Raw genomic sequence first — 60,948 nt, forward strand, 5'->3', positions numbered from 1 at the left:
TTGTTGCTCTGTTTCAGGCATGGGTCTCTTGTTCTGGGTTTTTGATTTTGTTTTGGTTTGTTTTTTAAAAATCTACATGTAGTTCATGCACAGACTTAACTTCTTCAGACTGTTTAGCTGCCTGGGGGTGATTTCACTACACTGTTCTTCAGTACGCCTCAATGGAAATTATTCATGACTGAACAGAGAGGAAGGATGCCTAATTCTTCGTATTCAGTGGCAAAAAAAGCTGTAAAACTGTAATTTCTTCATGGCAGACTGGGAAGAGACAGTCATTGTAGGCTTTCTTTACATTAGTTCCTTTTGCAAATCTGATCAAGTGGGACAAACCTGTTCTACTTACAGAAGGGAGAGATTTCATGACATTTAAGAGTCTCACCCAAAGGTCAACTGTGTTTGGCTCTACAGAAATAAGAGCTGGAATTCTAAATGTTGGAATCTTTAGTTTTGGCCTTACTTCAGGGTCAACTGTATTATACATAGCAGCTCTGGAACACTACTCCTCAGTTCATCCTCTCCCATGCACATTTCTTCTCTGACTTGGGATCACATAGTATCTTTTTCGTTTACACAACAGTTGCTTACTGGGAAAAAAAATATCATGAAAATTGTACTAGAAACAATCTATTGGGTACTCCTTCAAGTATCTACCACAATAAATGTTACTTGTTGACTGTTGCTATCATTTGCCACCATAGTGCCCCAGGGAAATAAAAGCTGCTCACTCTCTGATCTGATTTCCTGTCTGACAGCTTTGTCTCTGCAACAAACAGTGCCTCTAAGTTAAGACTGCTCAAAGGGAAACTCACATTTTGGGGAAAATATTTAAAATATGATTACAGAATGAAAGGACTTCTTGATAGCCAGATTTTCCTATTAGAGCATTGCTTTCTGACAACTGGTAGTTAAGTTTTACAACAGGATTTTACAACTTCTCCAACACATCACACATATTTTTTTTTTCTTTCCTTTTGTTGATGCTCTGCATTGAGCTATTATCACTTATCGAACATGACTCCCAAACAGATGAACGAGAGATAATACAATACAAATGTCTCCTGATTATTTCCTTTTAAAAGTTTAAGTATTCCTTTCCCATTAGAGAGCTAGATCAAATATGAGCACATCTGTATTATTCTGGACAAAACAATGATCTTTTTTGCTTCTAGATCACTGCAATGCTTATGAAAGCTGCCATGATGGATGAAAATAATTCACAAATTTGTAATAAGGGCCTTAGGTTCCACACGGCAAGTATTTTGTATTGCCAAAGGATTCACCCTTGTTAATAGCACACTGCAGTTTTGGAACTCTGGCCTTTCAGACTTGAGCAAAGAACTGAATCTCCGTTTGGCTTTGTTCCTCTAATGCCCCATTGGAACAGGGCAGAATGATAAAGTCAGAGAGTAAACTGGGTCTTCTTGCTGGGACAGACTTCTGACTGTTGTGCTGCTGTATAGGTGGAAATAAAAAGTGAGCCTTGTGCTTCAGGAACAAAGCGTTCAGGGAAAAAGAAGGAGCTACTTGGTTCTCTTCCAGTGATTTTGGAAGTGTGTGCATGTATTTGTGCGAAAGCCCCAAAAGAAGCAACAGAATGCTCAAATGAAGGAACAAACTGACTTAAAGGTAGCAAACAAAACAAAGAGCAAGCCCAGAGCCATAGAACACCCAAAGACAACATGACATCCTTGATATTTATTAAGTTGTGAAGAGTGAAACAAAATAGTGAGGCAAAGGATTCCAAATACTCTCCCCTCCAAGGGAGTATTACAAAACAAGTAAGAAATCAGTTAATTTGCCAATCAAGAAACCCAGAGGCACAATGAGGACTTAATAGCCAGCATTCTTATCCTCCGTGTGAGCACACACTTGATCTTGGCCAGACCATTCAAACACACACATTTTGGTGCTTCTGATTATGAGGGTGTGAAAAAGCAAAGGGAGACAGTCAATGATTTACAGAGATTTTGTTTATACAACCACATTCCTTCTATCAAATCTCATGGTAAGCTTTATCACACTCATTTCCTGTGTCCTTTAGTTCTTCAAAATCCTTCAAAACCTAAAGATCCCAGGTGCACATGCTTTCAACTGATGCACACGTACGCTCTGGCAAAAATGTTTGCCATAATTGCTGTTTAGCAGCTTTAAGGTAGTGAGAATAGCACTGCTAGATAGGATTTACAAAGTAAAGGTAACCAAGGGGGTCTAGACAGCTTGAACAAGAATTCAATCAGATAAAATTTTCTCATATGTGGACACAACCATCACAAAATCTACTAATCTTTTAAATTCTTGAGCCTTTAAATAAATCGTTTACAGGCCTTTGGCTGCATCAGTTTCATTGTCTTTAAACAATTCAACCAAAAAGATAATAGCAATAAAGGAAGGTAATAGGGAGGTGATCGTCCCCCTGTATTCGGCACTGTTGAGGCCACACCTTGAATGTTGTGTTCAGTTCTGGGCCCTTCACTATAGGAAGGACATAGAAGTGCTGGAGTGTGTCCAAAAAAGGGCAACGAGGCTTGTGAAGGGCCTAGAGCACAAGTCCTATGAGGAGTGGCTGAAGGAGCTGGGGTTGTTTAGTCTGGAGAAGAGGAGGCTGAGGGGAGACCTCATCACTTTACAACTACCTGAAAGGAGGCTTGGAGCAATGATGGGGACAGCCTCTTCTCCCTAGTGATGTGTGATAAGACCAGAGGGAATGGATGCAAGCTGCGCCAGGGAGATTTGGGTTAGATATTAGGAAGCATTTCTTCACTGAAAGGGTAGTCAGGCATTGGAATAGTTTGCCCAGGGCAGTGGTGGAGTCACCATCTCTGGAGGCATTTAAACAGCATGTGGACCTGGTGCTTAGGGACATGGTTTAGTGCTGAGCTTGCGCTGTTAGTTCTAGGGCTGGACTGGATGATCTTGGAGGTCTCTTCCAGCCAGGGACATTCTGTGATTTTGTGATTCTGTGAATTACAGACTGTGTTGTCCCTTTATAGTAGCAGCAAGGACCAGGTAGATCACATAATGTATTTTCTTTACAATGACAGAGGAAGCTGTATTGAGTTTTCCAGAAGGATTTCAAATGAAAGCTTAGTGTAATACTGCAGGATCAGTGTGGAAGCCTGGAAGATTTAGAAGCCTGGTTGTAACATGGGACATTTTAATTCTGGGGTACCATTTCAGATTTAGATCAGTTTCCAAGTTTCCATAAAAAGTTTTTATCTGCTGAAAATTAGGACACATGCTATGCAAATCTGTATTTTCTGTCTGCTCAAAGCCACATGCCAATCTGGGGAAGTCAGAATTTGGAAACTGGACTATATTCTTGATGCAAAAGGCAGTACATTCTGAGCTATGTTAGACCAGACTCTACACATAGTCAGATCAAGAGGCCTTACAGGATCATCAGTAAAGCATGTCTCCTAGCAAGGACAGAAGAGGACATCACATATGCCTAAATGGACTTCAGAGGATTCAGGGTGATCAAATTGTGTTCCAGCAAATCTATACAATGGCTTGCTCTGAATGCGTCTGACTCCACAGGCGTCCTATCTGGAGTTGTGCTCTGGTATATTAAAGAAAATTCCTCATCCTGGGCAAAACTGAACAGCTCTGCACAAACCTGCCCAAGTACTTCTTCATCTGAGGGGATGGATCCAGCACTTAACCTGCAGCATCAGCCACTTCACAAACCACAGTGGCAGTTAATGTTTTCTTAGGAGTGCCAGAGGATGAGCAAGATACATGCGAGACGCTGTATTCAACAACTTGAAGTACCACGCAGTCTCAGCAAGCCCAGCCTCCTCTTTCCTCTCTCCTCCTTCCCTCACTTCCTTCCAGCAACGACCTTGTGAGGCTGAAAAGCCAGGCTTCCTCACACACTTCCTTCAAAAACCATTCAATTATTTGCTGCACTGTGGCACAGTTTGTAGCAGCAGAGCAGGAAGGAGCATTATGAGTTCTGACAATTTCTTCATAAAAGCCTGTAAAGCAGTTTATTTCTTCACTTCTGGGGCCTCTGAGCACTCCTCCAACATGAACACTGAAAAACAAAATATAAGAACATCACCAAAGAAAAAAAAAGAGAAATCAGCTGCTCCCCAGCTCAACATACACAAGCCAGCTGGCTTGTGTGTGTCTTAAATGGCTGCACTGCCTTGCACCAGGCTCAGACTAATGCTCACAGTAATTAAGAGGAGCCCTCACTGACTGGCAACTGCCACTTTCCCTTACTTCATTTCTGCCTATCTAGATACTTTTCAAAGCAACTGTTTATTTTCCAAAGCAAATAACACATCTAAGCCATAGTTTAAGTTCTGTAATTTTTATAACCAGGCCTGAAGACCACTCTTCAGCTTTCAACTACTCTTTCAGCTCTGAAAATTCAACTTCAAGGATGAACATCTGTGATGTCTGTTTTGTAGCTGTGCCTATTGCCCATGGCCTGATATCCATGTTCCTAAGGGAGAGCCTTACGTAACTCTCTGAAACCAAACTTATTTAAAAGCATTTCAATGTCTAGAAGACTCTCACAGGCAAACATGTGAGCCCTAAACACACAAGACAGGTTAGTAAGGGTTGCAGGGACGACCTGATGATTTACTAGCGTCCAGCAATCAGGCTACTAGATTGCACTAAATACTATTCCATTAAGAGAAAGAGCTCCACATAAACAAAAAGGAGCAGAGCAATGAAAAGTGCCATTTACAGTCTCATGTATACTTACTTTGGCTCCCCTGAGACTGAGTGTTTGGCATGCATCCTACTGGTACACTGATAGTCTGGCCAATGCTCAAGACAGTGCATCAGCGAAGAGAATTGCATCTAATAACGCAACATCCTGTTTGGAGGCTTAAGAGGCAAAAACCTAGCAGTAATCACTTCCAAGGCTAGTAACTCAGTTCTTATTGCCTTCATAATGACTCCACAGTTATTCAGTCAATGAAAATGGAGTCTGATATTGAGCATCAAGAAGATAAATTAACAATAAAAGGAGCCTCACTCATATATCCACTGCCTACTTTAGTGGAGACATGCAAAGATAAAGTATGCAATTTTAAAGTATGTTGCTTTCCTCTTTAAGGTGCTGAGGTGGTTGAAAAGGAGACAGAAGCAAAGAATTTAGTTACTAAATACTGGGTTGCTTTCCTGAAGAGGGAAAAAAAAAAGCTGTTAAAATTTAATTAAAAATATAGTCTATTGGAATTAGTAAATACTTTGTGTTCTAAAGGCCTTTTTGTTTCCCCATAATTTTGGCTAAAAATGAAAATACAAGAAAATTATTAAATTATTTTAGAGGCTTCAGATTTGGCACGAACACCACACATGAAGTGCCAAATGTCAGGAGGTTGGCCTTATTAATTTTAGTTTAAGACCCAATATTCCAGACACACCTACTATATTCTAATTAATTTTAAAAACAAACAAAAAACCCCACCAACCAACCAAAAAAAACCTCAGGAATCGACTTAAACCGTATCATGCAAATCCAAGCAAATTTAATCTTACTTGATGTAAGCTTCCTTCCTCCCACCCTTCCTCCCTCCCTAGCTCCAGGCAGTTTTCTTCTGTTTCTCAAGTCATGCTGGAAATAACCTAAATAGCAAACTTCTGGCTGGGGACCCCAAATGTCTATGGTCAATGGATATATTCCCTGAAGACTTGCCCTAGATCTAAAATGGAATACCAAGGATTTTACAACCATAGCAGTTGAAAAAACCATCCATAATAAACAAGGAGAATATAATTCATGGCTTAGAAACCAAAATACTGAGGTAATTCTAGAAAAACCATCTTGTTAAAGTTTGTTATAAGACAATAAACAAAGAGGAATGTACAGAAGACTTATTGTCATGTCTAAAATTAGACTGCATGACATTTCCATTGTCATGGGTTTGCGGAATACTCAGAGCCTATTGTATAATTGTTTTAAGCATCATATGTATCTTTATCAATTTGATAATTACAGATAGTTCAGTATATTGCTAGTTTAATGGGTAAGTTATAGGATAAATTTTTACAGGAACAAATAACGGAGTTGGTATAAAGAGGGTTAATTAGCACAAATTGCAACACTGAAAAAAATGGCAAACAGCAAGTCTTCTGAAGTTCCTGAAAGAAACAGGGTAGGAAAGGACGGTATTACCCGTTTGACACTGCCCTCTTAACTGAGGTAACTTGATCCTGAAACTGACTCACAAGTTTTTTACTGTATCCTCACCTGTACAGCCAAAAGCAGCCTCACTGGCAATGCTCAGTGTAGGATGCAGTGAAGTTCAAGCACAGGAAAGAGATGGGGAAAAGAGATGGGAATGTGGACCTTGCTTGCAATGGGAGGAGGGAAGAGGTGAAGTCAGGATTCAGATTATTTGAAACTGACAGAGAATCACACCTTAAAAGTGCTTAAGATAAGCAGGCTCATTTTGAGAGAAATGAGTTTAAAAATTATCATCTGAGTGGCAGTCTGGGCTGGCTTGACAAAATTTGCATCCTCCGTTTGGAAGAGTGATGACAAGACAGGACAGGCTGGGGCAGACAGAAATCTTCAGCTGAGCTACACTTGGCTAGACACAGTTTTCACCATGCCCCTTATACCACTGGTCTCCCATGCCACCTGAAACTGCATAGAGCAGAGTGATTCTGATCAGGAGGAGATTTAATTCAGAAACTTCAGGCTAAAGTCTGAATAAATCCAGGCAAGTAAGAGAGGAGAAAAAAAGCAATGGTAAAATGTGCTTGTATCACTGGATGAAATAATAAATTGAAACTGAGCAGGAAATCTGGCAAAAAAAAAAAAATCCACAACAAAACAACAACAAAAAATAACACCCAAAGATACAGCATAAAATAAAAAAAAAGAATCAGTGGAGCTGATTAACTACCATCTGGGTAGTTAATCTGATTTCAATCAACTAAGCTTTTTTAGAATGTGTGGTTTGATCCACACACAGAAATATTTCACTGAGCTGGGAAGTGACAGATCACAACATAGGTCTGGTGCAATTCCTTCAGAAATTAATTTCTGAGCTCTCATTACCATAATGCTGCTAATATAACTAGAAGTAGCTCAGATGAAGAGAAATAAAAGTTGGTTGGTGGCTTAAATAATAATTTAGAAGATCTAGAAGCAGCTAGAGTGTGCATGCACTCATAATGGAGAACTCATGGGGTACAGGATGCTAAATTCAAGAATAATTAAGTGTAGCTTAGGAGAGAATTTATGAAAGCTGACAATAAATTAATAATACACTGGTATACAGGAAGACTCTATGATCATACCTGATCCATACATATCTGTTCCTGCACTCGATGAAAGACAAGTTCCAATGAGAACAGGATGACTGTTAAACAAGCATTAAGTCCAACAGGAACAAGCCCCTACAACAGTAGCTCTCACTTTCCACGTGACCTCTAATACTGTAATTCAGTTTGGTTTCACGCACGGGTCCTTGTCCTCAGGTCACTTTTCTCTTACAATTATAACCTCTGCTACAAAATGGGAAATGTATTTGCAGTTTTCCTCAAGTACAATTGATCATCGCATTCCTTGAAATGCCAGAAAATTGGCTTTCCTTTCAGACCATCCACTTTTACACAAAAGCATTTCCAGTGCTGGTTTTCTGCTGCGACAGCTGTTTTGTAGCCAGAAGAATAGGCTTTTTTTAAAAGTGTCAGTAATAAAAAGTAATAAAAGCATGACATATCCTGAAGTGGTTGGAGCTGCTCCTCACACAGAGGTACAGAGGGGAGAACCATCTTTTCTCCTAGGGCTGTCAATCACCGTGGTGCGCGGCTGAACGATCTGAAGGTAAAAGTCGCCTTTTCTCATTATTGCCACCTTTAGTCAAGAGAAGCGTGGGTGGGAAGGGGCCTTAAAGCACCCACCTGCCCTGCCTGGGCAGGGACACAACGCTGGGGGGGGAACAGAGCACCAGCGAGGTCGAGGGCTTTAGGCCCCCCCAAGTATTTTTTTAGAAGGTGCTCCAACTCTGGCTCCAAGGGACACGTCTCTACAGGTAACTAAAACGACACCATGTAGAGGCACGAAAAACAACCCCAAAACCGGGCAACCAAACAAGACCCCCCCCAGTCAAGCCGTTTTGGTAGGGAAAAATCTTTTTAGCCGCACACCAATTGGGGGCGGGGGTGGCAGGGGGTGGGAAAGAAGGTGTTTGGGAAACACAACACCGCTAAGAACCGGACGGCGGCGCGCCAAGGTGACTTTTTGGGGAAAAACACTTAGCGGGGAGGCGGCTGCCCGCCCCTCCCGGGGAGCGAGAGACGCCTCCTCCCGGGGCCCTCCGCCCTCTCCCGGGGGAGCGCGTCCCCGCAGGGGGCTCTCGCGCCCCGCCCAACGGCTCTCCGCCCAACGGCTCGTCCGCGGGGCGCGCCCCCCCCCCCGCCCCCGCCACGCGGGGAGCGCACGTGCTGGAGGGAAACACGGCAGGGCGCAGGCGCGGCCCGGCGGCCCCGCCCTTCCCGCGCCGCCCCGATTGACTGACGTCATAACCCCGGCGCCGTGCCGCGCCGGCCCATTGGCTGCTGGCGGACGGCTAAGTGCACCGCGCTTCCTGATTGGCTGTTGCCGCGCCGGCTGGTTGCCCAATCCGAACTCGGGCCACGCGGATTATGGCCTTTAACTCCGCCTCCCGCCGCAGCCCCGCCCGCCGCCGCCGCCCGCTCCTCCTTCGCCTCCTTTCCCCCTCCTCATTGGCCCATGCCGTGCTTCGCTCCGCCCACCCGCCGCCGCGCCGAGCTCGGCGATTGGCTGGCGGCGCCCTCCCTCACCTCCGCCCCGCCACACACACCGCACATGCGCTCGTGTCGCCCCCCCCCCCCCCCCCCCCGCCGGCCCCCGCCCCGAGCCCGCCCGCTCCGCCCGCCGCCCAGCTCGTAAAGTTTTGTTGGGAGGGCAAGGGGAGGCGGGAAACGGACGCGTCCCGGGCCCGCCCCCTTCCTTCCCGGCCTGGCAGCGGCGTCCAAGAGCCCGGCCCCGCCCCTATTTGCCCTGCCCGAGCCGGGGGGCGGGGAGGGGGGGTGGGAGGAGGAGGAGGAGGCGGCGGCTGGGGGGGGCTGGCCGTTGAGGCGCGCGCGCGCTCGCGCTGGGCTCCAGCCGGCGGCATCTCCTGTCGCTGCGCTCAGTCCCGCTCGGCAGCAGCAGCAGCAGCAGCAGCAGCAGCCGCCTGGGTAGCGGTGCCGCCGTCTCCTCCTCCTCCTCCTCCTCCTCCTCTTCTTCTTCTTCGTTCTAACCCCTCCCCACCCCCCTCCACCCCACCGCTCCGGGGCACGGTGAGCACACTCGCCTGGAGACAGGCTCGTCTTCCTTCACCGCACCGGGACGCGGCGGCGGGAGGGGGCAGGCGGGGGGGGAGGGGGCGGGATGTTCTCCCCGCCCCGGGTTGCGGGACCCCCTGCTCTCCAGCCCGCCCCGGCGAGCGGCCGTTGCTGGCCGAGGGGAGGGGCGGCCGGCGGCGCTCCCAGCACACAGACGCGCTCCGGTGCCAGCGCTTCTTCCCCCTGTTGTGCACGGCGGCCTGGGACGGGCGGCGGCTGCCCCTCGCCCGGCGCTGCTCCCCTCGCGGGTCGGGGCGGCCCCGGCACCTTCCGCGGCCGCCCCTCCTCGTCCGCGCGGCCGGCGGGTCGCCCGCCACCGCTCCCGCGTAGGGAGGAGCCGCGGCGGCTGCCCGGGGAGGCGGGAGGGCGGGAGGGGGTGTCGTGGCGGTGGGGGGCGGCCGGAGGGGAGAGCGGCTGCGGGCTCCTGGCGGGGCTGCCCCCACGGCGAGAGCGCCTCGGAGCCGCCGCCGCTGCTGCTGCTGCCAGCGCCTCTTGTCTGTGCAGGCGCTGGTCGGACTTGTCACCCGGGACTAGGCTGGGCTTTCTCGTCGTATTTCACCTCTTGTCGTATTGCCTGGGAAACTTCCTCAGCCCGATACAACTTTGAGCAAAAAGAGGGAAAAAAAACCCAACAAAAAAAACCAACAAAAAACAACCCAACAAACCGCGTTTCCTTCAATGTTATAGCTGGTGGAAACACAGCCGACAAGTTCTTAAAATATAATTGCAACATCACACATTTAGAGGAAGCGAGACCTGGAACATGGGACCCCGGGGAAAGGACTTAATCTCTTCTTTTGTGTAATGTGAGAAAAGGCTGGGCTTTTCTATGCCGTAGGACTCTTCATCGGGAGATTTAATGCCTTTTAAAGTATTCTGAGGCTTTTCAGAAAGATCGTAAGTGCAAATTGCTCCGGCTGTAAAGCTCTAATGCGCTGCATTGACAGTGAGTTTGGGTATTGGAGGAAGTGGCTGTGCTGGGTTGTTTTGTTTTAGTCGTTTTCTGGAGTAAACGCGAAGGGGAGCGTGCCAGTGCTGGACACCGTTTGTCTGAAATGTGGGTGTATTCAGTCGCTGCCATGTGGTTCTGACACCCGTTTCTGAAACTTGTTCGTATCCTTTCTACTGCCTTTGCTTTGACTGACCTTGTTCAGCAGAATCTTTTGTATTATTAGTACTTCCCAATCTTGTGTAACATCTGGCACCGCTATAGAAATACATAATGTAGATAGGGTTTTGGATGGCTATCTTGTTTCCTGTTTGGTTTTCCTCACAGAAATCTTTTTGGAACTAAGAGACTGAGATTAATCCTCTTTTTTTTTTTCTTTTTTTTTTTTTATCTCCTCCTTCCAATTCAACAGATGCAGTTTATGTTGCTTTTTAGTCGCCAGGGGAAACTGAGACTGCAGAAGTGGTATGTCCCATTATCTGACAAAGAAAAGAAGAAAATCACAAGGGAACTTGTTCAAACAGTATTAGCCCGCAAACCGAAAATGTGCAGCTTCCTGGAATGGAGAGACCTGAAGATTGTCTACAAAAGGTTGTTCTGTCTCACTAACCTCGTAATTGCCATACATCCCAAACAGTGTAATAAGTAGCAAGACAATAATGAAGGTTGATTTTTAATTTGTTTGTTTGTTTGTTTTTGGTGTGAGGTTTTTTTCCCTTCCCTCTGCTGGTTATGGAGAACACTGACTTTTCCCTTTAATCTAATTTGATAACCATGTAGGAATCATTCATGTGTGGAAAATCACTCATGCGTTTAGAAATGTGCTGAAGAAAAGAAATGAAGAGTTTAATAAGGAGTTGTGGTTTAGTTCTCTGTTTAGATTCCTACAGTACATAAATGCATACAGTTATGAAGCATGTAAGATTTAACAGATGATAAGGAAAAACTGAGTCTTATAAACATTTACCTTGGGCAGTAAATTCATAAATCACATGCCAATGTAGCTTGATTTTAAGGACTCACAGAAATAAGGAAATAATTCTTTCAGAGTATAAAGTTTGGGTTTTTATGGTTCTTATTTAATTGTTTTTTGCTATGAATACAGAAATGTGTTTCTCCTAATTGAAAAAATCATAGCTAGCTTTCATTTGGTGGAAGCATTGTATAATTTTCTTTGCAATAGTTTAATTTTCCAGTTATTCCCTAAGTTTTCTTGGAATATTTGGCAGGCACTGTGAATGTATTCTTTAGAATGTATTACAACATGAAGGTTTGAAATTTTCTCCACAAATAATAGTAATCCTCATACTGATTTGGTGGGCTATATCTCTTCTAACTAAACCTGGTTTTGCCAAACCTTGAATTAAGTTCCCTGATTAGTTTTAAACTGTGGGATGTTTGTGCATTCCTGTTGCCTCTTTGAGATGGTAAATAATTTGTGCCCTACAATAAATACTGTTGTATTCTCTTTGTAGGGAGGACAGAGAGAACTGGACCTGAAATGCAGAGTTTGTAACTCTTTTCCAGTGTACCAAATGGGTAGAATCAAAAAGGTTTAGATGCTTTTAAGTCCTGGTTTCATATATATGTCGGTGCATGCAACATCATGGACATGAATGTTACCAATCTAATGCATGTAGTTCGTTGAAACAAGGAAAAGGAAAAAATTCTAAGGCTGTGCTTAAAGAAAGCATGCACAGGGTTTTCTTGTTTGCCTCTCAATGTCCTCTCAAAACTTCTTGTATATACATGTTGATGAGCTTGCTCAAATGCTCTGTGTGCTTCTGTAGTGGTAATGTCTGCAGGTGGTCTTTCAGCTGAGCTTTTATGGGATAGATCAGAAAAATGAGGCATGAGTAGGCAAAGTCTGTTCCCTTCCTTGGCCAGTCTTGAACAGCAGTAGCTGTTCTGGTGGTGAGTTGATTCCACACAGATGCTCTCCTTCCCTGTCTGCTTATTTCTTGGTGGAAATTTGAGTATGACCAACTGAGTTGCTGAGACTTGTGTTGTTCATGCATCTTGGTAGTGTGCTGTGGGTCTGTGTTCAAGGACAATAAATTTGCTGGGAGATGTATCTAGACCATTTGGGGCTGGATGTAGACTGCAGTCCCATCTGCTAGATTGCTGGTGTGCACAGCTTACTGCAGTAGTTTATTTCACTGTGAACTAATAGGACACAGCCTAGGAGGTCTTGTTTAAGATTAGCATGTCTCAAGCTAATGAACATATCAAATCTTGCTTTTTTGACAAGTTTCATTAGGCTAAAACATTACCAGAAGGACTGGGTATTTAAATTCCTGTGTCTGATAACATTAACAGCTTTAAGGGTCATGGGACAGACTTTTTCCAATCACCACACCGTGAGTACTAACTAGTATGATTTCTTGGAAAAGAGTGATGGGTTATAGCTTAAATGTAGGTAGTTCCAAGGAGACAACTATAGTAGTTGAAGTCCAATACTTTCTGAAAGATGGGTGGCTAAAAGACCAATACACCTGCAGCAATGTGATGTGGTTTGTGAAATTGCAGAAGGTGCTCCCAGTTGCTTGCAGATAAAAGGCCTTTGAGCATCTCTATGAAGGTCTGTCTTTTTCTCATTTAATTGGTAAGGATCTTGCACTCTGATGTAAATGTTTTTTCATAAGCTATAAAAGTATGTACATAGTGCTGTTGTACATGTTGTAGGTGCATATTGCCATTATGAGTCTTAAATTGCTGAAATTGATGTGCTGTTCTTGTTTTTAGAGTGTATTTACTGCCAACACATAAGAGAGAATTGACCTAGATATTGCAACTTAAGGGATGGTTGGCATTATTAGAAGTATACTCAGGGGTCTTGTTGATGTACCTTTTTGCAAGAACAGAATGAACTCAAATACTAAATTGGCAAGCCAGTAGCTTTTGCTGCTTTTTGATACTTAACGTTTATCAAGAAAGCTGGACTATTTTGATTAGCCTCCTTCACTTGGGACCATTTTATCCTCATATGATGCTTTCTGAATGAAACTTCAAGAGAGCATAACTAAGTGTCTTTAAAATCCATCTGAATGTGTGTGAATAACTTACTTTCCTTGGTTTTATGCAAGTAGCACTGATAATGGTTGCAAAATAGGATCAGTCATTGCCTTCTTAATTTTTTCTTTAGAAGAAAAGGTGCCCTGCTTTTGACATAGTTCAATAACAGGGATGTATGTATTCTGTAGCTAGTTTGGAAGAGAGTTTTTCAGGCTGGTAGATACTATTACTACTGAAAAAGGATGTGAGCTTCCAGCTTGTGACTTGCTGAAAAAAAGAAATTCAAATATGGGAAGCCGACAACAATTGCACTTTATGGAAATAGGGAGTCATCTGCAGACAGCTGATTAGAAACTTAGCAAGCACAATTACTGCTTTTCATGTTTTGTCATTTAAAAAACTAGCAGTAGTAGTATTGGAGCATATGGGGTAGAAATTCATGCAGCCTTGCCCTTGTGACAGAGAAATGTGTTAAATGTTAACATTTATCCTTTTTTTAAGAAAGGAACTTAAGATATGATGTATGATTTCCCCCCCCCCCCCTTTTTTTTTTTCTTTTAAGATCGCAGCTGGTTTAGCTTTTTTAATAGCTTACTAATTTAGCTTCTGGTAGTATTAGTTATTTTAATTGTGTAGTATGTTGCAGTCAAAATTGGAAATTGCAGAATAACTGTTTTTTAATGTAATTTTTACTTTGTTAGCATTTGATTTACTTAAATCCTGTGACTTGATTATTCTTGATTGGTAATTTCATGAAACATTTTGGCATTGCTTTTATGTGTCAGTTTGGAACTGTGTTTGCAATATAAGGTTACACAACTGTTATAGCTTATGCTGTCCACAATGTTGTGGCAATCACCTTACAGTTCAACGTAAAATAAGCATAATCATAAGTTACATTAAAGACTTAAGGGAAAGTAAGTTTTAAAACTTTCTTGTTATCCTCCTGCTGAAAGAAACAATAAAAGTGTGCATTCTGTGAGTAGTGTGCCTCTTGGGTACAAAATACTCTGAACTAAGGTGCAGTCATGTGGCTAGTGGCAATTTACACAATCCCTGTGTTTCTTTATGTAGATTTTACCTGGACAGTAGCATCTTTTAGAAAAGTTACTATGGTGTTGTTTAAGTGGCTCTGTAAAACTGACTAAATGCAATTCCTAAAGTGCATAAAGTACTTTAGTTTGGTTCTTTTAACTTGATCAGGTTATCTTTGTAGAGGATGCTGGTTCACATGCCCATAGGATGACCTCGGCATCAAAACGCAGCAGTTGTTTTTTTAGATAATTACTGGTACCAAGCTTATGTTAATTTCTAAAGGGTACTGCTGGAATGAGAAACTGTAAAAGAAGGACTCCTCTTCGATACTGTTATTGTTGATTTCTGTGTCTTTGATTGAATAGTGACTGATCTGCCTGTCCCAGAGTCTCAAAACTTCTTGTTTTATTATGTAAGTTTTCTGGTTTAAGAAAAGAAATAGCCAGGAACAATCTTTGTGGTCCCAGTTTTCACTGAGTCAGCTGTGGTAAACTGTCACCAAACCCCAGATTCTTGAGCTCCCTTAAGCAGCTGACTCTAGAAGACAGCTTGGTTGTCATTTGCAGTTCAGCTCTGCTCCTGCCAAACTCTGTAGGCTTTACATTTCTGCAGTTAGAATTTACATCCAGTGTACTAAGATGCAGACAGGCGGTCCTATGGGCTTGTGGCTTTATTTGGTGACACTTCCAGGGATGACCTCAAGCAATTGTCCTGTGATGTAGTCAGAAACCACCACTGAACTGGTACTATTTTCAAGTTGTACTTTGCCTGCAATGACCTGATCCCCCAGCAGATGTACTGAAGCTGGCTGTGAGCAGAGTAGCAGTGGAGAACTCTTCTGAAGCATTGTCTGCCAATTGTGAGGCTTCCCACTACTGAGCTATTGTCACTATTGAGAGGGAGGTTCATGGATTTGTTTCCTTCCACAAAAAAAACCCACCAAGGCGGGAATTTGAGTATTTACATCTTCTGTGTTTCCTTTTTGGTTTCTTCTTCCTTACTACATTTTTTGGTGACTTTCCCAAACTGTTTTTGATGTCTTTTTCTGACAAGTGGAAGATGTTTATAATGAGATATGTCCCTAAAAGAGTGTAAGGACCTGATCTGGAGTGAAGATTCTGCTACTGAGGAAAAAAAACAAACCAACATACCTGCACAGTGGTAATAGGAATTAAAAGAGCAGGATCTTTCTTCCAGACTGCACTACAATTGGTTGTTTTGATGTATCATACTTTACTGTCAGGATTTGCCTTTTCACTGGGTGCATATGGTTTCCTGTCAGTTTCATTAGAAAGAAACAAAGCTTCTGTAAAGCAGAAGTCTTTTTCAACTCGAATACAGTGATCTGCTGGTCTTTGAATGGTCACCATCCATCTAAGCTTCTCTACTTGGGAAAGCCTCTAGTTTATCTGCTGTAAACTATATGTAGACACTTTTTTTCTGAAGCCCTGTCTTGCAGGGGAAAAAATTCCAATAAAATACAGCCTTTGAGAAATTGGGTCTGAAGAAAGGTACACTCCTTTGTAGTGTGCTCATGCCCTTTGCAGTTGTGGCTGTTGTGTATGCTCTTCTGATTTTTGCCACGTAGGCTTATTGAGTCTGCATTTATTTTGTTTTGTTATGTAATGATCCATTACTCACAGCTGCAGCTGAAAAAATACCTCACATATTATCTGTGTATAATAAATTTTAGATACCCAGGCCTCTGTTTAGTGTTAAGATACCCACTTGATAGGTTTTTTCAATATTATTCATCCAAAACTGCAGTTGGCAGACCTTGAGTGTATAGTCCACTCACTAGCTGCCAAATCAATTCTTCCAAAAGTATGGTACTTTTTCCTTTAAATGAGGACACTGAGAGCAGACCACTTTCTGGGAAAGTATGTTAGGTAGTCTCCCCCTCTCTTCCTTCCCCCTGCCCTCCTGTTTTTTTGGATTTTGTTTGCATAAAATAGGTCTGTGCAGAAGTGACTGTTAAGTAATAGAGACACACAAAAGGATTGTCCATGTAGATAAACTGCAAATATCTGAGTCAAATTTGACTTGATAAGCTGAGTCACATACCAACAGACCTTATGTTTAAGTACTTTAAGGGAACAGTTGAAGTGCACCATAATCAGTGCTGCTCATCTGAATATGAAGAAAGCTTTGTGTAGATGAATTTGGCCTGAGTGCTGGTAATTACTGTAAATGTCAACTAACATGCCAAAGTTCTTTTTTTTCCTACAATGAAACACAACATGGAATTTGACTTACAAATTTCTCAGTAGGTTGGGAAACATTCAGGGTTTTTTATAGTATCAGTTTCTAATAATTTAAAAAATAGCTTTGTCTAGAAGATGCCTTATACAGATTGAATCTCGCAAGGTACAATGACTGTAAATATCCTTGAAGAATGAGCAAGGCACAAACACAACAGTGTAAAATCAAATGAACTGTGCTCAGACAGCGTTTCTGATGGTAAGTCACGATGGTGAAGAGATGAAAGAGCAAGGGAAGTAAAGTGTTAAGTGCTTCAGCTGAAGTGTCTGACTTTCTTTCCTCCCCTCCTGCCCTCCCCATTATGATTTGTGGTAGGATGGAAAGAGGTTGTAGGGAGTAATTTTTTTAATAATAGTTTAAAACTTTTGAATAATTCTGATTAATTCATGATGAAACCATAGCAATTTGACTCGGCTAGAGCAAAGTGGGGCATATGACTTTCAGGTCATAAATGATGCTCTGAGCAGCTGGGAGATACATCTCAACGCAGTACAAAACACAGGACTGTTTTGCAATACTTCAAGCCAAAAACTGTGCTTATCTGGGGGCTTACAAAGTCATAGCTGATAAAATTTATACAATTTAAAAGTTGTCTGCATTCCTGTGTATGGGAAACAAATACGGATCTTAAACTTGGCATTCACATCCGAATTACTTCTTTTGCAATAGGGTTGGCTACTCAAGAGTGCTTCATGTGGTCAGCTCTCTTCTCTAAACAGGCAAACAAAAGCTGTTTATGGTTAATGTAAATTACCAGTTAAAAGCATAACTGGCATAAGGTTTTGGCACTTTAGAAAAGACTAAATGGGTTTTTCAACTTTCATTCCTTTTTTTGTTTTTGCATCAGCTTTTTTTAAACATTACCTGATTGAGTGTATGGTATGGCACAGTAGAATTGGATGGTCTTTTTGTTGAAGTGGGACTCAAGGTCATATCTGAAGTAAAGAATTCTGAGTCTTCAAGGTGGAAGTGGATTGCTAGAAACTAGCTGATGGCCTCATGTTAGTCTTCATGCCAGAACAGTTGGTAGCAATGGAGTTGCTGATGTAATAGCAATTGGAGTATGTGACATTGGTGTTAACTTTGGAGAATTTTTTTGCATTTGTTAAATTCTCTATAAAGACCACATCCCAATTACTAATTCGATTTATCTTTCCCAAGCCACTTTCTGTAGTTTTTATATCTCTCTGTGTAGCTTGTCTTGATACAAGTTAAAGATTGAATCTATTGATTAGCGTACCAATGTTTGGATGTTACAGGTAGTAGAGAAAGTATCTGGCCTCTGAACTCTTGTCAGGCTGCCAAAAAATCAAAACCATTTCCTTTTTCAGCCACTACTAAAGGATGATTAAGACTGAAGTCTTGACTGACTCAAGGAGGCATATCCCTTTTGTACCTGTGAATGTCTGGTGGTTTGTGAGCTATTCTTTGGTAGTATGAAGGACTTCTGGGAACGTTCATTCATTTTGCTCATGTTCTTATGCTAAAATCAGGATTATTTTCTTATTACAGGTATGCAAGCCTCTATTTCTGCTGTGCTATTGAAGATCAGGACAATGAACTAATAACTCTGGAAATAATTCATCGCTATGTAGAACTTCTTGACAAGTACTTTGGCAGTGTAAGTAATTTTTAAATTTTTGTAGATACACAAGTCCCTTTATAATACATAATTTTGTTTTATGCCCACAGCACTTCAAAAAAACACAACATGATCATCTAGGTATTTAAAAGGTGTATGTAACACATTTTATGTAGCTTTCTTGGCCAATCTAAAAGTTGCCTATTACTAATTTGGGAGAAGAACTGTTATTAGTCTGGTGTTAATTGCATGTATTTGTATAATTTTGCAGTAGTCTCACTTGAGGTCAGATAAAATCTTATCCTTAGCTTTCTGTCTAGGCACCCAGCTTTCTTGTCCCTGACGCTGCTCTGGTGTGTGAGTACTTCTTACACCTTCTTCTGAAGGAGGCAGTTGGTTGTGAACTAGTACGAGGGGTAACAAAAGACAAGACAGACATCTACTTACCCAGATAGCAAACACAAGCAGCTGTAGTAGTGTAGGTTAGCACTTCTAGAAAATCTGCTGTTCATCCTTCTGCCTTCCTAGTCCTTCTGACTAGGAATAAGAAATTTGATACTATTATGGTTTGAAATTTTTCTGTAAGATTGCATGATCTGCCATTGTATACTGTGGGCAAGAAGAGAACTTGTATAGGCATATTCTCTTGCCTCATGAAGTGCCATGTCACACTGACAGTTGTGAATTGAACCCTTCTAATAATGAAAACTCTTTTCAGAGGAGTTACTGTAACAGTTTTTAACTCAAGCAAAAAAAAAAGTAATTTTAATTTAGTTTTTTTCTCAAATGATTGATACTTTTTTCTTTGTTGCCCCACTTCTTAGAAGGTTATTTCCTGAAGCCAGCATCTTGATTTGGTGAAGTTGGGTGAAGCTGTGAATAAGTGAAGTTTTGTGAAAGGTTATCCTCAATAGACAGTATCCTCTAATTTTGAAATAATGCTTGATGTTCTTTTTAGGTATGTGAACTTGATATCATCTTCAATTTTGAAAAGGCCTACTTCATTCTGGATGAGTTTCTTTTAGGAGGGGAAGTTCAGGAGACTTCCAAAAAAAATGTTCTCAAAGCCATTGAACAGGCAGACCTTTTACAGGAGGTAAGCAAATTCAACTTCTCTGGCCAAAGTATCGGTGTCGTAGGCTGTCACTACGAAAAGCTCTGATGTCTGTAAGCTTGTAGAAGGTGCTTTTTAGCATGATTAGCATGTAGTTTCTGGTTAGTTGTCCTAGTTGTGCAATATGATGATGTTATCTGCTCTTCAGTTTTCTTTGGCTTTTGTGTGCTTTGGAACCTACTGTGATTTTGCATTTTGCTAGAAAAGCAGGTGGCTGTTTTATGTCTATACCTAGATAGAGTTCATGTTGCTTTAACTTAGTTTTGTTCGTGTGTCTTCCATTTCTTCTTTTTATGGATAGACTATTAGTTTTTTTTGTCACACCTCATGCATGTTCACTTCTTTACTGTTTCACTGCTGAAATCCAGAAGCTAGACTATCTTCTTTGAGACTCATTCAGGTATAGTTCTTACTCTAAAGACCTGCCTTTCTGCTATAGATTGCTTGCTGTGGCATATTTCTGTCTTCTAAGTTGACAAAGCAGTAGTAGTAGTAGTTCCATAGAAACATAGAGAATGAAATACAAGGATATTTGTTATTTTACTTTGGATGCTTCTTGTGTTCATCACTAACTTAGAAGGCAAACAAGTTGCATCTCTACTGTCTTTGGAAAACGTTTGATAGGATGGGGTTCAATGGTATAGAAAAAAATAGTATGATTTCCCTATGTTTCTCCATCCTACTAGTTTTGTTTGTTTTTACATAATTGGCATAGTCTGGAGGTCAGTGTTAAGGTCCTTGAATGTCTAAATGGAAGTCATAGAATTCTAGTGTGCTGGAAGAATCATCAGTCTTGTGTGCAAGTCAGTGGAACATGCAGTTTAACAGGGATCAGGGACCTTTTTTTTTCTTTAAATGTACTGAGGTTCATGGGTAAGGTTCTATGCAAATGTAAGCTCCTCTATTTTTTCCCCTTGTGTGAACCTTCGGTTTGTTGTTTTGTTCTGTGAGTTAATTGCTTACTTCTCATAAAAGCATTCTGTGTTCCACTTGCTACTCTTCTTTGTTGAGCGTGGTACTAATAGGATGGGGAAATACATAATGTTCTTTATCCTTGTAGTTGTGTTTGTAATCCTGTCACAGTCCAGGCAAATCCACAATACATTGAAGTTCTTGTCTGTCAACAGCTTGTGAGTGTCACGAACAGGGTCAGTCATTACACACAGATTTGCTACTTTTTTTCTAGGAAGGTAATACAGTCACTTATTTTACTGCTTCTGTTCTGATGCAGTTTTTGTTAAGCTCTTCTTTAGTTATAGAAGCAATTATCTTCACCAAAATTCCTGTAGCAGTTTACAAAGAGGAGGGGGGGAAGTAAACCATTTAACTTAAAATATTTTGCTCTTCTTTATGTGTGTTAGTTATGTATTCTAGTCTGTCTCCTGCAAATACACACTTAATTATACAAAAAATAGAATTATTATATTTTTTCTTATTCTTACTGATTTTTAATTTTATTTTCACCCTTTTCTTAATGCTTTTCTAAAACAAAAATGCATTCTGCCTCTTGGTATTAATGACTTGCTATCTGAATGATAGTTTTACCCTGATTGCCCTCCCTTTCCCCATCTTTGAGATTTTCTGTTCTGTCAGGGTTTATTGAATATTTTCTGATTAAATTGGAATGTAACAGTTTATCATAGCACCACTGTAGTTTTATATTTGATTTCTGGTTTTCATTCTTAGTTATATTGACTGTTGATTAAGTATAGAACTACTTGATTTTTAGGTCATAAAACCCCTAAAAGTCTGAGCTTTCAGTGAAGTTAGGCTTTCTGCAGAGGTTTGTTTTTGTATCAACTGCTACATGCAGGCTGTGTTTGATGAGGAAGGTTGTTAAAATAAGAGTTTGTCAGAACAGGACAATTTTTGGTACTTCCAGTTAACTTCTGGTTCTCAGAATACTTAAAAGTTACCAGAATGAAATGTGTTTTTATTTAATATGCAAACAATTTCTAGCAGAGTTGTCATCTATTTGTTTTGGACCATTTCGGATTCTAATTATGTGCAACAAAAAGACTTTTATTTGGCCCTGAATACTCACATTGGACTAATTAAAAAATTATTGGTGTTGAATACACAACATCATTAATTAATAATGCTACATACGTTAAATGTATGAAGCCCCTTAAAGATTAAAAGCTGTACAGAACATTGACACAACATAATTACAAATACATTCAGTGGCTATTTGTGTGATATTAAAAGAAAATATGCAGAGGCATAAATTGCTGAATAGTGAATTAGTTCTTAACAGCCTTCCCTACTTCTATTTTCTGGGGCAATTTTCCATGATGTGCTTCTGTTTCTGAGCACCTGCTTCAGTTTGTTGTTAAATTCTTGGTGCTGTGCAATTCACTTATTGCTAGGGGTCGTGTGACTGAAACATAGAACTTTTAAAGCCTTTTCACCTTCACTTCTTGTTTGCTCTTCAGTAATTTGCTCGGTTCAAATATTCATTCCCTACCCCCTCCCGCTTACTAACACTGAATAACAATAGTCAGTTGTCAATACTGTTATCCATATGAATGGTAGTAAAAACTAATTATCCGGTCCTTCCATACTTAATAAATCTATTGCTAGAAATAATTCTGTTTAAAAAGAATGCTGTCATGTGTCCTGTTTGATAATTTTATATCGTGTTTGCTATAGAAAGTTTAAGTACTTACAAAAGCATGCATTTCTGAAAATACTATTTTTTTCTTGCTTGTGTGGACAACTTATTTAAACAGAAAAGAAAATTGGCAGTTGCAGTATGTTGCATGAGTTCATATACATGTGGTGTGTCAAACAGCTGAAATACAGTTCTGTGCATGGTTTAATGATACTTAATTTTTTAATGCATGAAACTAGCAACAAAATATGTTCTGTGGAAAAAAGGATCTGATTTTTTTCGCTTAAAATTTAATTCCTGTTTTTTTATTTGATATTCCAAGTAATTCAGTTTGCTGCTTGGAAATACATGGTTGTTCACTGTGCTAAACACTAGAATCAAGGAGTTAGTTCTTGTGTCTAAACCAAGCAGTTTTATATATATTTAAAAGCTAAAGTATATAGACTTGCTCATCCTCATCTGAAGTGGAAAAAAGTTCCTAATTTTTGGCTTGGAGTTAATTTTTTTTTGTTGATTATCCTATGTAATTTTTATAAAAGTATTTCAGAAATTATCCCTATTTTGTCCATCACTTCTCTTATAGGGTATGTATGTATTCTTTCAGTAGTTGATTGTGGAACATCTAAAATATTAAAAAATACTTTTTTTTGGAAGACACAGCTCAATAAAAAGGCTAGTGCATCTGTAGACAATTTTTTTCCCATCACTGTTTTAGTCATGATCAAAAATCTAAAGGGTATGTGAATGGTTTTTTTCTTAGGCTCTTGTGGTTTGGCCTCAGGCAGTATCTACTAGTTCTTCTACATGAAGAATAATATATAGGCTATCAACCTCATTTCCTTTGCTATTTCAAGCCCTCACCTCATCCTATATCCGGAAGGGTGCTTCAGTTGGTAATGTCAGCTGATTTGTGCTAGGTGCTTAGGGTTGCTAAGCTGTAGACTTAAGCTTTTCATTTTAGATGAGCATTTTGGGAAATAAAAATTTGGTGAATTCCCTACATATGCCATGATGTGTTTTTTTCTATAAGTGAAAGTATGCTAATTAGAACTCTTAAGTTAGAAGTGGATATAAGTATTAGGTTGTCCTTGAAGATACGTATGACAAAATAAGGGAATGTTAGCATTAGCAGTGGCAAAAGAAGATCCCTGATACCTTAGCCTGGAGTGAGTGGGTGGGAGTATAAGGTTCTGTCTGGTTTAGGAAGCATAGGTAAAGTGCACACATAAGCAGAATAAGTAAGACCAATTTGGGAACGTACATTCAGCATAATGACTTTTTTTGAGGTATTTCATGTTTCTTAGTTGTGCTCTTAAAAATGTAGGTGCTTTTTAAGTGGCAGGTGAGGAAATGCATGTGTGTTGAAATGGCTTTTTCTAAGATACTTTGAGTGTGAGAGGTAGGCTTAACAAATCATACTCTTCTGTTTAAAGCAAGATGAATTGATTCAGAAAACTAATGGTACAACCTGCATTTCTGTTTCTCCCCTGTAGGAATGGGAGGAGGGGAGGTGAATCTTTTATTGAAGAAGTAGCATTGAGTATCCAGGAAGTTATTGTATCATACTTCACTCCCCTCCCATTCTCAAACTGCCTATTTTCTTTTAAGTTCAGTATTTTTCTGGTCTGTATGTGAGTCTTTTGAATATTTTTTAAAAAAACTCAGTTCAGTATCTTCATGTTCTTTGTGAAGTTTCTTGCTTTTCTGGATGTGTCATGATGCTTAGGATTAACCATAGATTTGCAGGCTGTGATTTCTAAATGCTTTAGAAATCCAGTTGTCATTCCAGAAACATATTGTCAGATCTTGATCTGTCCATGTCCTTGATCTGTTCCAAATTGAAAATGGCAGCAGTCTGCTTTACACCTGAGCAGCCTTTGTGCAGACCTTAAAAATACCATTTTAGAAAATCTATCTGCATTATGTTCTCCTTTCTTCTTGACTGATTATTGTGTATGCTTGAAGATGTAAGTAGTCTTACTCAATTAAAGTAATTAAATTACTGGTTTAAAAGTTGTTAAGAATAAACAAGTTGTGAGGAAGGAGTCTTCCATATTAGTAGTCAGTATGCCTTTAGTCAGGTTTGCAAATTGAAACATTAGAAACTCTCAATTATAAGTAAGAAATTATTACCACTGAAGTTTTTGCTGTCTGGTAGCTATTCCGTACCCTCTGTGATGTCAATTCATTATTGAAAACCAATATCCACTTTGCAAAACTACTTACAAAGTTGATCATTCATTGATAAAAGCAATCCTTGTAGAACTGTTGAGGGTAAATTAATGGCACACCAAGCTCCTCATAGATTGTCATTCCTTTAAGGGTGTATTTATTATCCACACACCTAGGTGATTTTTCTCCAGAGGTATTCTTATATTGCTGACTATAGAAGCACTGCATCAGGGTTATACAACGAAGATTTTAGCACTGCTGCATATGTCATAGCTGTTTTCAGGAGATCAGTTGTATGCTTTTGGTCAGTAAACATAGTGAATTCAATTAACAATTGCAGAAGGTTGCTTGACAGTAAGGAATACCTTATCTTTAAAATTAGATGCTCTTTCTGAGTTAGCATATTAATCTGCATTTTAATAGAGCATGTTCCCTGACTCTGGCAGAATGCTGAAAAGAGCAATATTAATATTTGAATCTTGAGATAGTGAGGAAAAAAATCAATTTTTATTGTGGTGCATGAGAATTGTCTGAGATGTGTCATGTTGCAATGCTACTGCCCTTTCCTAAAATTCTCTCTACCTATGAAGATGGTTTTAGAGCTCCACAGAATAGTGACAAGAATATGAATGCCTCCAGGAGGCATTCCATCATGTTTGGTTTTTAGATTCTCATTTCTATGTAGTCTTTATCAGTGTGTTGTACAGATGTCAGGAGTAGTGCTAGTATGTGTTCTGGGACTTTTTATTTATTATTAATAAGGGAGAAGCTATGATTTTTTTGTTGCCCACCTGTCTAGCAACAGTGGTAGTTCTAGTAATGGACATCAAGGTGCGTTAGAAGTGTATATATTTTAAATGTTACATTGCAGAATTCATTTTTATAAGGTAAAAAGGAAATCTAAGAAGACTTGTTCACAGTTCTTTGGGAAATCTTAAGTGTGTGTGATTAACAAATGGATTAAAGTTAAAACATTCAACTTGCACCAAGCATTACTACATGAAGATGATTGGCTTATCACACACAGCTCAGCAAGTAGCAATGATGACTTGAGAGTAAATACCATTACGTTGCTCTTGAATTAAATTGTTTAAATTACTTCAGGGAGGGTAGATAGATAAGTTCAATGAAACTTACTTCCCTTTACAGAACAAACCTTACTTCAATATCAGTATTAGTAATAATACTGTGTGAAACTTAGTCACTGAATTAAATACATTTAAATTAGGTAGTTTCATATTCTAACATTCTCTCAGTCTGTTTTAATAATGAATGATCCTAAGTTTTCTTTTAATAAAAAATCTTTGAATTAATATTCCTTCAAGCACAGGTGAAACTGTCTAAACTACTCTCTAGAACCGTTTTTTTAAAAAAATACTAATATCCTTTATGTTGTTAAGAAATGAAAAATAATCTTAGGAGGTTTTTTAATGCATCTGCTTGGAGTTTTTAAACAGTTGTTTGCTTTCTTAACAATGGACTTCTAGTAGGATGTAATAAAATTGTATTAACTTAAAGAATAACAATAGCTGAAACACATTTGAGTGAAATAACCAAATTTACTTTTGCATATAGTTTAGTATATTTTCTAACTTTTGTTTTAAATGGAAATAAGCTGTAACTAATTGGGTGGGTATTGGGTTTTGTTGTTCTGTTTTGTCTTTTTTTTTTTTTTTAATTAAATAGTTGGTACTACATTTTCACTGCTGCTTGACTTTGTGTTTGTAGAGCCAGAATGAAGACTGGGGAGGTTTGTCTGAGGATATCTTATGATTAAGAGCAACCTAAGGCATTAGCCCTTTTGACCCCCATCTAAATGATTGGTAACTACCAAGTTTACCGTTTTGGTGGCATGGATTAAATGGGTGCTATGCAAAGGCTGCTGCACGTGTAATCAAGTCCTTGCAAGGGTGAACAGAAAATGGGTGATGGGCTTACCTTTCTGCAACACTTGCATGATGGTCTTTGAAGAGTGCTTTGAGTGTTCCCTGGTTTTTTCCTTTTTGTACTAACCACATCGACTTGAAGCTCTTTCTTCTACTAGCTTTCTTTGGTGTTGATAATTAAGTGGGATAATGCAAGTTAGAGAAATGGATACCAAAACTAATAACTAAACAGATGTTTGGCTTTGTTTACTTACAATCAACCCATGTAAACGTGTATTCACTGGAAAATGAGCTGTTTACATCTGCTATACAAAGAAAATGGGCCCTAAAAAGACTGGGTGCTGCTGCAATTGACTGTATATCAAGTGCCGGATGCTGCATGACAAAATAAAGCTTATTTGCATATATAGTGCATTGCAACATATTTTTGTTCAAAGCATAAGTGGAATACATTGTGGCAGTCCTACTAATAAAGGTAAGATTTTTATTTTACAAAAGACAAGTTTGAAACACACATGGAAGTTATTTGTTTGTGAAAACTTAATTGGTATGCTGCTTATTTGGTATCATGATAAACAAGTAGTTCAGTAAACACATTAGCTTTTGTCAGGTGGAACTGCAGTAAAAGATGTAATTTCATATGCAGCTTTAGAAATATCAGGGTTTAGTTTCCAGACAAAAGAAAATTATTGTAATAGAAAAAATATTCTGTAACATGTTTAGAATAAAATTAACTATTGGTGTATGAGTATTTTTATAATTTAAAAAAGTTACCTAGTATATAATACAGCTCTTGATCTTTGAGAAATGGGAAGTAGCTAGTAACCTGCTTGCATATTAGACCTGTGTAATTAGGACAGCCAACAAGTCATTTGTTCAAAGTAGAATTTCTTATGAGTTTGGGCATATTCTAAAACAACAATAACAAAACCTGAATGCACAAACTTGATTTTTTTTCCCCTCATTTTTTTCCCCATGTTTGTTCCTTTTTCACTCCACTCTTAATATTCAAAGGGTGTGATTCTCATAGTGAGAGTATTACTAATACTATGAATGTAAAAGTTTCCTTGTGTTTAAAATTTTAAAAAATATTTATATTGTTTGGGACCTGTGTTGAGCTTAAAACTTGAATGATGGAGTATTCATCTTTTTTGTTTTCGTAGATGGCTACAAACGCCAATTCTGGAACATGCAAGCACAGGCTTAGAGAATTTTGCATGACTCCAGTTGACTTTGTCTACAATGTGTCCCTGATGAATGGGGACAATTTCAGTTGAAGAAATGTGCTTTCTACCCATTAATCTAAACTGTGGCATTATCAGATGCCCATGGGATGCTTCTTCTGTCTGGTACTGTTCCCTGGAAGGAGTGAAGGAATAGTCACTGTGCTTAATTTACATGGTTGTCGTGACTCCATGGAATATGGAGAAATGGGGATGGTGTATGCTGGGCTGAGAAGAGAGGGACAAATAGATGGTTGTACCTAGTAGGAGAGGAGGATATTTTGTCTGCTGGAAAGAGTGGCAGCTTGTATATGGGAATGAAGACCATCTGTGATAAAGATCACCTGAGGTAAAGAAGGTTATCATTGGGCAAGGGGAGGAGTTTGTCTTATATATCTTCTGTGCTTGGATAAACCTTATACATAACTAGTAGGTTATACAGTTTCAAATTACTTAATGTGTGCATAAACAGACACTAAATTAGTAGAACTTGGGTTTTTTGAAGGCTCTTTCAGAGAGATTTGCTTGTAAACTAGGATGTTCAGTTCTACATGTGCTGTATGGCAAGTGTAATAAGCCACGTATTTAGAAGTAGTTTGTTCCATACATAATTGGGTTAACTTAAGATAAGCCTTGTATAACGTAGAAAAATCAAAGTGGTATACAGCTAGACAGATTGAATTATTTTTATTGTACATTCAAGTTCTACTGCATAGAACTTGTGTTTTGTGTCCAGAGCATTTTAGAGGTGGTAAAGTCATGGTCTTAAGTCAGGGTGCAGTTTCTTGACCACCTGAAATGATGCTGATAGTGATTCTTGTTGAGGTCAGATCCATTCCTCCTGCCACCTTTGTGCTGGCACTTGGGTTTATCCACTTGCTCTGTGGATAATGTGGCTCCTAACTTGTTAGCTAAAACTGAAGAATATGCAGGGGAACATGAAATAAGTGCCAGGAGGAGGAAAACAGTGGTATTGAAAACAGTAGTAAAAGGCAGCTGCTTTTGGTGGCAGCCAGAACTTTTGTTAAAGCTGATAGTGTAACTTACGTTAAATTTTTAACAATTCCCAGTGTACCTAAATGCTTAAAAAAAACGGTGTTCCCCAGTGTACCTTGTCTTGACTCACATCTGCTGTGATCTCTGAAGTCAGCTAGCTTACTTAGGTACATTCTAATTTATCTGTCTTATATTCCACCTCTGGTTTTGGCTTGAGTCACGGGAATATGGCAAGATGCTTCAGCAGCATTATTGACAGGGAGTTCTCAGTTGTCCTCTCCCTCTTTCCTTTGTGCCAGAAAAACTATTTGTATAACCATTCTAGAACTGGATTTCAGGTCCGCTTAAACTGATCCAATTTAAATTGCTTATTTCAAACATATAGTCAGCAGCTTTGCTTTTCCGTGTTTACAACTTGGCCCTGGGAACATTTGTCCAAACAACTTATAAGAAGGCAAAGTGTGCTGCAGGAACAGGAAGTGGAACACTTAAATGCCATTGCCATGGAAGCTGAATGATAGTGGATGTGACATGGCTTGTTACAGCAATATATTTCGTCATCCTGTCAAGAAATAAAGCCCTGCAGTTTAATAAATCATTCTTTAAGGGGAATGAGTAAAACAAACCTGTAGCTGCAGTGCTGTGCTGGAAGAAAATGGAGAAAACAGTAATTAATCCTTATGTGTGTGGGTTGGCAAACTGCCAAACATACAGACACTGTGGGTTTATCTGATAGAGCAGTCAGTGATTGGTGATAATTTTGGCTTTAGCTTCACAATACAAAGTATTCAGCAATAGTATTTGCTTAAAGTATTTGTGGTTTTGTGGTGGGGAACTGGAGCCTCCAGTGGATGCTTAGAACTGTCCTTACCCTTGACTGTCAGTTCTTCACAGCTCACTGCCTAGGAGCTGATTGGCAGGTATAAAGCACTGCCTCCTAGAGTGATTATCACCTCTGATCCAAGAGATCAGAATAGCAACTCAGAAGCAAGAAGCACCCACTGTTATCCAGTTACAGTACATGAAGTTTCCCCTGATATTTTTACTTCTGCTTTTGAGAAGGGAGGCAGGCAGGCCACTGCTGATCATATGCCATATCCTGCTCTGGTCTGTCAAGGTGATATTTTAGAACTGAAGTATGTGCTTATGCTGGGATGTGTTGCTGAGTAACACTTGCATGATAACACTTGCTGTTTCAGACTAGTTGAGTATTGTGTTGACTGATCTGCACCAATCTTGAAGACTTTTTTTTTTTTGTCCTCAGTATAGGAAGCTGCAGACAAGATCTTGACTTGGAGTTGGCATCAATGTAGGATTGTAACTGTTACAGTTAATGTTTGTCTTTGAACATGTTCAAGACCTCATGGGTGTTTCTAGGCTTTCTGAGAAAACACTTTGCTCTCCTCTGAAAGTAAAGTAGAATTTTTCCAAGAACCATACAATTGGAGTTTCTGAATAGTTAGGTAATTGAATATTGGGAAACTTGATACTTCACTATTTTGAAATCCCTGAAAATGCAAGTGAACAGCAGCAATTTCCTAAAGCAGCCTTTCATTAGAAATATTTCCTAATAAAGATTCAGAAGTAGAGTGTAAAAGCAATTGCTTTTGAAGCATTGCCAAAGAAGAGCTTGTTGAATGTGAATGTCTTCATAGTGTAAGAACTTCATGTTTCTAAACAGAAACACTCATCCATCCTCTGTCTTCCCCATAGCCTGTTTCTCTAGAATTTTTCCCGAACTGAAGTTAAAAGCCTAAGCAATCCTAAGCTTTTTCCCTGAAAAAGAAGACGTGCCAAGTGTTGTTCATGAAGTCTGTGTCACTGCAGAGTGATGTAAGTAAAATGACAGCTCTGCCAAGCACTGAACTTGAGTCAGTGTGATGAAGGTGTAAATAATTTCTTGCGTTTCTCTTGCTGGAGGAAATAAACTGTTGTCTTGTCCACTACAGACATTAAGTAGCTTAAATTGCAGCAAGACAATAATTTAAAAGTAGGCGTTAGACAAATCACAGAATCACAATGTTAGGGGTTGGAAGGGACCTCCGAAGATCATAGAGTCCAACCCTCCTGCCAGAGCAGGACCAAAACCTAGGGCAGATTGCTCAGAAAGGCATCCAGACAGGTCTTGAAAGTCTCCAAAGAAGAAGAGTCCACAACGTCTCTGGGCAGCCTTTTCCAGTGCTCTGTAACCCTCACAGTAAAGAAGTTCTTTTTGAGAGGGAACTTATTATGCTCAAGCTTGAATCCATTGCCCCTCATCCTATCACAGGGCACAAGTGAAAAGAGGTCCCTGCCTTCTTGATGCCCAGCCCTCATGTATTTATAGACATTAATTAGATCCCCCCATCAGTCTTCTCCTCTCTAGACTGAAAAGCCCCAGAGCTCTCAGCCTTTCCTCGTAAGACAGGTGTTCCAGTCCCTTAATCATCCTCATAGCCCTCTGTTGGGCTCTCTCAAGTAGATCCCTGTCCCTCTTGAACTGAGGAGCCCAAAACTGGACACAATACTCCAAGTGAGGTCTCACCAGGGCCGAGTAGAGGGGGAGGAGAACCTCCCTTGATCTGCTGGACACATTCCTCCTAATGCACCCCAAGATATTATTTGTGTTCTTGGCTACAAGGGCACATTATTGTCCCATGGATAACTTGTTGTAATGAAGCATTTAAGGAGATTGACTGGGGGACCTTAAAGAGTCTCCATCAGTAGATGTATTTAACAGATTAAAAATCTCTCAGGAATGTTACAGGTATGCTGTTTGGGGGACTGGTTTAAATTAAGTCCCATCTAATTTTAGTTTGATTATGATTTTTAATTAGGTTCAGTCATGACAAAGTTGGCTGAGAAAAATGTCACTTGGGTTGGGCTATAGTTAAATAGTTCTGTAGACTCAAATCAGCTCTACCATTTTTCTAATTTAAAATTCGGAGAGTATTAACTTTTTAAAAAGAATTGTAAGCACAGATGTCAGTTTGGAAAAGATGGATGCTAGTAACTAGAACATGGTGGAATTGCAATGTGCAGCTTCTGTTGTAGAGCTCTTACTGCTTTACTGCTTTGTCAGAACTAGGGTCTGAAACCTGTGTTAAAGTGAGATAAATTATTACATCCAAATTTTTAAGTAAATTATTATTTTTTCAGAGGTATTATTTGATGTTAGTTTGCTGTTGTGTTGTGCTGTAAGTATGCCATTGCCTCTTCCCCTAGCTGCTAGATTACCTTATTTGTAAACACATTAGATACAGATAGCTACCTTGAGGACATGCTTCACAGGCTCAGATGTTGTCTGAGGTCTGTAGAGTTCCACAGAGGGAAGGCAAAGTAGTCTATATGCCAATTTTTAGAAGCTGACATTTGTCCTTTCCATCAGATTGTCTTTCATGGTACTCAGACCAGCAGGGAACTCGATAAAAAATTAACAAACCATAGTTGGAGCTTGTGAGATACTTTAGTTCTGTGGTGGCAAATAACTTGTCAAAACTTTGTTTTCCTTTCTGTTGTTAGTCAGGGTACCCACAGTGCCCGGCCCTCTATGCGTGATGGTCTTGGATGTCCTCAGTAAGGTACAGAGGTCTCAGTGAAACTAGTGTTTTCCACCTCACAAGGTTGCTATCCCCCCATATCTCAGTTACTGTTAGATTCACATCTGCAGTGTCAGTTTCTTGTTAGTCTAGTTGCAGGTGGTGTTTCTATGTTCTGTAAGCTAAAAAGCCACCAGGAGTGAAATAACCACTTTTTTCCGATTGTTACCTGACAATGTGTCTTGCTTTATCAGTAGATAATAAGTTTCTGTCAAGATGAGACGCTGCTCCCATAACAGTAATTTGAGTCAATCATCTATTTTTATGTACCAGGATTTAAACATCAAAGACAGTTAATTCTTCAAGTTATAAACCATTCAAAAAAGGAACAGGGTGGGGAATACCCTAGAGGTGTGGGGAAGAGTCAAAGTTTGGAAAGTACTCAAAGGTAACAAGTGGATATACATGGAATGAGCACTTCCATGTTCTTATTTGTCCATACCAGTTGCATAAAAGCAAACATGTTCTGATCTTCCAAGCCAAAGTGTGCGCTAAAGAATGTGTGTAGCCTGCGATAATGTTTGAACACAGCAACAGTGAGTAGTAATCATAAGAGTGATAGGAAATGAGCTGCTCTTTCTGTCCAGAGAGCTATTGTAAAATTAAGGAGATATCTATCACAAGATTTAACAAGCATTTCAGTGAAGACACCAAATTTGATGGCTCAGCATTTCCAATGGTGAAACACTGGAAGACCTGAGGTGGTGTTTGTTGGTTTTTTTGTTTTGTTTTGTTGTTTTCAAGAAGTATCAGGCACATTTGTGTGCCTATATATTCCACCTAAAAACTGAAAACGTAAAAATGTAAAAATTGGGCATTTGAGATTGTTACAATATGCCTGTTTTTCAGTTGTGTCCATGGATCTGTATCATGTCTGCAGTATAAGTAAAGCAGAAGTTTTTCATAAATATCTCTCTGGGAACTTTATGTCTGTGGAAGCTCCAGCAGTTCTAGAGTTAATATTTTCTCTTTAATCAAAGCTCCTCCTTGGGTCTAGTATTGTATACAACCATTACGCAATTCTTTTGCCAGTTAGGAATATGCCTCCATATTTTGTTTTTAATGTAGGCTGACATTAGACTTGGACAGTAAGGTTTTAAGAGTTAAAGTTCACATTTGTGATTCTCTGTTACTTTTTGTGTGCTTTTAGTGGTCAGGGTGGACCAAAACACAGAGAACAGAATTGCTCTCTTGTTCCCCTCCACCCTCCCAGGCGAAGTTAAAAGGGGGAAAAAGGAGGAGAGACTTCAAGATTGGAAATTAAAACTACAACAGGTTTAATAGAACAGTGAAGGAATAGTAACATTTGGGATGATAATGAAAAACACAAATATATAAAAAAACCTGATTCTAAGGGCCCTGATAGAAGTGTTCAAAAGGCCCCTTATGGCAAAACTGACTCAGGAAAAATGTCCAGGGCTCTTCCCAGCACCAGGTGGATTCAGATCCTGCAGAGCACATGGTGAACTGGAGACAAAGAGCAGGAACCTCTCTCGGATGTGACAGGAGGACCAGGGAGGAGAGGAAGAAGGAGAGGACATTATTACCCTCCTGGGTTTTATAGAGGCAGGAAATGGGAGGGAATACTGACCCCTCTCTGTTCTGCTCCGGTGATGCCTTGGAGTCCTAAACAACACCCTCTCTCTTGGTCCTCCAATTGATACCATAAAATTATCCTGTGCTCCCTCAAACCATAACATACACCAAATTCTTTTGAGTTCTACCAAAAGTGGCAGCAGACATCATACAACTTATTTGCAGCTGTCACTGAGCTATAGGTGCTGTTATTTTGAGAATTACTGGATTTGTAGTTGGCTTGTTCAGAGTAATTTTAACAACTGTGGAATAATGTTTAGATTACTGATACTGAAAAGCAGTATAAATCCTGTAAAGCTGCTAGGTTATTTTTGTTGTGCCTTATGGTAATTAGAGATTAGAATTGAAAAGTATACAAGCTTGAACATGTGAATAGCTGAGATGGCACAAATTGTTAGGTTTAGAAGTCAAGGGAACTTTCTCAGTTCTGTTCTAAGACTTCTATAATTTTAGGGGGAGGGGATGGTAAAACAGAAGATACTAATTGGTACTTCATGAAGGATGGTAACTGATACACAGAGAGTTGTTTTGTGCTGGTTTATGTTTGTTTTCCTCCCAGGTGTATAATGAGCATACATGGGGTTGATAATCTTAAATTGCTGTTACTCCATTCTGTCGTCTGTCATCAGGGCACTGATTCTAATACAAAAAAATGATTATTGCTTGCTTCCAAACTGCTCTTTGAGCAAATGATATACTAATGCTCATACTAACAATGTAAGATAGTGTTAAATTCAGTGGCATAATTCAAAAGCAAAGAAAACGTCTGCTCTGAGAAGTGTCTCGGATACCTACAGTTTTTTAAACAGGCACCCTTAGATTGAAAATTTTTGTTGGAAGTAATGCCACTGCTGTACTACCCTGGCATCACGCTGCTCACAACTGTGTTCTAGAGGCCTGTTAGTAATGTGTGTTTTTTAGAGTTGATATGGTAGGTGATACCAAAAGTTCACTTCGCCTGGGTTCTCCATCTTACAGTACCCAATAGCCTGTGCCTGCTGAAAGGACTAGAATAGAGCAAATACTTAGGTCGGTCCATTTCTGGAACAGTATCAGCATCAGTTTTTGGCTGAGAAGGAGCTCTGAGCTTACATACAATACAGTAATCATGATGTGAAGTTGTCTGTGTATGTTGTTGTACCCAGCATGCAAGTACAGAGGGGGTAAAACAATGGCTTTCCCTGCCCTCCCCATCTCCCTCTTTCCCCTTGGAGGTCTAGGGTAGTCAAAAATACAATATTGTATTTCTGTATCAAATGTCCTTTTCATATCAGAGATAGTGAGATATATTTTTGTTTTCTTGCATATCTGTCCACCTTGCTATTATGTATAAGAATATGTGCATTTCTTTTGTAGCCACGTCATGAATACTTTAATGTCCCAGTGTACTAAATGGCTTCATTCATCATGCATGCAGAATTTCAGAGGAGATAGACCTGTGACTTACTCATGGCAGAACATTATCATCAGCTTGGTGAATCCAGTCATCTTGAATCTAATAGAATACCACAACCATTCTCTGCTGTTGTACTTTCCTCCTCCCCCTCTGTTTTACAGTGTTGTCTCCTCACATGTCTCATTTCAACAAAACTTGTGCTTGTTGGCATATGATTTAACATTTTTATTGTGTAAGCTTGAAGTCTTATGCTTAAAACGTCTGTAGAATTTCCTGAGCTAAACATCTATATACTGCAACACCTATACTGTAACATTACTTGACCTGTGTTTATCTTTCAAATAAGTTGTGGTGGTATTTAAACATACATTTAAAATCTGTAGGTGAAGTTAATATTTGCAAAAAAAACGACTAGTGAAGGCGTAGTATTTTGTGGTGTGTGTGTGTGTATATACACACAAGTATTAAATGATGTTACACAGAATTCTATACTGACCTTGCATCTTAATGAAAGTTGCACATACCAATATCCTTTTCCAAGACTGGCATGGTGGTTTGACTAACCTGATAAAAGAGGAGGAAAGCAGAATTGATAAGGGCAAAGAGAAAGATTTATGTAAATCTGAATTTACAACATTTGTATTTCAATGTTCAAAGCACTCTTTTGAGTAGTTGAACAATTGCTGCTACTGAAGGAGAGAACAGGTGCATTGCTTTACAAATTACTGGGATTGGAAAGATTTTTTTAAGTCCATTAACAGCATGCTTGAAATACATCTACTTCAACTGACATTTCCAGTTTTAAGTGCACAGACTACTTTGTATATCAGAGAACTGCCACAAGGATGAATATAAGTACCTTTCAATTAAAGTGTGGGCAGAGCATGAAGCTTCCTCTGCCTAGTAGAGGAGAATAATTTGTAACCTAAACCCAGTGGTGTTTTTAAAAACAGTTTAAGTGTAATTATCAAGGAGGTGATTACTGAGATTAACGACAAACAGCTAATTCCACGTACTATATGTGGTAATGCACTCGCTACCTTTCAAATATTAAACTGGCATAGAAATCGGAGATTTATGGGATTAGGAAAAATATGTGGATTGGACTTGCAGCATTCTGAAATCTTAGAAAACAAGATCATAGGAGTGGTTTTCCATTTCCAAGTTTGCCTTTTTTTTTTTCTGTAAGACATTAACAATGTGTTTGAATGTCTGGTTAATGCTGCTTTAGCCTGCATTATTTAATGCCTGTTGGCTTAAAATGCTGTGCATTGAGCTGTAATGAGATGCTGGTTTTCTTGTTATCTGTATACAGCTGCTTGCTTCTAAATGACTAGGTAATGAATTAGCTTTCCTGGCATGTTTGAAATAAAGTATTGCATGCACTTTTGTCTCATGTGAATGACTTCTTTTCCTCATCTGTGTTCTGACATTTTAAATTTGCATTGTTTGCCTTGGGTGATTCTGAGTTGCAGGCAGTGTATAATACTGCAGAATGTTTTCCATAACAATTGGATAAAATGTTTGACACTTCCTAAAACAAATAATGTAAAGAAAACATAATTCATTCTGTTTGTTTCCTTAAAGTCATAATTGATTAAATTATTCCTTTATTAAAATTCATTAGCCTGTAGGTGTTCCTTTTGAGTTCATATTGTTGATATGCACATAAGGCGTGTCTCCCTCAAGGTTACTGTTCTGCTATGGTGTTAAAAATTCAAAATCTTACTAAGTTTTACTGATGAGGTGTATCTGTGGTCAAGTAGCCAATGTCCTTGAAATACATGACTTAAAGTCATTGTTAGCCAATGAATGACCTTGATTTACTTGAAGAAATTTAAGTATACAGTAAAAATTTCCTACAACTTTGAATTGTCAGTGGAGACAATAATACTGAAATGCTGTAGAGACAGTAGCAGCAGAGCACTGTATTTCTTCATAGCTATTGAGCTACTTTTTTTCAGGTAATACAGTAAATATCCTGTTTCACTACTGACTAACTGTAAGTCTAATCAATTTGTAACTGAAAAGTTGTTCTATTACATGCTTGAGAATTTATATTCTGTTAGAATACTCTGAGATCTGTTGCTGTAGTTAAGAATGTAGGAATTTTTTTTGAGCAAAATGCTTTTAAATTGGTGGATGGGGGAGATGCATGTCATCTAAAATAAATGCAACCAAGTAATCTAAGTATATAATATGACAGGTTATATTAAAAATTCTACATAACCTTTCTTCAATCTGCATCTCAATTGGAAGAATTTGTGTTAAAATACACATGTAGATGTTTAATCCTGCCATCCTGTCTGGCTTTATCATGGTCACAGCAGTTCCAAGAATATTTAAATACTGCGTCAGTGAGAAAAAAAAACACTATCTCATACTTGTTTCCAGTTTTAACTTGTCGTTTTCTTGCAATTTCTGATTTGCTACTGGGTTTTGGAAACCATCTGGAAGTGCTCAGAGGTGGCCTGTTCCAACCACTGACAAACTTTCAGATGAAGTTGCCTTTAAAATACCATGGCTTGTGCCTTCAGTACTAAATCACCTTATACCTGAACTGAATGAGGATTGTAAACTCGATCCTTTTGTCCTACATAGTCAACTTTGATAGAGACAATGTTCTGGTGTTACTTGCAATATTTAAAGTATTTAATTATGTATTTCACTGACAGTTTTCTAAAAAAAATAAATAAGAAAGCAGTTGAAAAATAATTTGTTTGCTGCCTTAACTATTATCTGCTTTTTTTTCTGCTTCATGATATGTCTTGTTTTAGGATGCTAAAGTAAGTTTATTTATATTCTGGATCCTAAACCAGTTTGTTTCCATAAGGACACAGTATCCCTTTTTATTTATTATGATATTGTTAATGATTATGGAAAAGGACAGCCTGATGTTTCTGATTAAACTACTATGTTTTTTCATGTGCTATAGGAACAACAAGTACAAAACTGACAGTAACCCATTGGAATTTTGTATTAAACAACTTGCTCTGAATCAAAACAAAGCTTTTTAAGATTAGAATTAACCTAAAACTTTATGCTTTGTGTGGAATAGTAAGATTCTGATCCTGGCAATTCCTCCACTTCTGTTGGAGTCAGTTTATTGACACCTGGTGTATCAAGGTACCTTGACCTGGCTTTATCAACTAAGGATGGGACAGGTGTAAAAACATCTAGGCTCTTTTTATGAAGAGCTTAAGGGATACTGTATCTGAGTTGCATCATTCATTTCATTCATCCATTTATTCTTTCTTCCCTAAAAGATTTTTAGATCCATGAAAAAATTCACCACAGAAATCACTGACTCCATTGCAAGATGCTTCCCTGTCTCTCCCCAATTCCTGTCTCTATTACTGGGTTGTGATTTGTTCCCTGCTGGTACATCTGAATTGCTTTATTTTTATAGTGCTTAAGGGCACCAAGATCTACCAGCTATTCCTGTGAACCGTGACAATATAATTAACAGCTCTTTGAAAAGAGCAGCTAATACCATGTTTGCAAACTGCAGTACTTTTATATTTTCATGTCTTTCAGCTTTTCTTTTTTAATTAAGCATCTTTCATACTAACTCATATATGGCACTGTTCAAAAAAGCACAGGGTCCAATTACCTCTGTCTCACATTTTCCCTCCATAGGAAGCAGAGACCCCACGTAGCGTACTTGAAGAAATTGGATTGACATAAATCTTCACTTCACCTGACGACTTCTCAGTGTTTCATACTGTAAATGTTCACTGCCTTCATTGTAATGTTTAGCTAATGGTGTAGGGTGCTGTTTGTCAGTATTACTGTTTTGCTAAGCTGCTTCATTCAGGCCTACAAGAAGAATACTCCTTTGAAAAGGGAACAAGAAATTAAAGTCCAACAATCATAAATGAAAGGGAATTAGATTTAAATTGACTCCCTGTCTCCCTTCACTGCATTTAGAAGAAGATTGCATTTGACTTCAATAAGTGTACTGGTTTTTTATAAGCAAACTTTGACTTCAGGAAAAAAATGTACCGTATGATATAGCATATCTAAACAAGAAGAAACTACACGGACAACTCCAAATATGAAATGTTGTGGTGTAGAAATTGTGTTTATGCAACCAAAGACCTTTGTTCATCTACATTTTAGTCACCACTTGTGATAATGCAGCTTATTTCAGTTAATGCATGAGATTGGAAGTACCTGTTTACTACTGAATTTGTCATTATACCAAAGAATCCTGTTAGGATCTGCATATCAAACTGGTAAAAACTGTTAAGGTGATACTGCTTTTTGCAAGAAAACTGCACACTTATCAAACTCACTAGGAAGAAAGGTGCATTTAATTGTAGCAACCTTGAGCAAAACTGTGCAAGTTACTAAGTTACTGTACTAAAAAGGGAATGCATGTAGAAAAGAAAATTCTGAATAAGGAAACTATTTTTAGATCTGCTGTTAGCTTGCTCTGAGCATAGACACAAGAAAGGAGGTAGGCTTTCTGACTTTGTAGAGAGGTGCACAATGAAAATTGGATACTTTTGAAGACGGGGAAGAAGGAGCTTTACAAAAGGGATTTTTTAATTATTTTCTCTACAAATTAATTTGTATTTATTGGTGTTGTATAGTTATGCTTTAATTGGTGTATAGGTACCTTAAAAAACCAAAACCCACAGTTTGTGTCAATGTCATTTTATGTCATTTTAACTGCTTTTCTTGACTTAAATGTTACACATGCCCAATGAAACTCCTGTGCAATATACAGTTGAACCACCTAATTTGCAGTGAGAGCTTTTAAATACTAGATTTGTATACTAGAGTTACTGCAAATTGTGTGAAGTGATACCAAGTAATGTTTTCACACTTGTAGCAGCCTTTCAGTAATTCTAAACTAAACCTGTTTCACTCCAGGAAGTTCGATCCATACGTGCTTCTCAGTTTTGAGGAGGTAGTGTCACATTGGAGTAGCCAAGTTCTGCTGTGTGTGTGTGGTCCCTGCAATGGCAGGGCTGTTCCCATCCCATCCCTCCCTCCCTCCTTCCTTCTCCACTAGCTTCACTTTGGGAGTTAATGCTTTGGCTTGTTCAGCTGAGGAAGTAATGCCATGTTTTCACAAAGCTTAGCTTTGGTGTTGTCACTGGAAGCAATTATGCTCTGCTAGCATAGGCATTTACACAGCCATCTGGAGAGCTAGGTGGTGGGCTTGATGCCACCTGGGTTAGATTAAACTCAACCAGCACAGGCTCAGTATTGCCACTTGCAAGTCCCCTGATCCAGATCCCAGTATATATGCTTGTGGCAGCAGAAAGGCCAGCCACGGCAGGGGTGGATCTGCACTCTTCTGTCGTGGTACCAAGGTGGAGCCTGTGACCTCAGTGTAAGAATTTGTTCATTTATGCCCTTTCTGGGATTTAAACTTACCTGATTGCTACAGACTTGTTTTTAAGCAACAGCAGACAAAAGCACCAGGGTGCATGTCCCTAGACCACACTGTGCAGGGAAAGGTGAGGCTGAAGTGGTAGCAAAGTGATACTGTGTCTGAGATCAACGTGGTAAAATTACCTTAAGTCAAACCTGAAGCAATTTTTGTATGTATTAAACATGTTTTTAAAGTTTACATTGTCACTTGTATGTGCTTGGCTGGAATAAGCTTTGTTGTGATTGTGACAAATAAACTGTTTGATCTCTGTCTGTCACATTGGTTTAGTTGTAATAAATGTCCATTTTTACACCATTGCTGTGTGTTTATATGTAGTTGTTTTTTTTAGGTTTTTTTTGCAGAGGAAAGAAGAGGCTACTCAGTGCTAGCTTAAAAAAAGGGAATTTTTATTACAGTGCTTAACCGGTTCTTGAGCACTTTATTAAAAAAAATGTGCGATTATGCTGTGTCCAGGATTAGTTATTTACATCCACTTAAATTGTACAGAAAGCAATAAATTAGCAAGTTTTTTGGAAGGCTTACCACATTAAACACTGAATTTATTAAAGTGGATGTTAAATTGATGCGGTAGTGCCACTTGATTTGAAAATTAAACCACATGTTGATTGAGACAGGGTTCTGGAAAATACAGACTCAAGATGCTGTTCCTTACATGGACATGAATAACTCAATGCACTGTTCACAATCTTAATCTCAACCAAAAATGTCTCAGATTAATTTGCTTTTAGTGGGAAGAGGTAGGAGGGAGCTAAAGCATCTGTTAGAATTGCTGGATTGTTGAGGCAAGTGATTGTTGGCTTGAGTGTCTTCAACTTCATTATTGAATCTTAGTCTTTAACTTGAAGAGGCTTTCCTAAAATTCTGCTGTTCCTTTTGAGTTCATGCCAGGATGGTCACCCTGTGGCTGCCCTTCTTGACTTACCCCATGCCATGTTTGTATGGCTTTCTAATCACGCTTTGAGTTTACTGAAAAGTAACTTACCAATGTTACTTATTTTCTTAAAAATTCAGCTGATACATCATTGCTGAATAGAAGGATATGTGGAGTAATAGAGGTTTATTTTAAGTACAACCAACTTAGAATAAAAACAATCTCAGCTGTTCTCAGATAGTGTAAGAAAGTAAACTAAGCTTTGAAGTTGTTAACCAACATAAGACTTCCATGTTTTGTAAGAAGTGCTGGTGCAGGACAGAAATCATAGAATCACAGAAGGGTGTGGGCTGGAAGGGACCTTACGGACCATCTGGTTCCAACTCCCCCTCCATGGGCAGGAACATCTCCCACTACACCGGGTTGCCCCAGGCCCCATCCAGCCTGCCCTTGAACATTTGCAGTAAGGGGGCAGCCACAGCTTCTCTGGGCAACCTGTGCCAGTGTCTCACCACCCTCATAGTGAATAATTTCTTCCTAGTATCTAATCTAAATCTATCCTCAAGGAAGCAATAGCATCTTTAAGCAGGCTTTTACATCTTTTTTGAAAAAAAAAAAAAAAAATCTTTCTTAGTGCTCAGGAATGTCATTGGTAAACTTCAGGGCAATTCCTGACAGAGCACTGGAACAGGCTACCCAGAGAGGTTGTGGAGTCTCTTCTGGAAACATTCATGCCTGGACACATTCCTGTGAGCTACTCTAGGTGATCCTGCTCTTGCCGGGGGGTTGGACTGGATGATCTTTCAAGGTTCCTTCCAACCCCTACCATTCTGAGATTCTGTGTGAATGGGGCAATGCAAAACTGAATCTGAGAAAGACATCCCATCATCAAGGGACATAAAGCTGAGAAGTTACTTAGGATGCTTTTCAGACCACCCATCCTAGAGAAGGAAGGTGTTCTTGTGTGCGCTTGTTCTCCCTCCCTAACAAATGAAAGCCTTACATTCAGCACATGGAGGTATGCTGGCCCTTCTCACTCCCCAGTGATGGTGGTTAGCTACAGGCAGAAAGAAAAACACATGGAAGCAACCACCAGTCAGAACTCAAGGGCATGCTGCTGTCAGGGCAAGCCCAGTTTCTTGGTGCTGGGCAGTAACACTACCTGTGTTTGCAGGAGTCCCTAACACACTGGCATTATTGCCCTTCTGCCACTAGAAAAACAATCTCTCTGCCCAGCTTGGCTGTGTTCCTCCTTCCATGGAAGAAGGGTAGGAGCAGCACTCGCTCTCCGTTCTGACTGCTGAAGGAGCTGCCTGGCAGGCCCTAAACAACATCTTGCAGCTCTTGCTTTAATCATCACTATAAAGCACCTCACTGATCCTTGCAGAAGTCACAACTGAAAGAGTTTTGGAAGCCACTGCTCTTAAGCAGTCATGAAAAACACACCAAAAAAACCCCAAAACTTGGCCAGTATTATTTTATAAGGTCCTTTTAAGTGGAATATGGAGAATAACGCACAGTGAGAACAAGCTATTCCTTGCAAATTTAAATCCTTTCTGTGTTTGTCTAGGGCTTCTCTCCATTTTGGAAAAAAAATAATTGAGCTTAACACTTAAAAACTCCTAGTCTCTTTGTCTCTTCAGAATAAATAGCTCACTCGGCTAATAAGGAAACACAAAGGAAACACATGCATATAACACTACTTAAGATTATGAAGTAGAGAAACAATACTGAAAAATATATGAACTCTGAAGTTAGAAAACTGGTTGAATTCCAGGTTTCATGCTAACAAATGCAAACTACATGTTGGATCTACAGCACTCAATTTCTGTGTAATAAACACACTGTATGTGAAAATGAATTATAATTACAGCTGCCAGTCCTACACTGCACAGGTACAGCCAGTTAGTTTGGGTCCAGGCCTCAAGGAACAAAGCTGAAAGCTTCAGCCATTACAGTAGCAGAAATAAAGTATATTTAATTTTGTACATGCATCTCTGAGCAAGACTTTTTTTTTTTATTATTATAAGAACTTTTATTAAAAAAAATACAGCAGCTCAGCCTCCCAGATCCCATTACAAAACCATGGGGACAAGGAGCCTAATTACTTGTGGAATTCTCATATGGTCTCAGTTGGCACTTGGTTTCTAATCCTGCAGAGGCTTGCTTTGCTTATTTCACCCGACTGGTCACAGGTTCCCACCACCCATTCCACCACTTCTGTTTGAGCTTGTTAATGGATTTCACCCAGATAAGGCTCAGCCAAAGCCTGCTGCAGGACACAGGATGTACAAGGAACTACAGATGGCCTAAGTCAGCTCTTCTACCTGAGAGCCTTAACCAGGGGCCAAGCTCAGCAGCATTACATAGTGGGATGCAAGGCAGCACCAGGGAACAGGAGGTGTCACTGGCCTGTCGGTGGTGCCTCTTGGCAAGCAGGACATGCCAGTTCAATTCTGCTCCAGGGAACTGAACCAGTTTGCCATATTCTGCACAAGTGACCCAACTAGACAAGTGAGCATCCATGAAAAAATAGAAACCTTGGGGAAAAAAATCTATCTGTAAGGTCTAGTTGGAAAAAGATACATTATGAAAAACTGGTGGTCACAAAATTCTCAAATATAATTTAAAACTTAGTGCTGTCTATCCTTGGAAATATGCCTTTCCAACAAAGCTATTACTCAAAAGTTATGCTATTAAATTACAATTCTTACATCTGTTAATAACCAAAACATTTAACCAAATTAACTAAGCTACAATTCTGCCTACAGTTATGACAATATATAGTGAAAGTTGTGTTTGAACTGAACATCAATATATAGCACTTTTGTTGTATCTCCATATTGGACAACAGTTACACATGAAAGAAGGAAAATGTATACTCAGCATGCTAGCCAGGTGCAGTATGCATTTAGAAAAGCAAAAATATATATATTAGATCCAGAAACAATGCTCATTCATTCTCTCTTAACTATCCTGGGTGGAAAAACCTTGCTGTGAGGAATGCTATCATAAAGTTTGGATATCCAGATTTTCTGTGGGACTTTATGTTACACTGTTGGAGTTGTAATGAGGATCTACCTGGAAACACTTTATGTCTACTTAGGCTCCTAACTGAGCTGGTCTGAACTGTACTCTGAAGGCAGGAGCCCAAGTTCTTTGGAGAGGGAGGCATCTCTACAGACCATTCAGGCCATTTGCACCCTCAGTGCCACCAGTGCCACAAACTGCTCTCCTGGCAACTGCAGACGCCTAGGTGCCCAAGTTAAATACCTGACATGAAGCAGTGTGAAGTACATCTGTCTAACAGCACAGATCGTTCATTTAAAAGTGAACAACTATTTGTAAGAATTTATCTAATTGCAGGTACTTGGCTAATACAGCTGTCATTTCAAAAAGGTTTTGTCCTGAAAACTTTGATTTTGTTCCCTGCTCTCCACCTTGACCATAGGGAAGCTAGGCAGTAGGGTGTCTTAAACTGGGAAAAAAAAACCTAGAAAGGTTGAAGTCAAGTCCTCCTCTCCAAAAAAACCTTAAGTATTGTTTCAGGTGTAAAATCTTCCGTTTCTTTAGCCACTCTGAACCATCTTGAACCTTCGCAACTAATACATGCATCTTCAGATAACAGATGTACACTTTTCCACTACTCATCACAGGTTAGGCAGGTTGTTTTCAACTACAAATGGTATGTGACCAAAAGGTATGCAAAGTATTTTTATCCTCAGTCGAGGATTACAAGTGCATGGTCTCCACTCTTACTTGAGGATTAAGGTACTGAATAAATTGATTGTTTTTCTGTGAATTTCCTACTCTGTTTTAGTCTACTGCAATCCCTACAGGCAATTAGCTCAGCAGCTCAGTCAGGGAGAGAAAAATCCAGCACTTATGACCACAAAGCTCCTACTGGGCATGTATTGTACAATCAAACAGTGATGTCTTTTAGATCCCTATTCTCCAACTCAGAACACGATTATATTTACTTTGCCTAGAAAGAGATTTCCCATAAACAGACAGAAAATGTAACTGGCAGTCTTCGACACAGACTTCAATTTGCAGTATGCTGGGGTGTGAATTTACAGCACACTGGCTGTTCTGTACTAACTCCTTACAGGGACAGCAAACACTTAACACACACATAACACGGAAATAAGCATATACCAAATAAGCTTTACTTTTCTTTCTATTTGTACTTGGTATGCATCCAGGTGTTGCAGCAGTCCAAGGGGACAGAGTAGCTAGAGTACTTGACATTCACACCTTATATAGGACTTAAACTTTTAATGTTCTGAAGTTTAGCACACAATAAACTAGGTTCCTTTATTAGGAAGAAACGTTTTAATGTGCAAGAACTTTATTTGAAACTCAAATATATCTGATGCCCTATTGGAAAGACTTGTCAGCTCTATGTTTCATCAATTAGCAACTTCCAAATAGAATTCTCACTTTGTTTTGGGAGTTTCGCTATTTTTTCCTCTGCTGCTTGATCTCTTTTTACCCCTGCTCCTGGATCGAGAGGAACTCCGACTTCTGCTCCTACTGCGTGTTCGACTATGACTTCTGCTGCGACTGCGGCCTCTCCTCTTCCTCCCCCTGCTGCGGGACCTCCTCCTTTCCCGACTTCGTGATCTGCCAGACCGGCGCCTTCTCTTGTTTTTGCGGCGATTCTTTTTCCTCTCCGATTCTCCATTTCTCCGGTACGAGTTCTCTGGGCTTGGGCTGCCCCTTCTCCTCGACCGGCTGTAATAGTCATCACGATGGCTCGTTCTGTTTCTCCTTTCAGAGTTTTTAGACAACTGACTAGTCCGTTCAGGAGAAGTACGTATGTCTCTATTGGCCTCCCAAAACTCATTGTTTGGATTTTTGAATACATGAAGAAAGTTGCAGTGTTTCCCTCTTGGACACTTCTGCCTTTCAAATAAGCCTGCAACAGATTAGGGTTTGCTTTTTTATGATCTGGACCTGGTAAATCTCTTTCTTCATTATGTACCTACTGCAAAGAAACTTATTAAACTGAATTTTGCTTCTTCAAAGAGAAAGACATGCATCTGACCACCTATTGATTTAATTCACGCAGGATTAATTTTCAGTATGTACTTTTCTTGGAATTAACTTTTGAATAACTATGAAGGTTTTAGCTTAAACAAAGTGATTTTACTACCTTAGACTGAGTATATATGTATAAGTAAGTCAAATGTGATAGTTACTGCTAAGAACTGTTGATGGTTCAGAAACTGCTGTTGCTTTTTACAGAGATAAATTAATACTTCCTGTAGTTTCACCTTAAGATTATTCTTTCCACAACTAGAATCCGTATTTTCTTTTCCAGTGCAAGGTAAATCCACTGGAACAATTCAGACGCTTACATGACATAGTACGAATATTCCCTTTCCTTCCTAGATCTACACAAGCAAGTTAGCATATTTGTCTTCCGAACAGAAATTAACTACAACATTAGGCAGATCTGAAAGCTACAGGCTAATTCTCTCTTTTTGACTTCCACCAGTACTTTCAGTAACACACATTCTCTTTTCCAAGTGTCTGTGTGACTCACCACATATCGCAGTTTTCCACCTTGTCACAGGACAAAATTCACAATGAAGCTGTCGGCCTGCATACCATCGTCCACTGAATAAAGCAAGAGCTGCCTGACAGTCCTTTTCCCTTTGGAAAGTAAGGAGGACACACAGCATTATCCTCATACAATCATTTAAGATATTACTTACCAATTTTAGGTTCCCATTACAGTACAAGAATAAATCACTTGGATTATAAAAACAGCATTCATGACGGGACTTTAGAGTTCAGTTCTAAAACTTAGTAAGACTGCAGGTACTTACGACTGATACTGGACGTAGACATTTCCTCGCAGGTGAGGCTCATAGTTGCAACTGACCTAAGGGGATGATAACACTAAGTTAGTGCAACAGAAGGTTTATGCTATACAGCAGCTCTTGCATGCTGAGATGGCAGCCATTCTGGTTTATGACAGCTCATCAATATGAGCTTGTATTTGATTTTCTTTTGAACACTTCATTTTAGCTAAATAATATATTAAAAAACCCTTTTGACTTATGTTTGACTGTTCCCAACATAATGCTTTGATTAACTCTGGGACCTCTCCTTCACTTAGTCCACAAGACAGCCTGTGCTTAATTGTCTTCCACTTCTCTGGGCCAATCCTACTGTGCAACAGCCAAATCCTGCTCTGAAAACAATTAGCAGTGTCCTCATGTGGAAATGTGGGATTCATTATGGTAAGAGAATCTTTAGAGCAATTTACCTTCCCAGCATCCCCATGAGATGTGGTAGAAAAGATGGAGTCACTAGCTTTCACTGTATGGCTCTGAAAAATGTTTTTTTCACAATGGTTTAGAATTCAAATTATCTCTAAAGCTCTGAAACGTACGCAGTTTAACTTCCTAGAAGCCTGTCACTAGATACAAAAAATTCTGAGATGGGCAGGCCCAAGCAGGCTAAAACCAGTTTTCCAGGGGAGAACTGTAACTCTTGCCCTCAGGGCTCTTTCGATACCCGCACCAAATGAGGCAAGTGGCTCCTTTTCATCACTGAACCCTGGCTGACCCTCAGAGAATACCTCTCTGTGCACTGGATTAGGCAAGGGCTTCAGACACAACAAGCAGCAGTTGTATAATGAAGTATTACAGAATAAGCAGTCAAACTATTTGAGATAAACAACGTCAACACAAGAACCGCAGAGAATTATTTTGCCATGGGCATTTTTGGGTGGGAAAAGAAGTGTGTTATGTGGGGATCTGCCTGGAGTAGCATCCCAGAAAGATGAGCACGAGTAAAACCGTGAGCTACATTGAAAAGGGAAGGCAGCTGGAAGAGAGGTGGGTATAATCTGATTCTAAACCATGACAGAGACTCAGCTCAGTCACAGTTAAGATCCCTGCAGCCAACACATAATTTCTTAGCATCTCATATTAATATAAGGAACATGCCCATGAAAATATTACAGTTGCACAACACCTTCAGAAGCTGAGAAATGCCACACTAAACAGCTCTAAACCCATTATTAGTCATAGGGATCAAAATATCTGCAACTTGTACAGTTGCATATAACAACCACGATACAAAGTTGAGAATGAGAGTTTGATGGTGAGGCAGCATTTCAACCCATGCTCCATTAGGAATCTACATCCCATCTTCTAGGATGGAGCACAGCTTCCAGTATCCCATGAATCAAAATATGGAGGGGATTACTCCTCCAAACAAGTGGAGTTTTCTTACCTATAAAGCTCATTATACAACTAATGAAAATTTACTTTTTGTACTTTCCTCTTGGTTGAAATGCTAATACAATCTCAGTTCTGAGGCAGCTGTCAGTAGATGGAAACAAAAGGAGAAAAGGTACTGCGTGCCTCCTGGTGACTGCAGGAAAACACTCAGGAATAGCAAGCAGAAAGGGATGCTGCAGTAAGTTCTACTACAAGATTTCGCATCCAAGCTGGGTATTTTGGGGCAATGTGGGACTGTTAACACACACCATTCATCTCTGAGGTCTCTATTTACAGGTCTCTCTTTTTTCCCCCATAAGAAGTAAGTATATAAATGGGAAAAAGTCAGGAAAGAACATTCAACAAACCACACAGAGTAACTAAGGATGGATGACAAATCTCAACATTTACGTAACTTACCTTTTTATATTTCCTCCTACTGAAATATCTACTACTTTCTCAATTCATTTTAATTTGATTTTATTTTATCCAACCAGTCCTAAAATGGCATTGTTTGGGTATATACTCCAAATCCATTTTATACCCACCCCCATTTCAAATACAATAGTCCAGATATATTTATATTGTCTAACAGTCTTAGTGGACCCTCTGGGGCTTCTCACAGGCTAAGTAAAGAAGGGACTGTGAAGTAAGTGGACTATTGAGCAGTGTGAATAACTTGCAATAAAAAAAAAGCACATGCTTTTATAACAGTTCAGGGGAGAGGGAGAAAAGACTCACCCAGAATAAGACAATTCTCTGTAACAGCAGTGACAAGTTTACAGGTGACAGGAGAGATGCACACTTTGCTGTAAGGACACTGTATAGTTCTCCAGGATTTAGCTAGGGCATGCTGAACAGAATTCCTGTTAAGGCCAGTAAAACACAACTTCCGTGGTATATGCTCTATATTTTAAAAGCTATGACGCTCAGATGCATACCTTGAATTGAACAACTTTCCCCACATTCTGAAATTCAGGGAGCACATCCTCGTAGAACTCCAGGAACTGCTGATAGGTCTCCTCATCACTGTACTCCAGACTCGCGTCTGTGTCGTAGTCATCCCTGCGGCACTGCTCCATGCCGAAGGTGATGAACATCCCTCGCACCAGGAGCGTCTTGCTCGATGTTGGGTAGTTATGCTTGCGGGAACATCTGGACATTTGAAGCAACAAAAGCAAAGTGAAAAGATCAGCACTTTCAGCAGAAGGCGCACTTGGTGAAACTTCACACACCTGCCATTTTGAGTAACAATTATCACAAAAGAGACTTCCATTAGTAGAAGATCAACGTATTTCAATCAGTAAAACAAATCTTTTGGAAGTGAGTGTGATTATACTCTTCATGCTTTCTGCCACTCATAAATACATTCTTGCTTTAAAAAGCACATCTGTAAATGCTGTAAATACCAGTAATGTAATAAGATCTCAAGTAATGTATTTTAGGTTTCCAGGGCTAAATGTGTTCCCCACTTCTGACAGGCTTTAAAGAAAGACTACTGACAATCATTCAAGACATTTTGAAGCAAGGTCCTGCTCTTCTTTTTGCAAACGGAAGAACTTCTACTGAAGTTCTTCTCATAATTTGGGAGGTGGGGCAAGGGAATGAGAGAAGGAGAGCACATTTGGACCTGAAGCTGGATGAGTACAAGATTGGTATTTTTCCACTTCTGAAAAAAATTATTCTTCTAAGTCAGTCTTACCTTCATTTGGGTCTTCTTGGCAGCCACAGAAGTATTTTATCTCCCTCACTGTCCATCATATTCTGTCTACCTCCCTCAAATACTGAAATATAGTTCCCCCTCACAAACCTTTAGATTCAGTAAGAACATAGATGTTAGCCTCCATGTTTATCTCACTGTGCTTTATGATCTCCATGTCCTCTAGTAACAAGTTTCACAATTTGTTTCATACTGGAAAGTACTGTGTTTGTTCATTCTTTTTCTTAAAGCTGGTAAACTCCAGGAACATGTAATTAAACTGTTTCATAATAAAAGCAAATAATCCTTTCCATAGTACTTATGAGTTTAATGCTCATCTACCACAGCCCTCTTCCATCATCTCTTACAAAGCAGAGTCTAGTTAGACACTCCTAAGAAAGGTGCTCTGCATCCCTGATCATTACCTTGTCCTTCTATCTTCTTGCCTTTTACTGTATGTCCCTTCCAAGGCAGGGCATCCGTAACAGTATGCAAGAGCCAAGAATTAATGTATCACACATTTACACAGCATACAAACAGGAGAATTTTGGAAACTGACCTACAGCTTTCCCAGCTGTGCAGATGCACCTTAATTTGCTTTAGTCCATTTGAGATTTGATTTACTTTTTTAGAGAATGTGGCACATGCAAATTAGACAAAATAAAATAACAACATCTGATGTATCAGGCCTGCATTACGAACAGAAAGCAAATATATTCTGTCTGAATAGATCTGTGCCTGTCTCAGAGCTAAGGAAAAGTCAGTTTGACCAATGTTACCAGAATGCATCATCAATAATATACCATAAAAATAAATAGTTCCATTCCAGCCAGGCAATGCTTTTGCTCTTCATGTCCAGTTCCATCGTGAAAAACAGAACCACATCCAAATACACTAAAGTAATTTATATAGCAATTTTTCTTCAGTTTGCATATGACCTAATGAAGCTGCTTCCCTTTCAACTCTCCAAAACACTTCTATGCTTGCAAGTGCTCCGTTGATTACCTGTCTCCAAATCGGCAGGAGCCTGTTTTTATATAGAATGGGCAATTTGCTCTGTCCTTCTCTGTTCCTATATTCTCTGGGGGCTCTGGGTTATGCCAGGTCACACCATTCTCCAGCTGTGAAAAAAACATTAAAATACACATAAGTCAGAAAAGAATAGAGAAATATAGCATCAAAATAAAACTGCCAATTCAATCCACATGCAATTATGAGCTGTGTTACTAAAAGACAAGCTGAACCTTTTAAGCATTGTTTTATAATGCTGCCCAGTGCCTTAGGTTTCTGGTGATGGAAATCTCTTTTCTTGACAACTGTTCAGTTTTAAGAACAAGTCATGGTTTCTTTTTAACAACAACAAAAACCTGTGCATCTGGATGCTTTCTTTTGCTAAGGGAAAAGCCTCTTAAGATTCTGTAACCAAAAGAGCTGCAATAATATATGCTCCTCAATTATTTCATTTGTAATCAACGAGAATTACAAATATTGGGACAGATTTTTTCCATCCAAGTAAGCCCAATTCCTACTTCACTCCAGGACCCACTGAACAGCACTTTATAGACCTGGAAGATGAACGCTAGAACTATTTACTTATTTGTCTTTACAACAGCTCAGATCTCAGAAAGGTTATGACTATTGCTTTTTTATTCAGGTAGAAAAGGCTAAAAAGAAAGTAACCTGCCAAAGGCCAGGAAAAAAAAAATAAATTAAATTCATAGCTAGCACTGGAATTAAAAGCCTCCATACTGCTCATCTCAGGCCATTAAGATTTATGTAATTAAAAATGGAATTACCATGTTGCAAGGGTTGACTGACTACAAACAAAATGCATTTTAAAAAGGGAATTTTAATTTTGTTAGCCAAAAGGTCTGTAAAGCTGACTAGCCTAAGTTATCATTTGAAATCAACTGAAAACTGTTTATTTACAAGCAGCATTTGATCCTGCTACCAGCTGTGTTCATGACTCTCAGCCTCAACTTTCTTTCAACAAAACAGCACTGTCATTTCAACAGTGTACACAGTAAGTAACTGAACCCTGAACCGATACTATAATGAAGTCTTAAGTTCACCACATTTCTGCCTATTCCCTTGCAGAAATGGCTACTACTACATCTTGAGATCTGGGCAGGTAGTAGTTCAGAGCACTTTTCTACCTATATGATGAAATAAAAGCATGAGATTTCCTACCTAAAAAAACTCTCAACGTAATTTGGAACTGAATGTAATGCCAATGTAGTTATGGCAATCAACATATAATGGATTAGGTTAAAACTTAATTTTCAGATTCATCCAGCAGAGCAAGAATTTTCACAAGTTTAACCATATGATAGAGATAAAAAGTCAATTCATTCTTTATGGCAATAGCAAAGACTGAATTAATCCTCCTTAAGATCGAAATGACTGCAGTTTTCTTCACTACATACTGCCAGCTTGAGATCCATGCTCTTTCAAGCACCAGAGCAGCCAGCTTCTCCCTCCCCCACCTCTTTTTTTTTTTTCCTTTTCTTAAGGATTTGTGCCCTCCTCTGCTGCAGATTCCTCTTATTTAGAGTCTGCCATCTGCTTAAAAAGACAAGTTTGTCTTGCCACCCAGAAGGACTGACAGATTTATTTAGAATTCTAATTCACAAAAAAAACCCATTGTGTATAGTGGTTTTTAACAGCACCCAGCAGTATTTCCAGATTAATTTTGACTCAGATCTCCTGAACAGGAATACACATGCACAACTGCACTGCCACCAGCCTGCAAGTAATATGCTTTATTATGTTCCACCCAGCAAATAATTGTTTACAGCTCACGCAAGCCACTACAGCCACTACATATTAAATTTATTCAGGCCATTAGGTTCTTGAGAGCAGGTGGACAATACGCCAGAAGGCAAATGCTGGATGGCAATTAAATTATATTTCAGTTCTTCAAAAAGTCTGTGAGCATACCTGGCTTTCAGCTTGATCCAGCATCCTCTGCACAGCTGCCTATAAATAGTGCAAACACAGTACTAGTGAAAACCCTGAGGACATGCAAAACATCTGGTTTATTTAGTTAAGAACCTAATTTACAATACTCAGTGATTATGCATAATAAAAGTTTTATGAGGTTTACTTAAAAAAAAACCCAAGATTTTACTTTTGCTCTGTAGCAATTCACACAGCACAAAGCTGTTAAAAGGATACATCAGTCAAGACCCTCCTGTAGGTGATTTTCTTACCTAAATGCTAGACAACTTTTAAAGTTTAATTTTCTTCTTTTTTAAAAACTATCCTTGAGTTATTGAACACTTAAATATATCTCCTGCTCAAATATTCAGTCTGATCAATGTTAAATTCATAATAATTTAGTTGTACTAAGCTTTTTAACTTAGAACATTCTGTGTAACACACATTGCTTAGTAAGCCTCTGTTGAAACATACAAAAATGTTAAGAAACTTTAGTATCTTAAGTTCACTGTATCTACCCTTCCAAATACATGAAAACAATGAGGATATTCTTTCCCTTCCTTCTTCTAAGGGGATTGAGCAGAACAATAAAGACACTCTCCAAACCTGGATGGAAGTTCTAACAAATTATTCTAGGAAGTTCCAAGAAAAAAAAAGACATTTAAACATGACCAATAGAAGAACATATGCTAGCATTGTTCTCATATGGAAGAGAATGAATTAAATTAAAAGAGAGGAACAGCAAATAAAAATTTAAAAACGTAACCCAAGATGAGGACCCAGACAGCATCTGGTACTAATCATCTGTCAGATATTATCCCCCCAGTTAAACAAATAAATAACTGAAAACCAAACAAACCCAAAAACCAAACCAAAACAAAAAAACACCAAACTAAAAAATCTATTTTCTTATCTTGGAGGGGAAAAATATACTTTTTTTTAAATCTGTAAGTTGGAATTTGCATAAACTGTTGTTTCAAAAGACAGGCCAAATCAATAGAAAAACTTTCTGCTGCTGAAATAGGTGGCTACAATCCCAGCTGGCTACTAAGTTTCCCTCTGGGTGCCTGTCAGTACCCTCTAAGAGCCAGTTTAGCTCACTAAAACAGTAGAATAGTAATCTAGAAAAAACGAAAACAAAACCCACAAACCAACAACAAACAAAAAAGAAAGCGGCTCCCACCTAGTTCAGGGAACCAAATTAGCCCACTAAGGGCTTGGGAAAACCCAGACACAAGAAGGAACTAAAACCCACTATTACCATAGTTCAGCTCTATTTGAGCTACATCTCAACCCTAAACAGAGGACATGACCATCATTTTCTCTCCCTACTCTGCAAAGAGAGAAACGGACACTTATGAGGAAGTAAGACAGGAAATACAACAACTGCTGTTCTTTTTCATTCCTCATGCAAGTGTTACACAATTTGTGAAGCAACCGTTAAAGGCAGGAGACAACACTGTTGGCTCATGTCTCTTCTCCTGCTGTGGCTACCAGACACCGTAGCAAGACACCTCCCAGTAAAATGACTGAAATCTTTTGCCATTCTGGAGAAGTGAAAATGACTGGATTCTAGAAAACTGGACTGCAATCACCCTGTAGTGGTGATAGGCCAGTCCTCATGTTGGATTTCTGTACAGGACACCTTACATATAGGTCACTTAACCTCTAAAACTTAAGAATGTATCAGTAACATAAATGTTATCAATTACTAATATTGTCAGTAAATATTGTTTCTCCACCCAAGGAGCTCTGAAAAAGATACGTCCTGTTGGATGAGCCAGGTAAAGAAGAGCTGTAATATATTTTTTGATTGAGAACCATGTTAAGGAACAGCAGCGAAGTAATTCCAAATTCCATATCCTCACTAGGAATTTTCTTCACCATTGACTGTGTTCAACTGGGACATTAACTAAGGATTATATTTAATGCATGATGCAAAAAGTGCACGTATCAGAACCTGCATTCAGAGTGTGCCTTCATATTCAACTGATGCGAAAAATTACACACTATGAACAATCAGATGTGTTAAAATTAGTTACCCTTCTAGTTATATGGATTCACTAGATCCTCCTTAACTGGGAAGTACAGTTTCAGAATTTAGACAGAATGCAGAGGAGTAACTAACACATTTATATATTGGCTAAATAGAATAAAATCCCTCTTCAACATCCACACACGACTGCATCTGATGATGTATGAGGATATGTAACATGTTTATCCTCCCACTGCCAGGAATCACCTCTCTCTCTTTCTTCTCCTGTTGCTTCTGCTGTGCCACTTCTCTTTCTTTTCTTTGCTGCTCTTCCCATTCTTCTTTGATCTTCCTCTTTATGTTAAAAAAAATATTTAAAAAAATTATTTAAGGAAACAAATGCTTTATAATCAGTCAAACTCAAAACTATCATGTTGTATTACAACTCCTTAAGCATTAAGTTTTCATCCAGTCACAAGCAACTAAATCTCTGGACAAAAATCCCTTTTAAAGTTGTTGGGGTTTTTTTTTTTCCTTTTTAATTTTGCTCTTCTAGAATGGAATAAGGAAGAGCTTATGTTTTCAAACATACCAACATCAAGAAAGCTGAGTCCACTATAGAATAATAAAAGATATTACACTAAGTCTACTTCATTGCCAGACACAAGTGCAACTCTCAGTTTATACATCACCTCTTCTTCTTCCTGGCGTTTTCTTGCAGCTTCTTCTTTTTCTTTCTTAAGCTTGAACTCTTCTTGGGCCTTTTCTTCTCTCAGCAACCACTGTTCATGTAGTTTTTGTCTACCCAGGAAATGAAATACCGGTTAGACAAAATTTAATGACTACCCACAAGTGATGCAATTGTCATGCATACAATTTGAATTTTTTAGTTCAGCAATAACTACAGCTTATTCAATCTTCTTTAGAAAATTCATTAGGAATCATTCAGGCTTTAGAGAAAAACTGTAGTCTGGAATATAAAAAAAGGATTGTGTTTTACAGAATATATTGAAACTGCTTGAAGTATCAAAATGGAATGGACTACAAATCTATCTGCTGCATATTTGTCATTTCCTAGATTTTTCACCTTTCTGCCTCAAGCTTTTTTTCTTCTTCTTCTTCCTCCTCCTCTTCTTCTTCCAGTTCCTCCTCTTCCTCCTCAGACACTGATTCATCTTTTTCTGCAGCTTCTGAGAAAAAACACAGATCAATGCATCTGAGCAACTGAATGTTATTGTCAGCAAAGATACATGAAATTACGGCCTTCTGAAAAACAAACAAAAAAGAATCACTGCTAGTTCCACTGACAATACAAAACGCTTCACAGTTACCTGAGTCCCTTAGTTTGGCAAGAGCCTGTCGCTTTTTTTTTCGCTTTTCTTTCTTCAGAATAGCTCTGTATTTTTGATGGCTGAAGATGAAAGAGTATTATTTATGTTAAAACAGCCAAAGAAAGGATTTTTACTGTCATACATGCACTTCATTTAAATCGGCAAGTATAAAACCCCACAAATGGCAAAATTAGCAGCTACTCACAGAATCACAGAATCCTAGGGGTTGGAAGGGACCTCGAAAGATCATCCAGTCCAACCCCCCTGCCAGAGCAGGGTCACCCAGAGCACATCACACAGGAAGGTGTCCAGGCGGGTTTTGAATGTCTCCAGCCAAGGAGACTCCACAACCTCTCTGGGCAGCCTGTTCCAGTGCTCTGTCACTCTCACAATAAAGAAGTTTTTTCTGATATTCACATGGAACCTCCTATGCTCCAGTTTGCACCCATTGCCCCTTTTCCTATCACTGGACATCACTGAAAAAAGCCTGGCTCCATCCTCCTGACACTCGCCCTTTACATATGAAATATTCATATGAAACAGGAACTCTGCAGGGACATCTGACATGACAATGACATCTGTAGCTACACTGTTAGAGCTGCATGTGGGCAGCAGTAACAACCACGTTCAGACACAACACACAACGTTTCATCCTTCTTGAGCTCAGTAGTATGTGATGCTATCACCAGCTCCATGAAATCTCCCTTAAATCCTGGAACTTGGTCATCAGATAACATAAGGAAGAAAAACGTGGGGATCTGCAACCCTGTAATTTTGGCACACCTTTCAGCACATTCTGGTCTTCCTCTCTTTTACAGAGTATGAAATTTTAAGTGCCTTCCCTTGATATTCTCTACAGGCAGCAGTCTTAACGTGTAGATAACAAAAACACACTTAACAACCACCACAGGTAATGCTCAGGTGTACTCTTCTGCTACTGATGCTCATCCTTGTTTGTCTGACAGCTCAGCAAGGCTGCCTAGAAACAGCATCTTCCTTTCATTATGGCTAGAAAGTATTTGAAATCCTTTTCCTCTCAACCCCTGTTCTGTCATTTTTCATTCTAGCTCTCTTCTTTCTAGTCAGCTATAATGGAAAAATACAAGGGAGGAATGATCTTCCACTCTTGTAATTTTGCCGTGCCAATTTGGATGGGAGATCAAAACTTTCCTGTTTCAGGGTACATAATTGTACAAGATTCCACAGGGGTCACTCAAGCCAAAAACCTCATCTGCATCTCTAACCCTTCCATGCTGTGCATGCCACCAGTACCACCACAGTGGTTATCCCAGCAACAGAGTGCCTGCCCTTAAAGAGCAATGCCCGACGGCCTGCTCTGCCCACATGTGAGCCTTCTGCCTTTGATGAAGCAAAGCCCTGCAGCTCCTCCTGTAATGTCACCTGCCTGAAACGAATCCCACCCGTTCAGCAGGTGCTGGGGGCTGGCAAGTGAGGACACCTCCTTCCCAGCTCCTAGGCTTTCTTCGGTGCTCTTGAAGCCCAAAGAAGAGAGAGAGCGCAACTCTCCTCAGTTCCAGACCACAGCAGTGCACGAGCAGGTGGGCAAAGAGCTGAAGCGCAAGGAGCCGCTCCGGGGCTGGGGCTCGCCTCCCCCTCCAGCCTCCGCGACCGAGCAAGGCCACTCCACCGAAAACTCGGGAGGCCCGAGCCCGGGCTCCCATCATCTGCGGAGGGGGCGGGACGGGGCTCAGCCCGGGCCGCAGCCTCCGCACCATCCTCCCCCCGCCCCGGGGCGGGGGGCGCTGACCCCGGGCCGCACCGGCAACGGCCCCCGCGCCCCGCCCGCCCCCCGCCCGCCGGGCCAGCAGCGGCCCCGCCCGCACCCAGCGCCCCGCACCCCCCGCCCCGGCCCTGCCCGCTGCCGGCTCCGCCCCCGGACCCCACCCCACCCACCCCCCCCGTGGCCCCCCTCTCGGCCCCCGGGGCCAGGCCGCGCTCCCTTCCGACCCCCCCCGCCCCGCGGGAGCCCGTTTCCCACCCCCTCCGCCCCCGCGCTGCCGGGCGGCCATGAGCGCGGCCGCACGGAGCTGCGCCACTCCCAGGCCCAGCCGCCAGGCGGCCTCGGCTGCGGGCACCGCGCGGCCGGGCGGCCGGGGCCAGGGACGGGCCTCGAACCTTCTAAGGAGTCCCCGGGCCCTTTCCCCTTCACTCAGGAGGCGGCGGGGAGGCCGGACACCGGCCTCGGCCTCGGCCTCACCTCAACTTCCCCAGCGGGGACTCGGGAAGCAACATGGGCGCCGCCATCTTGCGTTACGAAGGGGGACGTCACGTGACCCCGCGGCGGAAGGGCGCGCGATCCCTTCCGCCGGCGGGCGGGGGCGGGGGGGGTTAGAGGTGGCGATGCCGGCTGCGGGTGCTGGCCCTGGGGCTGCGGGTGCCGGCCCTGGGGCTGCGGGGACCCGCCGGGCGGGACACGGTGTCACCGGGAGCCCGGGAAGCCTGCTGCGTGTTGCGGGTGCCTGTGCCGTGTGGACGGTCCCCTGCTGCCGACGGCCGAGCTGTGAAGTGCGGGTGTGAGGTGTGAGATGTGAGGTGTGAGGTGTGAGATGTGAGGTGTGAGCTGTGCTGCGCTCGCCGAGAGGGGAGCTCCCGGCGGGTCGCTGCGCTGCCGAGGGCACAGCCGGCCTGGCCCGCAGCCTATCGGGGCCGACGCGGGTCCCGGCCTCAGGGCTGCAGAGGCGCGCCAGGCGGGTGTGTTGGTGAACTCAGCCCGCGGTGCAGGTGCGTTCTCATCGTCACCTCCGAGGCAATAAGTTATAAATGCGTTTCGTGGCAGGAAGTGAGTTACAACGCATCGCGGGGATGGTGGGCCTGAATATGCAGGTTGTCAGGGATCAGTTCCTCGGTGGCAGGTGTTACAGCTGGCAGGCTTCAGAGGCAATGGATTTCCAAGTTTTATTTGGGCGTGTCCTGCATAGCCATTAGGAATGCATGTTGTTTATTGAGATCTGAATTACTGTCCTAAACCACAGTGTAGCAGCCTCGTGTATCCTAGGGGTAGCATATTGCCTAAACAGGCCGAGCTGCTGGCAGTGAAACATACCAGAGCAGCCCTTGTCAAAAGCAGGCTGATGGAGTGTGCTGTTCATCAACATCATATCTTCTTAGTTACTCTGAAGCTCAGTGAAGTTATTCAAGCATGTGACTGCTCCAGGAAGCAGTTTCATTTGCTGTTTGGCCAGTGAATATTCAGACCATGACCCCTCTATTACTCAGCCATGTTTCAGATTCTAGATTGTCTTTTAAAATGAAGCAGTTAATCCCACTTTTGCAGTTTGCTCTTGCAGAACATACATAAAAAATAACACATCATTTCCTGTTCCTTAGGTACAGAAGATGGCAGCATTGTGCATTTTACATCTGATGAACCATTGACACCCATGAAGACTTTGGAAAAAGACAACCAAATGTGTTTCACCAGCCTTATTTCATTAAGCAATTAAAACTACAACTTTTCATCCTCCCTTTAACAGAGTAAATGCCACAAAAACAACCTTCCTTTAAACTATTTCTAAGTGAAAATGGAAAAATTCAATGATTTATTTCATTAATATGCTACATTTCATGATGGCATTTTCCCAATATACTTGGGGAAAGAACCGTCCTGAACTCACATATTTGAGTAGTGAAACAGAGGATCTCTGTAAGAAAACACAAAATACATCAGCTATTACAGATGCTTATAGTGATTCTGGAAAAAGCTATCTTTCCTCTTTGAAACAGGAATACAGTAATTGTGTGTTTTCTCAATTTTTTAAATTCTCACTAATTTATCCACATAACAGGAGCTTGATGCTCAAGTACAGCTGCAGAATTCCATTTCATTGACACAGTGTCAGGAAGAAACAAATACCCCCATTCTAGCCAAGAGGCTTTCACATATCCCAAGTAATGCAGCGTTCCGGTCAGTAGTTGTATGATCCCTTACACTGGGATTATAGACTATGGGACTTTTCAAGCGTATCTTATTTTTGTGGAAACCTTAAAGAAATTTGTGAATTTTGCTCTTACATCTTTCCTAGAGAAAAATACATCTGCATAGTATGGTACTTTGTGAACCCTATAATGCAAAAGCGGATACCAGGTATCCTGGTTACGCTTCACAGAACGGAGGAACATTTATCTTCCAGCTTCAAGTTAGACACCATATTCCATTATGAATCTCGGCGTGTCTTGTAAGTTCTATGCCCAGAACTATGCATGCTCAGTAGACCAGCTCTGAGCAAGCATACAAGTACTCTGATTAGCACACATTTGAACTTGCTTTTCACAGGGTTCTTCTGGTTTCCATTTCTCTCATATTTCCTACCAGTGTGGACTGACGTAAGCAGGTAAGAAGTGTTTGCTCCCTTTGTTGTATGCTCAAGTCCTCTGGAGAGAAAAGAAAGATTCATTTTATAAGCGTACAGATAGTCTAATAAAAGTTGTCCTCGTCACAATTTGTGGAGTTGTATCATCATAGAATGGTTTGGGTTGGAAGGGGCCTTAAAGATCATCCAGTTCCAAACCCCCTGTGTGGACAGGGACACCTCCCACTAGACCAGGTTGTTCAAAGCCCTGTCCAGCCTGGCCTTGAACACTTCCAGAGAAGGGGCAGGATGGTTTTTGCCATATGCTCCAGTAGAATAGCAGTGCCTTTCCTCACCAAATCATACAGCTTTTATTTTCCTCAGTGAAGAAAACGGACATAGGAGAATGTGTGGGAAATGACAGTA

General features: G+C 40.2%; 2 protein-coding genes across 7 annotated transcripts; one reads left to right on the top strand and one right to left on the bottom strand.

Moving 5' to 3' along the window:
• Positions 1 to 9,077: 9,077 nt before the first annotated feature.
• Positions 9,078 to 40,451, top strand: AP1S2 (adaptor related protein complex 1 subunit sigma 2). 6 transcript variants are annotated; one of them, XR_007889041.1, is made up of 7 exons: positions 9,079 to 9,282; positions 10,689 to 10,867; positions 18,101 to 18,209; positions 19,129 to 19,266; positions 25,799 to 25,893; positions 29,889 to 30,008; positions 34,706 to 34,790. XR_007889041.1 is itself a non-coding variant. In XM_051614717.1 (5 exons), exons 2-5 carry the CDS (start codon positions 10,689 to 10,691, stop codon positions 38,430 to 38,432), a joined length of 474 nt encoding a protein of 157 aa, XP_051470677.1. In that variant the 5' UTR covers positions 9,078 to 9,282; the 3' UTR covers positions 38,433 to 40,451. The 6 variants fall into 6 exon arrangements, 3 of the variants coding, with proteins under 3 accessions (XP_051470677.1, XP_051470707.1, XP_051470686.1); XR_007889042.1 differs by lacking the exons at positions 29,889 to 30,008; positions 34,706 to 34,790 and adding an exon at positions 38,385 to 38,482; XR_007889043.1 differs by lacking the exon at positions 29,889 to 30,008 and having other exon boundaries at positions 34,706 to 34,795.
• Positions 40,452 to 40,520: 69 nt separating this feature from the next.
• On the bottom strand, positions 40,521 to 58,503 carry ZRSR2 (zinc finger CCCH-type, RNA binding motif and serine/arginine rich 2). The gene is made up of 11 exons (XM_051608678.1): positions 58,431 to 58,503; positions 56,213 to 56,292; positions 55,969 to 56,071; positions 55,574 to 55,682; positions 55,149 to 55,235; positions 52,907 to 52,945; positions 50,972 to 51,087; positions 49,209 to 49,422; positions 46,864 to 46,919; positions 46,578 to 46,687; positions 40,521 to 45,947 (listed from the first exon to the last, which is right to left on the bottom strand). Exons 1-11 carry the CDS (start codon positions 58,475 to 58,477, stop codon positions 45,466 to 45,468), a joined length of 1,443 nt encoding a protein of 480 aa, XP_051464638.1. The 5' UTR covers positions 58,478 to 58,503; the 3' UTR covers positions 40,521 to 45,465.
• Positions 58,504 to 60,948: the final 2,445 nt, after the last annotated feature.

The sequence above is a fragment of the Apus apus genome, chromosome 1 (genome assembly GCF_020740795.1).
Source record: "Apus apus isolate bApuApu2 chromosome 1, bApuApu2.pri.cur, whole genome shotgun sequence".
Lineage (NCBI taxonomy): Eukaryota > Metazoa > Chordata > Aves > Apodiformes > Apodidae > Apus > Apus apus.

Coding starts and splice junctions, on each gene's coding strand:
- AP1S2 (XM_051614717.1), top strand. CDS start 10,689: ATGCAGTTTATGTTGCTTTTTAGTCGCCAGGGGAAACTGAGACTGCAG. Junction 10,868..18,100: donor CTGAAGATTGTCTACAAAAG/GTTGTTCTGTCT, acceptor TTCTTATTACAG/GTATGCAAGCCTCTATTTCT. Junction 18,210..19,128: donor TTGACAAGTACTTTGGCAGT/GTAAGTAATTTT, acceptor TGTTCTTTTTAG/GTATGTGAACTTGATATCAT.
- ZRSR2 (XM_051608678.1), bottom strand. CDS start 58,477: ATGGCGGCGCCCATGTTGCTTCCCGAGTCCCCGCTGGGGAAGTTGAG. Junction 51,088..52,906: donor TGGATCAAGCTGAAAGCCAG/GTATGCTCACAG, acceptor TTTTTTTCACAG/CTGGAGAATGGTGTGACCTG. Junction 46,688..46,863: donor GTCTACGTCCAGTATCAGTC/GTAAGTACCTGC, acceptor TACTTTCCAAAG/GGAAAAGGACTGTCAGGCAG.